This window comes from Anastrepha ludens, chromosome 3, assembly GCF_028408465.1.
Source record: "Anastrepha ludens isolate Willacy chromosome 3, idAnaLude1.1, whole genome shotgun sequence".
In the NCBI taxonomy this organism is placed as follows: Eukaryota; Metazoa; Arthropoda; class Insecta; order Diptera; family Tephritidae; genus Anastrepha; species Anastrepha ludens.
In genome coordinates this window covers 111,637,170-111,709,258 of record NC_071499.1, presented here as the reverse complement: position 1 = coordinate 111,709,258, position 72,089 = coordinate 111,637,170, and the positions used below count along the sequence as shown (strand labels likewise).

At 37.6% G+C, this 72,089-nt stretch overlaps 5 protein-coding genes across 5 annotated transcripts; 4 read left to right on the top strand and 1 right to left on the bottom strand.

The window, feature by feature from the left end:
* The first annotated feature begins 11,723 nt into the window (after positions 1–11,723).
* On the top strand, positions 11,724–16,453 carry LOC128857673 (clumping factor A-like). The gene is made up of 3 exons (XM_054093418.1): positions 11,724–11,796; positions 11,866–16,336; positions 16,417–16,453. The coding sequence occupies exons 1-3, from the start codon at positions 11,757–11,759 to the stop codon at positions 16,451–16,453; spliced, it is 4,548 nt and encodes a 1,515-aa protein (XP_053949393.1). The 5' UTR covers positions 11,724–11,756.
* An 87-nt stretch (positions 16,454–16,540) lies between these two features.
* LOC128857671 (uncharacterized protein DDB_G0290685-like) lies at positions 16,541–18,987 on the bottom strand. Its single transcript, XM_054093417.1, has 3 exons — positions 18,936–18,987; positions 17,408–18,888; positions 16,541–17,350 (listed from the first exon to the last, which is right to left on the bottom strand). Exons 1-3 carry the CDS (start codon positions 18,985–18,987, stop codon positions 16,541–16,543), a joined length of 2,343 nt encoding a protein of 780 aa, XP_053949392.1.
* A 5-nt stretch (positions 18,988–18,992) lies between these two features.
* On the top strand, positions 18,993–24,888 carry LOC128857670 (serine-aspartate repeat-containing protein I-like; the record flags this gene model as incomplete). Its single annotated transcript, XM_054093416.1, has 1 exon — positions 18,993–24,888. A coding segment is annotated over one exon (5,334 nt), but the record flags the coding sequence as incomplete, so codon positions are not given.
* Positions 24,889–46,440: 21,552 nt separating this feature from the next.
* LOC128858794 (clumping factor A-like) lies at positions 46,441–49,267 on the top strand. The gene is made up of 2 exons (XM_054095296.1): positions 46,441–46,551; positions 46,617–49,267. Exons 1-2 carry the CDS (start codon positions 46,512–46,514, stop codon positions 48,581–48,583), a joined length of 2,007 nt encoding a protein of 668 aa, XP_053951271.1. The 5' UTR covers positions 46,441–46,511; the 3' UTR covers positions 48,584–49,267.
* A 14,678-nt stretch (positions 49,268–63,945) lies between these two features.
* On the top strand, positions 63,946–65,567 carry LOC128858795 (clumping factor A-like). Its single transcript, XM_054095297.1, has 2 exons — positions 63,946–64,056; positions 64,122–65,567. The coding sequence occupies exons 1-2, from the start codon at positions 64,017–64,019 to the stop codon at positions 65,444–65,446; spliced, it is 1,365 nt and encodes a 454-aa protein (XP_053951272.1). The 5' UTR covers positions 63,946–64,016; the 3' UTR covers positions 65,447–65,567.
* The last annotated feature ends 6,522 nt before the right edge of the window (positions 65,568–72,089 follow it).

The window sequence follows — 72,089 nt, the reverse complement described above, 5'->3', positions numbered from 1 at the left end:
ACCATTCGAAAATAGTCAATATTGGAATATTTCGCGTGGAATTATTTGCCAATATTTGATAAATCTTAAATTTTTGTCATGTCGAGTGGCCGCGGCTCCGTATGTATGTATGCACCCTTATATGTATGTAAATATGTCTTCTAACTGTGCGACAGTCGCGAGTTAATGCGACTTCCAGCGAATCACACATTGCTGTCCGCAAAGCCGCATATATGTACCTTATGATCAGAAAGTACCGGGAATGTTTAAATTAAACAAAACAGAGTTCAATTTAAGGCAAATTTATATTATCTCCTTCAAAATTTGACCCGTCTGAAGCAACACACATGTGCCAACGTTTAACCCAGTCCTCCAAACACCCCCGGCAGGCCGATTTGTATTCTCTTTGATCAGTGCGATGGCGCGTTATCATCATGCAAAATCTGAGGATTGGTTGCTCACACATCATCTCTCTAAGGTTTCAAAACGGATAAATAATATTCTCTATTGACTGTCTGGCCCGATGGAAGGTACTCATGGTGGACTATGCCTTGGCAATCGAAGGAAGCAGTCAACATCACCTTCCCGGTTCTTTTTGCTCATAGGGTATACATATCCCATGTGTCAAGTGTGCGCAGAAGCTTGTGTTCTGGGTTTGTTAGAATGGTGGTAGTTTGTACATATATTTATACACATATGTGAGTATGCGCGTTAGGCTTCCTGGATGGATATTAGAATATTTTCTCATCAATATGTGTATGTAAGTAGTTCAGATTTGACTGAAGAGATTAAATATAGGAATGCATATTCATATGATTGCCTTTATGGCTGTTTTACATATAAATTAATTCAAAAGAAGTATGAATAATGTTATATAGAAAATAAATTTCTAAATAACAGGTATTGGAAAAACCTGAATACACTATTTTAAATCAATTCTAATTAAACCAAATATAAAAAATGAAATAAAAATATCGAACAAAAAACTGTGTACAGGATTTGAACCTGAGTCAAATATGGAACGATTTACTGCATACACGACACGTCTTTCACGATTGCGCTAAACTATAATTATTGATGAAGTATTCTAAATCACTCATTTATTCGATTCGCACTTTTATATGCACATATTCTGCGTTAGTTGAAAGTTTGTATGCGTAACTATATGCATATGTATCTGTGTATGCGCGTTTGGCTTTCTGTACGGATATTAGAATGATATTTTCTCATCAATATAATTTGGATTTGATGAAAGAGATTAACATATGTACATACTTTCTGTTTTGATTGATTTATATAAAAATCAGATCATATCCAGTATGAACTATTTTATACCGAAAAGAAATTTCCATTTATGAAATACAAAAAAAACAGTATTTTAAAGAAATTTTAATTAAAATAAACTCAAAAATTTTACCAAACTTTCCTGGTTTGAATTGTAAAATAAAATGTGCAAGAAAAAAAAAAATGACTTCAGGACTTGAACCTGAATTAAATACGTGCCAAAAAACAAAACGAATAACTCCGCCGACTTTAGCTTCTGCACCACAAACTAACTGGCGCGCGGTCTGCTTAATCGCAAATTGATTCGCTTCGATTTCCTTAGTAGTGTCCCGAAAAATCTTATGAACTTCCTCAGTAGTTTGGTGAACGCAGAAAAAATCTGAATTTCTGTCCTAGCGTGGTAAGTAAATATAGAAACCCTCCACTCGCGTCACTCGCGTGGTAAATATCTGCAATTCGCCACTCGTGAGCAAAGTTGAATTTGAAATGACCTTATTATGAATCTACAAATTAGAACTCGAAAAAAGCTCGTTTAACATTTGCTCCTTCTCATTGCATTAACATTCTCTGCTTATAGCGAGTAAAGTACCTCAGAAAAATTAGGACAGAAGCCTCCCCTATCACTTCTTCTTCTTCTTAATTGGCGCGATAACCGCTTACGCGATTTTGGCCGAGATTAACAAAGCGCGCCAGTCGTTTCTTTCTCGTGCTAACCGGCGCCAATTGGACACACCAAGTGAAGCCAAGTCCTTCTCCACCTGATCTTTCCAACGCAGAGGAGGCCTTCCTCTTCCTCTGCTACCACCAGCTGGTACCGCATCGAATACTTTCAAAGCCGGAGCGTTTGTATCCATTCGGACGACATGACCCAGCCAACGAAGCCGCTGGATCTTTATTCGCTGCGCTATGCCTATGTCGTCGTAAAGCTCATACAGCTCATCGTTCCATCGTCTGCGATATTCGCCGTTGCCAACGTGCAAAGGTCCAAAAATCTTACGCAGAATCTTTCTCTCGAGCACTCCAAGCGTCGCTTCATCGGATGTTGTCATCGTCCAAGCTTCTGCGCCATACGTTAGGACGGGCATGATGAGAGTCTTGTAGAGTGTTAATTTTGTTCGTCGAGAGAGGACTTTACTGCTCAATTGCCTACTTAGTCCAAAGTAGCACTTGTTGGCAAGCGAGATTCTACGTTGGATTTCAAGGCTGACATTGTTATCGGTGTTAATGCTGGTTCCTAAATACACGAAGTCTTTTACGACCTCAAAATTATAACTGTCAACAGTGACGTGGGTGCCGATACGCGAGTGCGCCGACTGTTTGTTTGAAGACAGGAGGTACTTCGTTTTGTCCTCGTTCACCACCAAACCCATTCGCTTTGCCTCTTTATCCAGTTTGGAGAAGGCAGAACTAACAGCGCGGTTGTTAAGCCCGATGATGTCAATATCATCGGCATACGCCAGCAATTGTACGCTCTTATAAAATATTGTGCCTGAGCGATTAAGTTCTGCGGCTCGTACGATGCTCTCCAACATCAGGTTAAAGAAGTCACACGACAGCGAGTCACCCTGTCTGAAACCTCGTTTGGTATCAAACGGCTCGGAGAGGTCCTTCCCAATTCTGACGGCGCTGCTGGTGTTGAGCAACGTCATCTTACATAGCCGTATTAGTTTTGCGGGGATACCAAATTCAGACATAGCGGCATACAGGTAACTCCTTTCCGTACTGTCGAATGCAGCTTTGAAGTCGACGAAAAGATGGTGTGTGTCGATTCTCCTTTCATGGGTCTTTTCCAAGATTTGGCGTATTGTGAATATTTGGTCGATGGTAGACTTTCCAGGTCTGAAGCCACACTGATAAGGTCCAATCAGTTGGTTGACGGTGGGCTTCAGCCTTTCACACAATACGCTCGCTAGAACCTTATAGGCGATATTTAGAAGACTAATCCCGCGGTAATTGGCACAAATTGCAGGATCGCCCTTCTTATGGATTGGGCAGAGCACACTTAAATTCCAATCGGCAGGCATGCTTTCATCCGACCATATTCTGCATAGGAGCTGATGCATGCACCTTACCAGCTCCTCGCCGCCATGTTTGAATAGCTCAGCCGGCAGTCCGTCGGCGCCCGCGGCTTTGTTGTTCTTTAGCCGTGATATTGCTATTCTCACCTCGTCATGGTCGGGTAACGGAACGACAATTCCGTCGTCAACGATTGGGGTATCGGGATCTTCACATTCTCTATGACATGCGCAGCTGTCACCGTTTAACAGGTTCGAGAAGTGTTCCCTCCATAATTTAAGATTGCTCTGTACGTCAGTCACCAGATCGCCGTCTTTGTTCTTACAGGACAACGCCCCGGTCTTAAAACCTTCTGTAAGCCGCCGAACTTTCTGGTAAAATTTTCGGGCGTTGTTCCTATTGGCCAGCATCTCAAGCTCCTCGCACTCACGTATTTCGGCCTCTCGTTTCTTCTGTCGGATAATACGTCTCTCTTCCTTTTTTAGCTCTCTGTAGCGATCCCACATGGCTCGCGTTGCGCCCGATCGCAGTGTGGCTCTATAGGCGGCATCTTTTCTTTCGGCGGCAGCATGACATTCCTCGTCGTACCAGTTGTTTTTTCGGGCTCGCCGGAATCCGATTTCTTCTTCGGCGGCGGTACGTAGGGAACGAGAAATGTTGCTCCATTGCTCATGCATGCCGGTGTGTTGGGCAGTGCTCTCCGAGAGCAGGAGTGAGAGTCGAGTGGCGAATCTTCTGGCTGTCTGTTGTGATTGCAGCTTTTCGGTGTCGAACATTCTTTGCGTAGGTAGATGTACGTTTTTTGCTGCACAGAGGCGTGTGCGCAGTTTGGCTGCAACAAGGTAATGATCCGAGTCGATGTTGGGTCCTCGGATCGTACGTACATCTAATACACTAGAAGCGTGTCTTCCATCTATCACAACATGATCGATCTGGTTTCGCGTTTTTCGATCTGGAGACAGCCAGGTAGCTTGGTGAATCTTCTTATGCTGGAATCTGGTGCTGCAGACTACCATGTTTCGGGCCCCGGCGAAGTCGATCAGCCTCTGTCCGTTACCGGATGTTTCGTTGTGCAGGCTGAATTTTCCGACTGTGGGACCAAAAATTCCCTCCTTGCCCACCCTGGCGTTGAAGTCGCCAAGCACGATTTTTATGTCGTGGCGGGGGCAGCGCTCATAGGAACGTTCCAAGCGCTCATAGAAAGAATCCTTGGTCGCATCGTCCTTCTCTTCCGTCGGGGCGTGGGCGCAAATTAGCGAGATGTTAAAAAATCTTGCTTTGATGCGGATTGTTGCGAGACGCTCGTCCACCGGAGTGAACGACAGTACTTGGCGACGAAGTCTCTCTCCCACAACAAATCCGACACCGAATTTGCGCTCCTTTACGTGGCAGCTGTAGTAGACGTCGCAAGGTCCTATGTTTTTCTTACCTTGCCCCGTCCATCGCATCTCTTGGATGGCAGTGATGTCAGCCTTTACTCTCACGAGGACATCAACCAGCCGGGCAGAGGCACCTTCCCCATTAAGGGACCGGACATTCCAGGTGCATGCCCTCAAATCGTATTCCTTATTTCGTTTGCAGGGGTCGTCATCAGTGTTGGAAGTTCTCATCCGAGGCTTTGTTGCTGTTTTCATTGGGGGGGCTTTTTAAGTGGCGGGTCCCAAACCCAGCGCACAACCAGCTATGCTGGGATGCTTCGCCTTCTCACTTTAGCTCACTCCCGAACGGGTGTTCGGAAGCTAACCAGAGGATACGTGGGCTAATCCCGGACGTTGTGAGCTGCTTGAACCATATGTAGAAGAATCGTCCTGGCCACTCCCAAGTGAATGGCGATCAGTAACTTTCCCCACTTGCGTGGACTTCTACACATGGAACCACCCTCCCCTATCACTACATACATATAAAACAAAGTCGCTTTTTCTGTCCCTATGTCCCCTTATACGCTTAAATCTTTAAAACTACGCAACGGATTTTGATGCGGTTTTTTTTAAAGATAGATTGATTGAAGAGGAAGGTTTATATCTATATAATGTGAAGAAATATATAAAGGGGGCGTGGCAATCGGTGAAAATGTGGCAAAAAACATACATTTTTTGTTTTCACGGCCATAAATCATAAATGAATCAACCAATTAAAATGAAACTTTCTTGAAGTTTAACTTTGAAATATTTACTTTCGTTCTGCATCAAAAAAAAAATTGATTTATTTGTTATTTAACCAAAATTGCTTAAACAAAAGCAGCTCTTTTTCCAAATAAAGCTGTTTGTGTGTTTGTTCGCTGTCAACCGAATGAAGCAACAGGCGTTAAGCGATAATCTCACCACACCTCATTAATGTTGAATTACATCGTATGGTGACGTATGTATGTATGTATTTACGAATCGCTCGCATTATTTCATTTCGGACGTATGTACATATGTATCTATGTATGTACTGAATTCCATGTAATTATATGCACATACAATTTTACAGCGAAATAAAACGCTATTTTCACGTTCTATATTAGTAAATCGCACATACAGTATGCAAAGTTCGTATTAGTACACCCTCTTACAAATAAAATAAATACTATGTATATTTTCAAATTTACTTTAAAGCAATTGATTTCCATCGTAGTGCGGTATTGTATAATTCATAAAAAAATAGAATAATAACAAAAACTCCGAAACATTTGCATAGAATTGAAAAAAATAGCTTTAGTAGCAGTGTAGCTATTTCTACTGCAGGAAAAATTCGTATTAGTACACTTAGTATGCGTTGAATTTGTAAACAATTTGTTGGTATTTACCTTTATTTTCGAAACGATTCAATGTTTAACCTTGGGCAGTTGCGTTTTAGTAGCCATTTGTTCAAGTTCGCGGAGTTAGCTTGCAATGTCGCCAAAGTCAAACGAAACTAGGAGATTAATAATAAATATGAACAAAAACGGAAAGTCTTTACGCGAAATTGCGAGAACATTGCAGAAAAGTGTGTCTACAATACAAAACTTAGTCAAAATTTTTAGAGACAGTGGAAGGATTGACAAAAAGCTTCGAAATGTGAACAGGGCAAAGCTTGGGCAGAGGCACAAGACTTATTTGAAACACCTTATGAGAAAAGACCCCACCGTCAGTGGAGTTTCACTAGCTGCAGAACTAGAAAAATACTTTTCTATCAAAGTTACACCTCAAACAGTGCGCAATTATGTAAAAAAACTGGGATTTAGAAGCAGAACTGCGGTTAGAAAACCGTATGTAAGCTCAGTCAATAGAAGAAAGCGTGTTATATTCGCCAGGCAATATTTAAACAAAAATATGCGGTTTTGGAAAAGGGTAATTTTTTCAGACGAGTGTAAATTTAATATAAAAATGTCCGATTGACGCATAAAAATTTGGAGAGAGTGTAATACTGGCTTTCAAAAACGAAATCTGCAGCCTTCTTTCAAGCACGGTGGTGGTTCTCTGATGGTATGGGGATGTTTTGGGGCAAACGGAGTAGGAAAGTTGCATTTTATTGATGGAATTATGACTGCGAGGCAATATATTGATATTTTAAAAAAGAATCTACGCAAAGGTGCCAAAAAATTGGGTTGCAAAAAAAAATGTATATTCCAACAAGATAACGACCTTAAGCACACGGCGTTGGATACAAGGTTATGGATGCTTTATAACTGTCCAAATTATCTCAAAACACCACCACAAAGCCCGGATATTAATCCCATAGAAAATGTATGGTCGATTTTCAAAAAGCAGCTGGAACATCATCAAATAAGGAACCGAGAACATTTAAAAAAAGTCAGAGTGGAAGAAGATTTCTCCAAATCTCACAAAAAAATTGGTGGACTCTATGCCGAAGAGATTGTCTGCTGTTCTAAGGCAACGAGGGTATCCTACAAAATATTAATTTTCTGAACTATTTTTTATTTACTCTTTAAATCATTAAAAATACATGTGTACTAATACGAATTTTGCTTCTGTGAAAAGTGTTCATTTTTTTCTTTATTATTTTTTTTTTGCATTTCAATACACTTTGTGAGCGTTTTTTTTATTTGGCCTTATTTTAGTTAATTAGCTATAAAACAAAACGGTTTCAAGCATTTGTTTTAAAATTAATTTGAAAATATAGGTGGTTTTTTTATTTATTAGGGGGTGTACTAACACGAATTTTGTTTGCATACTGTAATTAAAATACAGTTTTTGAATAGTTTTTATTGATTCGGAGCGCGTTTAGTTTGCTATCGATTCCATACAATAACATTTTTTGTCATTTACTTTTTACGACAACTAATAGCTTATTTTCGAAGCGATTTCAACAAATGGGTACAACATTAATCCTTATCCAATTAAATACCTTAAATACATTGTTGTTTTCACATAGATCTATGTATATGGCTCTTTACAGCATATAATTGAAAATAATATTTTTCAAGATATTACAACAGTAATTAGTAATTGAGATCTACCGGAAAAATTGCGTTAGCTGTTGCGTCATCCGGCATTGCCGCTACTCTTTTGGAAAGAGTCTTTTGGAAAGAGGCCGAACCACACACTCTACAATGAAGCACCCGCTGAAAATCGCCAGCGATGATGATAACAGCGTCTGTAGTGTTTCTAGACAGAGCAATACAGGGAAATTGATGCGTGACTACTCATTAATAGTCTGGGACGAAGCTACCATGTCAAACAAGACGTCTGTGGAAGCACTGGATAGGACAATGCGCGATTTGCGCAACAAAAATTCACCTATGGGTGGATGTACAATTCTGTTCTCAGGAGATTTCCGTCAAATCCTACCAGTTGTGACTCGAGGAACACGTGCTGACGAAATAAATGCTTCGCTAAAAAGATCCCACCTTTGGTCGCATGTCAATAAATTAGAGCTTAAAACTAATATGAGGATTTCGTCATCTTCACGTGAGAACGGGCTATTTCCAGAGATGCTGCTAAAAGTTGGCAATGGAGAATTAACACAAAGTGAGGGAAGGATTAACCTAGAAAACCTTTGTGTTTTGATAGACAACATCCAAGAGTTAGTCAACAATGTCTATCCAGACATTGATAACATAAGTTATAAGACAATATCTTGGTTTAAAGAAAGAGCTATTCTGTCACCAACTAACGAACAAGTAGATAAAGTAAATAACTTGATTATTTCAAAGATTGATGCGCCGACGAAAATATACTACTCGGTCGATACTGTTCTCGATTTGGAAGAAGCTGTTCAATTTCCTACAGAATTTCTAAATTCTTTGAAACCGTCTGGACTCCCTCCTCACAAAATGGAGCTGAAAATAGGTTGTCCTGTTATTTTATTAAGAAACCTAAGTCCACCTAAACTTTGCAATGGCACGCGTTTGCTGGTAAAATCACTGAAAACGTTCATAATAGAGTGCACAATACTCACAGGATGTGGTACCGGAGAAGATGTATTGATTCCCCGAATCCCTCTGATACCATCGGATCTACCATTCCAATTTAAACGCTTACAATTTCCGGTAAAGACATCTTTTGCAATGACCATTAATAAATCTCAGGGTGTTTTTATTTTTGTTGACTGTTTTTCACATGGCCAACTGTATGTCGCTCTTTCAAGAGTAACCTCTAGAGAAAACATGTTTGTATTGTCTAATGACAAGAAGGCTATGAACGTTGTATATAAAGACATTCTGTAATATAGTAATTGTTGTAAAAATAAAATAAATACATATGTAAAAATGCAAAAAGTTATATATATGCAAAAATGTAGGGTATGAATTTAGATATCCCAAAGATAGCAGGAAATCTTCATGCTATAAAGAAAGGAGAATTGTTTTACTCCAAATTTAACGCGTGCGGGCCACGGGCAATATGAATAAGCCAAAACTACTGGATCGATTTTAATCATTTTTTCAGTGAGTGACATAGGGTATATATTTTATACCCGTGCGAAGCTGGGCGGGTTGCTAGTATAATTATAAATGTGAAATATGCTTCAGAGGAGATGGCGATATATAACCAAAGACAATATATTGGGTAGTCGAAAAAGTCTTTTCGTATTTTGTCAATAGATGTCGTTGGAGTCATCTATCTCCAGTGCTACCAATCACATTGAGTCATATCATATGGTGTTAGAAAGGTGACATTTTAAGCTTCATTTAACCAAAAAAAAATTAAACTCGGAGAAGTTGAAAAAAAGTTATAGCTGTTCAAAAATGAGTGAAAATAATGAAGAGATGCGCTATATTATGAAATTTTTGTATAAAAAAGGGAAGAATGCCACGCAAGCCACCAATGAAATTTGTGAAGTTTACGGCGACGATGCTGTATCAGATCGTGTAGCACAACAATGGTTTGCTCGCTTCCGTTCTGGAAATTTCGATGTGAAAGATGCGCCTCGCTCCGGTCGACCTATCGTTGAAAAAGTTGATGCAATTATTGAAAAGATTGACCAGGACCGTCACATAAGCTGCCATGACATCGCCAAGGCACTAAACATTCATCATCAAACGGTTTTGAACCATTTAAAAAGGGCTGATTACAAAAAGAAGCTCGATGTTTGGGCGTCACATGAATTGACTGTGAAAATTTTAATGGACCGAATTAACATCTGCGATTCTTTGCTGAAACGAAATGAAATCGAACCATTTCTGAAGCGAATGGTAACAGGAGACGAAAAGTGGATCAAATATGACAATAATGTGCAAAAAAGATCATGGTGCAAGGGTGGTGAAGCTCAACAAATGGTCGCAAAGCCAGGATTGACGCCTCGAAAGGTTATGCTGTGTGTTGGGTGGGATTCGAAAGGAATCATCCACTATGAGCTGCGCCAGCCTGCTCGAACGATTGATTCTACACTTTACTGTCAACAACTGATGAGATTTAAGCAAGCAATCAAAAAAAAAACACGGTCAAAACTGATCAGCAGAAACTGCGTCGTATTCCATCAGGACAACGCTAGGCCACACACATCCTTGATGACTCGGCAAAAACAGGGAGAGCTTGGCTGGGAAGTTTTAATGCATGCATCATATAGCCCTGACCTTGCACCATCAGACAACCATTTGTTTCGGTCAATACAGAACTTCTTTAATGGAATAAAGTTGGCTTCAAGAGAAACCTGCGAAAATTACTTGCCGCAGGTTTTCGCCGAGAAACCACAAAAGCTTTACACTGATGGAATAATGTCTCTAGAAGAAAAATGGCAAAAGGTGGTCGACCAAAATGGTACAATACATATTTGGTTTAATAAAGTTCATTATAAATATAAAAAAAATGAGTTGAAGTTTGATTAGAAATACGAAAAGACTTTTTCGACTACCCAATATATAAGTGAATCTCCCACTTTCAACTGGATGAGATTAGAAGAAACTCAATTAAACGGTGCTTCTTCATTTTACGCAAGCGACGCTCCACCTTGGTGAACTTCGGTGACTTGGGAACCACCGCAGAAGGGAGTCACTAGTCAATCTTAAGAGCTCGAGAGCAACTGAGACTGTGAGTCACACCCAACCTCTAATGAAAAACAAAAAATCTTGTTTCAGCTGATCGAAAAATTTATAGAAATCTTCTTCAGAGAATCCACTATAAGTAGGTTAGCCACCAGAAAATATGGAGAGATACAATAAATTGTATGACATATATAAATAGATAAATAAATAATACAACATTACACCCAGCGAAATGTGTCTTTTGAAGATCGTCGAACTTAAGATGTAACTCGTATTCTTAATGCATCCGTTATATTGGCGCTGGGGTCCAATTATTTTGAATCATATTTCTGTTTCCATTTGCCACAGATTTGGATATTTACTAACCCACTCGGTAGCACTGTTGACCACTAAGATGAGGCACAAGTGTAGTGAAGGAACCTCGGGTGAAACCCACTACCTATCATTGGACCCATCCGTGAAACTAGAAACCACTCATTTCTCTCTGGTATTCTTGTGAAAAATTTGTTGGCTAGGCACAAAACAATGGTACACGCCAGTCTACTCTAACAGTCGTAAATTTCCGGCAATGCCATGCAGAAATTTTGAGTGCCAATCTTGAGGCTCCAGCTCAATTGCTTTGTGGCTAGTCTGAAGTTTCCCACAGGCGGCACGGAGAAACAAACAATAAAAGTGAAAGAAAACGTCTTTAAAACAATAAATGAAAAAGTTGATTCGAAATTCAACTTTTTTCTGTTTTCTCTGGCTTCGAATCAGGCTGAAATAAAAAGCGGCAATTGTAAAACCAAGTGCTGTAATTTATTTAATAAATATGTATGTACATATGTATGTGAGTTCGTGCGTAAAAATAATATTATAAATTAATTGCTGATTGTAACGGTACTATTATTTCTACCTATTTATATGTAAGCCTGTGTTCCACTGCACGCCTCCAATTCGTTCAGCATGATTTTATGATAAAAAACTTTAGTACTTCGGTAGTTTTTGGCTACTGCGTTTACTATAAAAACCCCTCACTGTGAAAGCTTCTTCAGACAGTCCTGAATTGTGTGTTAGAAATTGTGTTTACAAAATGTTTAAGAAATTTGTTTGCTTCTTTGTGCTGATTAGTGGTAAAGTGACGAGTAAAACAATCATTGAGAAATGCATCGACTATAATTATGAATAATTTCTAATTACAGTAATCGGACCTATCAGCGAATGGCCAAGCACCCATGGAGCTCCCATATATTCAATGGAGTCTCCTGGATATTTTTCACACTCTCCTAGACATTGGTTCGACTCAGCTGCAGATTCATTAGACTCTGCTAAAGATCCATTAGACGGTGCTGGAGATTCATTAGATCCTGCTGGAGGTTTATTAAAATCTGCTAGAGATTTATTAAATTTTGCTGCAGATTCATTAGATGCTGCTGGAGATTCACTACACTCTGCCAACGGTTCATTAAATTATGCTCGAGATTCATTAGACTCTGCTGGAGATACATTAGTGTCGGATTCAGATTCATTAGGCACTGCTGGAAATTCACTAGACTCTGCAGGAGATTTATTCGTCGCTACTGGAAATTCATTAGCCGCTGCTGGAGATTCATTAGACTCTGCTAGAGAGTCACTACATTTTGCTGAAGATTCACTAGATTCTGCTGCAGATATATTAGCGTCGGATTCAGATTCATTCGACGCTGCTGGAAATTCATTAAACGCTGCCGGAGATTTATTCGACGCTGCTGGAAATTCATTAGACGCTACTGGAGATTCACAAGACTCTGCCAGATATTTATTCGACGTTGCTGGAGATTCATTAGCCGCTGCTGGAGATTCATTCGACTCTACTGCAGATTCATTCGACTCTACTGCAGATTCATTAAATTCTGCTGCAGATCCATTAGACTTACATTCAGATTCATTATACTTTGTTTCAAATTCACTAGACTCTTATTCAAATTCATTGTACTTTGATTCAGATTCATTATACTCTTACCCAGATCCATTATTATCTAATTCAGATTCATTATTCTTTGATTCAGATTCATTAGACTCCGCCTTAGATTCGTTAGGCTCTGATTCAGATTTATTAGAGCCTGCTTTAGATTTATTAGACTATGATTCAGATTCATTATACTCTTACCCAGATCCATTATTCTCTAGTTCAGATTCATTATTCTCTGATTCAGATTCATTAGACTCTGCTAGAGATTCACTAAATTTTGCTGAAGATTCACTAGATTCCGCTGGAGATATATTAGCGTCGAATTCAGTATCATTCGACGCTGCTAGAAATTCATTAGACGCTACTGGAGATTCAATAGACTCTGCCGGATATTTATTCGACATTGCTGGAGATTCATTAGCCGCTGCTGGAGATTCATTCGACTCTACTCCAGATTCATTAAATTCTGCTGCAGATCCATTAGACTTACATTCAGATTCATTATACTTTGTTTCAAATTCACTAGACTCCTATTCAAATTCATTGTACTCTGATTCAGATTCATTATACTCTTACCCAGATCCAATATTCTCTAATTCAGATTCATTATTCTTTGATTCAGATTCATTAGACTCCGCCTTAGATTCGTTAGGCTCTGATTCAGATTTATTAGAGCCTGCTTTAGATTTATTAGACTATGATTCAGATTCATTATACTCTTACCCAGATCCATTATTCTCTAGTTCAGATTCATTATTCTCTGATTCAGATTCATTAGACTCCGCCTTAGATTCGTTAGGCTCTGATTCAGATTTATTAGAGCCTGCTTTAGATTTATTAGACTATGATTCAAATTCATTACTCTCTGACTCAGATTCATTATACTCTACTAGAAATTCATTATACTCTTACGCACATTCATTATATTCTTATTCACATTCATTCTACTCTTATTCACATTCATTATACCCTTTTTCAGATTTATTATACTCTGATTCAGACCCATTATACTCTGATTCAGATTCATTAAATTCTTATTCAGATAACTTATACTCTGATTCATATTCAGCATACTCTTATTCAGATTCACTAGACTCTGATTCAGGTTTAATAGACTCTGCATTACATTCATTAAATTCCGATTCAGATTCGTTGGATTCTGATTCATGTTCATTAGGCTCTAACTCAGATTTTGAAGATTCTTATTCAGATCCATTATACTCTGATGTAGATTCATTAGACTCCGATTCGGATTCATCATTCTCTGATTCAAAGCCACTAGATTCTGACTCGGATTCATTATACTATGATTCAGATTCATTATACTCTGATTCAGATTCATTTAACTCTGCTTTAGATTCATTGCACTCTTATTCAGATATGTTATACTCTGATGAAAATTCATTAGACTCTGACTCGTATTCATTACACTCTCATTCAGATTCATTATACACTGACCCAGATTCACTATACTCTTATTCAAATTCATTCTACTCTGATACAGATTCTTTGTACTCTTACCCAGATTCATTAGACTTTGATTCAGATCCATTATACTCTAATTCCGATTCATTATTCTCTGATTCAGATTCCCTATTCTTTGGTTCGGATTCATTAGTCTCTGATTCAGACTCATCAGACTTCGACTCAGATTCTTTCGACTCTGATTCAGATTCAATGGACTCAGTTTTAGATTCATTATACTCTGATTCAGATTCGTTTGACTCTGCTTTAGATTCGTTAGACTCTGACTCAGATTCATTGGACTCGGATTCAAATTCTTTATACTCTGATTCCTACTCATTAGACCAGGATTCAGATTCATTAGACTCTTTCTTAGCCTCCAATTCAGATTCATTAGACTATGATTCAGACTCGTTATTCTCTGATTCAGATTCACTAGACTCTGATTCAGACTTTTTATCCTCCGACTCACATTTTTTATTCTCTGATTCAGATTCATTAAAGTCTGATTCTGATTCCATAGCCTCTGATTCAGACTTATTATTTCCCGACTCACACTCTTTCTTCTCTGACTCAGATTCATTATCCGCTGCCTCAGATTCTTTCTTCTCTGATTCAGATTCATTAGACTCTTCTTTAGATTCTTTAGACTTTGATTATGATTCATTATTCCCTGATTCAGATTCATCAGACTCTGACGCAGATTCATTAGACTCTGACTCCGACTCTTTATACTCTGATTCAGATTCATTAGCCTCCGATTCAGATTCATCATACTCTGTTTTAGATTCGTTAGACTCTGATTCAGATTCATTAGACTCTGACTCCGACTCTGTAGATTCGGATTCAGATTCATTAGACTCCGATTCAGATTCATCAGACTCTGTTTTAGATTCGTTAGACTCTGGTTCAGATTCATTCGACTCTTCTTTAGCCTCTGATTCAGATTCATTAGACTTTGATTCAGAATCATTATCCTCTGCTTTAGATTCTTTATTCTCCGATTCAGATTCATTAGACTCTTCCTTAGATTCTTTAGACTTTGATTATGATTCATTATTCTCTGATTCAGATTCATTATCCGCTGCTTCAGATTATTTGTTCTCTGACTCAGATTCATTATTCTCTAATTCAGATTTATTAGACTCTGATTCAGACTTATTATTCTCTGATTCAGATTCATTAGATTCAATAGATTCGTTATCCTCTGATTCAGATTCATTAGACTCTGATTCAGACTTAATATTCTCTGACTCGGATTCTGTGTTCTCTGATTCAGATTCGTTATCCTCTGCTTTAGACTCATTATTCTCTGATTCAGATTCATTAGATTCAATAGATTCGTTATCCTCTGATTCAGATTCTTTGTCCTCTGATTCAGATTCATTAGATTCAATAGATTCATTATTCTCTGATTCAGATTTATTAGACTCTGATTCAGACTTACTATTCTCTGACTCGGATTCTTTGTTCTCTGATTCAGATTCGTTATCCTCTGCTTTAGACTCATTATTCTCTGATTCGGATTCATTAGATTCAATAGATTCGTCATCCTCTGATTCAGATTCATTAGACTCTGCTTTAGACTCATTATTCTCTGATTCAGATTCGTTAGATTCAATAGATTCGTTATCCTCTGATTCAGATTCATTAGACTCTGATTCAGACTTATTATTCTCTGACTCGGATTATTTGTTCTCTGATTCAGATTCGTTATCCTCTGCGTTAGACTCATTATTCTCTGATTCAGATTCATTAGATTCAATAGATGCGTTATCCTCTGATTCATTATTCTCTGATTCAGATTCGTTAGATTCAATAGATTCGTTATCCTCTGATTCAGATTCATTAGACTCTGATTCGGACTTATTATTCTCTGACTCGGATTCTTTGTTCTCTGATTCAGATTCGTTATCCTCTGCTTTAGACTCATTATTCTCCGATTCAGATTCATTAGATTCTATAGATTCGTTATCCTCTGATTCAGATTCATTAGACTCTGATTCAGACTTATTATTCTCTGACTCGGATTATTTGTTCTCTGATTCAGATTCGTTATCCTCTGCGTTAGACTCATTATTCTCTGATTCAGATTCATTAGATTCAATAGATGCGTTATCCTCTGATTCAGATTCATTAGACTCTGATTCAGACTTATTATTCTCTGACTCGGATTCTTTGTTCTCTGATTCAGATTCGTTATCCTCTGCTTTAGACTCATTATTCTCTGATTCAGATTCATTAGATTCAATAGATTCGTTATCCTCTGATTCAGATTCATTAGACTCTGATTCAGACTTATTATTCTCTGAATCGGATTCTTTGTTCTCTGATTCAGATTCGTTATCCTCTGCTTTAGACTCATTATTCTCTGATTCAGATTCATTAGATTCAATAGATTCGTTATCCTCTGATTCAGATTCATTAGACTCTGATTCAGACTTATTATTCTCTGACTCTGATTATTTATTCTCTGATTCAGATTCGTTATCTTCTGCTTTAGACTCATTATTCTCTGATTCAGATTCATTAGATTCAATAGATTCATTATTCTCTGATTCAGATTTATTAGACTCTGATTCAGACTTATTATTCTCTGACTCGGATTCTTTGTTCTCTGATTCAGATTCGTTATCCTCTGCTTTAGACTCATTATTCTCTGATTCAGATTCATTAGATTCAATAGATTCGTTATCCTCTGATTCAGATTCATTAGACCCTGATTCAGACTTATTATTCTCTGAATCGGATTCTTTGTTCTCTGATTCAGATTCGTTATCCTCTGCTTTAGACTCATTATTCTCTGATTCAGATTCATTAGATTCAATAGATTCATTATTCTCTGATTCAGATTTATTAGACTCTGATTCAGACTTATTATTCTCTGACTCGGATTCTTTGTTCTCTGATTCAGATTCGTTATCCTCTGCTTTAGACTCATTATTCTCTGATTCAGATTCATTAGATTCAATAGATTCGTTATCCTCTGATTCAGATTCATTAGACTCTGATTCAGACTTATTATTCTCTGAATCGGATTCTTTGTTCTCTGATTCAGATTCGTTATCCTCTGCTTTAGACTCATTATTCTCTGATTCAGATTCATTAGATTCAATAGATTCATTATTCTCTGATTCAGATTTATTAGACTCTGATTCAGACTTATTTTTCTCTGAATCGGATTCTTTGTTCTCTGATTCAGATTCGTTATCCTCTGCTTTAGACTCATTATTCTCTGATTCAGATTCATTAGATTCAATAGATTCGTTATCCTCTGATTCAGATTCATTAGACTCTGATTCAGACTTATTATTCTCTGACTCTGATTATTTATTCTCTGATTCAGATTCGTTATCCTCTGCTTTAGACTCATTATTCTCTGATTCAGATTCATTAGACTCTGATTCAGACTTATTATTCTCTGACTCGGATTCTTTGTTCTCTGATTCAGATTCGTTATCCTCTGCTTTAGACTCATTATTCTCTGATTCAGATTCATTAGATTCAATAGATTCGTTATCCTCTGATTCAGCTTCATTAGACTCTGATTCAGACTTATTATTCTCTGAATCGGATTCTTTGTCCTCTGATTCAGATTCGTTATCCTCTGCTTTAGACTCATTATTCTCTGATTCAGATTCATTAGATTCAATAGATTCGTTATCCTCTGATTCAGATTCATTAGACTCTGATTCAGACTTACTATTCTCTGACTCGAATTCTTTGTCCTCTGATTCAGATTCGTTATCCTCTGCTTTAGACTCATTATTCTCTGATTCAGATTCATTAGATTCAATAGATTCGTTATCCTCTGATTCAGATTCATTAGACTCTGATTCAGACTTATTATTCTCTGACTCGGATTCTTTGTTCTCTGATTCAGATTCGTTATCCTCTGCTTTAGACTCATTATTCTCTGATTCAGATTCATTAGACTCAATAGACTCGTTATCCCCTGATTCAGATGCATTAGACTCTGATTCAGACTTATTATTCTCTGACTCGGATTCTTTGTTCTCTGATTCAGATTCGTTATCCTCTGCTTTAGACTCATTATTCTCTGATTCAGATTCATTAGATTCAATAGATTCGTTATCCTCTGATTCAGATTTATTAGACTCTGATTCAGACTTATTTTTCTCTGACTCGGATTCTTTGTTCTCTGATTCAGATTCGTTATCCTCTGCTTTAGACTCATTATTCTCTGATTCAGATTCATTAGATTCAATAGATTCGTTATCCTCTGATTCAGATTTATTAGACTCTGATTCAGACTTATTTTTCTCTGACTCGGATTCTTTGTTCTCTGATTCAGATTCGTTATCCTCTGCTTTAGACTCATTATTCTCTGATTCAGATTCATTAGACTCAATAGACTCGTTATCCCCTGATTCAGATGTATTAGACTCTGATTCAGACTTATTATTCTCTGACTCGGATTCTTTGTTCTCTGATTCAGATTCGTTATCCTCTGCTTTAGACTCATTATTCTCTGATTCAGATTCAATAGATTCGTTATCCTCTGATTCAGATTTATTAGACTCTGATTCAGACTTATTATTCTCTGACTCGGATTCTTTGTTCTCTGATTCAGATTCGTTATCCTCTGCTTTAGACTCATTATTCTCTGATTCAGATTCATTAGATTCAATAGATTCGTTATCCTCTGATTCAGATTTATTAGACTCTGATTCAGACTTATTTTTCTCTGACTCGGATTCTTTGTTCTCTGATTCAGATTCGTTATCCTCTGCTTTAGACTCATTATTCTCTGATTCAGATTCATTAGACTCAATAGACTCGTTATCCCCTGATTCAGATGTATTAGACTCTGATTCAGACTTATTATTCTCTGACTCGGATTCTTTGTTCTCTGATTCAGATTCGTTATCCTCTGCTTTAGACTCATTATTCTCTGATTCAGATTCATTAGATTCAATAGATTCGTTATCCTCTGATTCAGATTTATTAGACTCTGATTCAGACTTATTATTCTCTGACTCGGATTCTTTGTTCTCTGATTCAGATTCGTTATCCTCTGCTTTAGACTCATTATTCTCTGATTCAGATTCATTAGATTCAATAGACTCATCATTTTCTGATTCAGATTTATTAGACTCTGATTCAGACTTATTATTCTCGGGCTCGGATTCTTTGTTCTCTGATTCAGATCCGTTATCCTCTGCTTCAGATTCTTTGTTCTCTGATTCAGATTCATTAGATTCAATAGATTCATTATTCTCTGATTCAGATTTATTAGACTCTGATTCAGACTTATTATTCTCTGACTCGGATTCTTTGTTCTATGGTTCAGATTCGTTATCCTCTGCTTTAGACTCATTATTCTCTGATTCAGATTCATTAGATTCAATAGATTCGTTATCCTCTGATTCAGATTCATTAGACTCTAATTCAGACTTATTATTCTCTGACTCGGATTCTTTGTTCTCTGATTCAGATTCGTTATCCTCTGCTTTAGACTCATTATTGTCTGATTCAGATTCATTAGACTCTGATTCAGACTTATTATTCTCTGACTCGGATTCTTTGTTCTCTGATTCAGATTCGTTATCCTCTGCTTTAGACTCATTATTCTCTGATTCAGATTCATTAGATTCAATAGATTCATTATTCTCTGATTCAGATTTATTAGACTCTGATTCAGACTTATTATTCTCTGACTCGGATTCTTTGTTCTCTGATTCAGATTCGTTATCCTCTGCTTTAGGCTCATTATTCTCTGATTCAGATTCATTAGATTCAATAGATTCGTTATCCTCTGATTCAGATTCATTAGCCCCTGATTCAGACTTATTATTCTCTGACTCGGATTCTTTGTTCTCTGATTCAGATCCGTTATCCTCTGCTTCAGACTCTTTGTTCTCTGATTCAGATTCATTATCCTCTGCTTTAGACTCATTATTCTCTGATTCAGATTCATTAGATTCAATAGATTCGTTATCCTCTGATTCAGATTCATTAGACTCTGATTCAGACTTATTATTCTCTGACTCGGATTCTTTGTTCTCTGATTCAGATTCGTTATCCTCTGCTTTAGACTCATTATTCTCTGATTCAGATTCATTAGATTCAATAGACTCATCATTTTCTGATTCAGATTTATTAGACTCTGATTCAGACTTATTATTCTCTGACTCGGATTCTTTGTTCTCTGATTCAGATCCGTTATCCTCTGCTTCAGATTCTTTGTTCTCTGATTCAGATTCATTAGATTCAATAGATTCATTATTCTCTGATTCAGATTTATTAGACTCTGATTCAGACTTATTATTCTCTGACTCGGATTCTTTGTTCTATGATTCAGATTCGTTATCCTCTGCTTTAGACTCATTATTCTCTGATTCAGATTCATTAGATTCAATAGATTCGTTATCCTCTGATTCAGATTCATTAGACTCTGGTTCAGACTTATTATTCTCTGACTCTGATTCTTTGTTCTCTGATTCAGATTTACTAGATTCAGTAGATTCATTATTCTCTGATTCAGATTTATTAGACTCTGATTCAGACTTATTATTCTCTGACTCGGATTCTTTGTTCTCTGATTCAGATTCGTTATCCTCTGCTTTAGACTCATTATTCTCTGATTCAGATTCATTAGATTCAATAGATTCGTTATCCTCTGATTCAGATTCATTTGCCCCTGATTCAGACTTATTATTCTCTGACTCGGATTCTTTGTTCTCTGATTCAGATTCGTTATCCTCTGCTTCAGATTCTTTGTTCTCTGATTCAGATTCAGTAGATTCAATAGATTCATTATTCTCTGATTCAGATTTATTAGACTCTGATTCAGATTCACTAGATTCGGTTTTAGGTTTGTTAGACTCGGATTCAGATTCATTACGCTCTGCTTTAGACTCATTATTCTCTGATTCAGATTCATTAGATTCAATAGATTCGTTATCCTCTGATTCAGATTTATTAGACTCTGATTCAGACTTATTTTTCTCTGACTCGGATTCTTTGTTCTCTGATTCAGATTCGTTATCCTCTGCTTTAGACTCATTATTCTCTGATTCAGATTCATTAGATTCAATAGATTCGTTATCCTCTGATTCAGATTCATTAGACTCTAATTCAGACTTATTATTCTCTGACTCGGATTCTTTGTTCTCTGATTCAGATTCGTTATCCTCTGCTTCAGATTCTTTGTTCTCTGATTCAGATTCATTAGATCCAATATATCCATTATTCTCTGATTCAGATTTATTAGACTCTGATTCAGATTCGCTAGACTCGGTTTTAGGTTTGTTAGACTCGGACTCAGATTCATTACGCTCTGCCTTAAACTCATTATTCTCTGATTCTGATTCATTATCCGCTGCTTCAGATTCTTTGTTCTCTGATTCAGACCTATTATTCTCCGACTCGGATTCTTTGTTCTCTGATTCAGATTCATTAGATTCAATAGATTCGTTATCCTCTGATTCAGATTCATTAGACTCTAATTCAGACTTATTATTCTCTGGCTCGGATTCTTTGTTCTATGATTCAGATTCGTTATCCTTTGCTTTAGACTCATTATTCTCAGATTCAGACTCATTAGACTCTGATTCACATTCATTAGATTCTGGCCCAGATTCATTAGACTCTCCTTTAGATTCCTTAGACTCGGATTCAGGTTCATTAGGCTCTGGTTCATATTCATTACCCTCTGATTCAAATTCAACAGACTCCGCTGTAAATTCATTAGCCTCTGATTCAGATTCATTAGACTCTCCTTTAGATTCATTAGCCTACGATTCAGACTCAGTAGGCTCTCCAGTAGTACCATTTTTATCTGATTCAGACTCACTAGACTCTGATTCACATTCCCTAGTTTCCGATTCAGATTCATTAGAGTCTGCTTTAGATTCATTAGCCTCGGATTCAGGTTCATTAGGCTCTGGTTCATATTCATTACCCTCTGATTCAAATTCAACAGACTCCGCTGTAAATTCATTAGCCTCTGATTCAGATTCATTAGACTCTCCTTTAGATTCATTAGCCTCTGATTCAGACTCAGTAGGCTCTCCAGTAGTACCATTATTCTCTGATTCAGACTCACTAGACTCTGATTCACACTCCCTAGTTTCCGACTCAGATTCATTAGGGTCTGCTTTATATTCATTACCCTCTGATTCAGGTTCATTAGACTTTGACTTAGATTCATTAGACTCGGATTCAGATCCATTAGGCTTATTTAAAAATTCATTGGAGTCTGATTCAGATTCATTGGACTCTCCTTTAGATTCATTACCCTCTGATTCAAATTCAACAGATTCCGCTGTAGATTCATTAGACTCTCCTTTAGATTCATTAGCCTCTGATTCAGACTCACTAGACTCTGATTCACATTCCCTAGTTTCCGATTCAGGTTCATTAGAGTCTGCTGATTCGTTTACCTCGGATTCAGGTTCATTAGACTCTGGTTCATATTCATTACCCTCTGATTCAAATTCAACAGACTCCGCTGTAAATTCATTAGCCTCTGATTCAGATTCATTAGACTCTCCTTTAGATTCATTACCCTCTGATTCAAATTCAACAGATTCCGCTGTAGATTCATTAGCCTCTGATTCAGATTCATTAGACTCTCCTTTAGATTCATTAGCCTCTGATTCAGACTCAGTAGGCTCTCCAGTAGTATCATTATTCTCTGATTCAGACTCACTAGACTCTGATTCACATTCTCTAGTTTCCGATTCAGGTTCATTAGACTCTAACTCAGAATCATTAGACTCTGATTCAGATTCATCTACAAAATTATTAGACTCTGATTCAGATTCATTAGACTCTGGCTTAGATTCATTAGACTCTGATTCAGATTCATCTGCAATTTTATTAGACTCTGATTCAGATTCATCTACAAATTTATTAGACTCTGATTCAGATTCATCTGCAATTTTATTAGACTCTGATTCAGATTCAGCTGCAATTTTATTAGACTCTGATTCAGATTCATCTGCAATTTTATTAGACTCTGATTCAGATTCATCTGCAATTTTATTAGACTCTGATTCAGATTCATCTACAAATTTATTAGACTATGATTCAGATTCATCTGCAATTTTATTAGACTCTGATTCAGATTCATCTGCAATTTTATTAGACTCTGATTCAGATTCATCTGCAATTTTATTAGACTCTGATTCAGATTCATCTGCAATTTTATTAGACTCTGATTCAGATTCATCTGCAATTTTCTTAGACTCTGATTCAGATTCGTCTGCAATTTTATTAGACTATGATTCAGATTCATCTGCAATTTTATTAGACTCTGATTCAGATTCATCTGTAATTTTGTTAGACTCTGATTCAGATTCATCTACAAATTTATTAGACTCTGATTCAGATTCATCTACAAATTTATTAGACTCTGATTCAGATTCATCTGCAATTTTATTAGACTCTGATTCAGATTCATTATTCCTTAATTCAGATTCGTCATTCTCTGATTCATTAGACTCTGATTCAGATCCATTAGACTTATTTAAAAATTCATTACACTTTGCTACAAATTTATTAGACTCTGATTCAGATTCATTAGACTCTGGCTTAGATTCATTAGACTCTGATTCAGATTCATCTGCAATTTTATTAGACTCTGATTCAGATTCATCTGCAATTTTATTAGACTCTGATTCAGATTCATCAACAAATTTATTAGACTCTGATTCAGATTCATCTGCAATTTTATTAGACTCTGATTCAGATTCATCTGCACTTTTATTAGACTCTGATTCAGATTCATCTGCAATTTTATTAGACTCTGATTCAGATTCATCTGCAATTTTATTAGACTCTGATTCAGATTCATCTGCAATTTTATTAGACTCTGATTCAGATTCAGCTGCAATTTTATTAGACTCTGATTCAGATTCATCTGCAATTTTATTAGACTCTGATTCAGATTCATCTGCAATTTTATTAGACTCTGATTCAGATTCATCTGCAATTTTATTAGATTCTGATTCAGATTCATCTGCAATTTTATTGGACTCTGATTCAGATTCATCTGCAATTTTATTAGACTCTGATTCAGATTCATCTGCAATTTTATTAGACTCTGATTCAGATTCATCTGCAATTTTATTAGACTCTGATTCAGATTCATCTGCAATTTTATTAGACTCTGATTCAGATTCATCTGCAATTTTATTGGACTCTGATTCAGATTCATTATTCCTTGATTCAGATTCATCATTCTCTGATTCATATTCATTTGACTCTTATTCATATTAAATCGATTCTGATTCAGATTGACTATTCTCTGATTCAGATTCAGTAGACTCTTGCAAAGCGCGAGGGGATCTCTTGAGGCTGATATGAAATGCATTAAAATTTAGAGAAGAAAATTGTAAATCAGAATATTGACTTTGAATGTAAATATAATATTCAACCAGTGTAATTTTTTTACTATTTTTTATTCGCGTGCATCGGGCATCGAATTCAGTAACTAGTTTAGTTGGAAATTGGTTAAAAAGAAATAAAATTTCCTGAAAACGTACTTACATTCAATCCATTAAGTGTTTAAGGTATAACGAAGAAGTAAACAAAATCCACGTGAGTCAAAAGAGGATAACCTGTTACGACGATGACGAGTTAGTTCCGCAGATCATTTGAAATTACTTTATTGCAATCAAAGACAAGGGAATCGGCAGCATGGTTTTGAAATTGAGATTTGAAAAATGCGAGCCAAGAAGCACCGAGACATTGGTTACTCCTAATAAACTCAGGCTTAAGAGCCCATTGCATTCGAAGCTCTGGAAGATAAATAGGTTGATAGTCAAAAAGGAAAGTAGAGAAGGAAATAGAGTAAAATAGAGACAGTAACAGAGGTAGTTAGTCTGTGAGAATTTTCAAGGCAAATCTGAAAATACCCTGCAGTTTGAGAGAACGAATATGACTCATTCTCATTTTATCGGAACCCAAAATTTGTTGCCTTACTCTAGCAAAGGCTGAGCGCTCACATAGAAAATGCTCAGTGCTATTCGCCTCCTCTAAGCAAGACAGGCAAATCGGTTACTCAATGATTCCAGTGGTGACCATATGCTGACCCCATGGGTTGCATCCTGTAATAATACCGACCATCAACCGAACGCCTTTTCTTCCAAGTTTTAGAAGAAAGTTCGACAGATTTTTTCCGGGCTTGTCACAAAACACTTTGCAGTTCTGCAGCGTTCTAGACTGGTCCATCACTGTTTATGTAAATTGCATGCATAATCGCTTATCCAATTCTTGATTCCTGTAGAACTCTTTCCGATTATTGGATATGTGATGCAACTGCTCCCTGTGGGGTAACCACTGATTCCTAGTTGTTATCGACAATTTCATTTCTTTGAGCACGGCGGTGCCCTGGAACCCATCTAAGTGCAAGCCTGTTCTGTCTTGCAACAGAATTATGCTTCTTCATACATTCTTGAACAATCTTTGAGGTTAGCTTTGCGTTCTCCAGGGCCTTCAGTGCAGCCTGACTGACACTAAAGACTCCAGTCTGTATCCCGCTCCCTCCTCTCTCAATTATCGAGCATTGTAACTGGATGTGGTATTGCTGGGGTTTACATAAGTTAGGCTAGACTGACATAGGTTTCGACACGTGGACTTCATTTCGGCCATTCCTTGATTCAATGAACTTAATATTTCTCCATTACTAAGAGTGCAATTTTCTAATATTTCACGCTGCCCAAATGAGTTGTGCAGAGTGTCAAGAATTGACTTGTTTTCACCATGTAAAAAGCCTTTCAAAAAAGAATTATCTGAACTTGAGTTTGCATGAGGCGATCAGCATGCGTGGCCTCGAATCCATGTAGAACTTTTCGCATATATTAAAAATGCTGATAATAAAGAGGAGAGTAGCACCTTTACCTGAGTTGGGTAGGATCCTAGGAAAACTTAGGTGTAACAGAGAAAGATTAGCGGGACATTCTCAAACAAATAATAATTGCAACAGCAACAAGCTTCAATGAATTCCTCTTTCCACAGCTATAAATTAATTGACTAAGAAGAAATGGTACCTACTACAAAAGAAATTAAGTTAACGTTGTACGTAACGAACGTGTTTTTCGGAACTCCCGCGTTAACTAAGTTTTATTGGTGATATACCTAGTTGTTTGTGTGACAGTGACTCGATTTAGCTTATCGTTTTACTTGGACACTTTTTTTATCCAAAATGCCATACATATGCGGTCAAAAGGTTGACCGTGGGGAGGCAAACAAAAATTTCAGTGTGTTAAATGCAGCGAATTTGATCATATTGCGTGCAAAAATGTAATGCCAGCTGACATTGAGTACCTGCTGAAAGTACAATAAATAAGCAGTATTGTTGTAAACAATGCACAAAAGAGCTCCGTAATTCGGTCCTACTGTCCCCTCGCCCAGTTTTTCCGCCAATAAATGCAGACAACTCGAATGAAAATATTTCCAGCTACTTTGGTAACCGTGAGACCGAATCCATCAGCGGAGTGCAGCAATCAAGAAATCAAACTGCAAGCTGTTTTCGACGAAATTAAATCTCTTAGATATGCACAGGAGAAGATGATAGCTGTAATTAGCTCTATGCAAACCGACAAGAGAAACTTAATTAAAAAGGTTGAAAAACTACAGTTTGAGGTAAACTTTGCGATCTCGATGTCGCTGCTACTATTCCCGCTTTGGCTAATGATATAAAAGCCCTTCGCAACAATTTACATGTACTACAGGGCAATAATTCTGCAACAGCAAAAAACAAGGATCGAATACTTGTTTCTAACTCAACACCGTCAGCGCTGCAGCCGCTGCCGACACTCCAGTCAATATCGAACGGAAAGCTAAAGTTTGCAGTAAGCTCTCTCTCGTTGCTCCGCCTAATGCCAAAATATCTAATGCAGTAGAAACGCAAAAACATAATACGCACTCAGTCTTCGACTAACACTCAGAGTGAACAGTTGTGTGCATAGCGTGATTATATTAAACTAGTTTTGCATTCTCTTTTTCACTATATATTTCGCAATATAATAATAATTAACAATAATTAATTCTTTGGATGATAATAAACCGCTGAGTTCTCTTTCATGCTTCGCTGTACACAAAGTTATTTTAGCCATAAGCAAGGAAATTAACAATATCCCCGAGCTCCGCAATGGAAGCTTGCTAATACTTGTCAAAAACATTAAGATTGCGGAAAAGTTTCTCGCTGCTAAACGCTACCAGGAGTGTGTGCAATTAAAGCCAAACTACATTACAAACTCAATTGTGTAAAAAGAACCATATTTACACCATTTCTTTCGAATGTGACAGATGATGATATTATCGAAGGACTTAAGCCACATGGAGTTACTTCTATACATAAATTTGTAAAAACAATGAAAGGTGTATCAAACCCTACTGGGTGCATTCTTGTCTTGTTCTTTGTCTTTTGATAAATATAAATTACCGGAAAAAATTGAAGCTGCCTGGAGAATTCTGTCCGTTCGTCCATATATTCCTAACCCCATGAGATGTAAGTCCTGCCAAAAGCTTGGGCATACAAAAAAATATTGCAAAGGTCTTCCAGTTGAGCGAATGCACTAGAATATTGTGCGCTAATTGCGCGGGTGATCATCCATCTCACTCTAACATTTGCCCCAACAAAGCAAAGAAATTCTTAAAATAAAAACCCTCGAAAAATGCACTACGCGCGAAGCAGTAAAAAAATATAAAGAAAATCTCTTTCCCCTACAACCCATCATCATTCGCTAATGTTATCAAATCAACAGCTCCGATATCCATAAACTTATTACCAACAGAAAACAACTACAACAATACAATTTCTAACTTAGCACTAACAAAAAACAATACTAACAATACAATTTCTACAAACAATAATTTCACAATGCAAAGTACCACTAATTCTGACTTTTCTAATGGAATCAACACAAATATCGATTTAGCTTCCACATCTACCAACAACAATTCAATATCCACAAACAACTTCACAAAACAATATACTAATACGGAATTCGTTAACGCAATCAACACAAATATTGATTTAACTTCCAATTCTACCAATAACAATACAACTCTCCCCATCTCTCAAAACTTTAACTCCCATCCATCTTCTCTATTCTCTCCTTACAATCATACAACTACTAATGAAACAAACACAGAAAATCTACCTAACACCAACTATGACATCTCTCAAGACTCCGATAATAGTATAGCAAACATTCTCTCACGTTTTACACTATCACTCTATCCCTTCTCATCGCTCAAATATTAATTATTCCAATTCAACAGCCGACTCATCTGATCACATACTGATAATACAACCATGGACATATCTAACTCTTAACAACAGCATTGCAACAAACACAACCTTATTTATTTATTTTTTTTTCTCTCCCTTCTTTCGCATACTTATGTTAGTTTTATTATAATGGAATATCAACGGTTATTTTAATATATATTTATATTGATTTAAAAATGCTTATTAAAACATACAACCCTTTAATAATTCTTCTTAATGAAACGCATCTTCCATACAGGTCCACTCCTCGTACCCCCAAGGTTTACATCTGTTATTGCCACAACCTACTTCAAAATACGACAAGTAAACAGGGTGTCGCTATTCTGATTAAAAAAAATATACCGCATAAATGCCATCCTCTCCCATCCCGTATCTCTTCCCTATCGGTAGAAATACTTTCTTCCAACAATATTACGGTCATCTGTGCATACGTCCCTCCTGGCCAACACTTAACAGCAAATTACTTCAATAACCTCTTTCCAACATCAACACACCCATTTATTTTAGCACGAGAGTTCAATACGTGGAGCCCTTTTTGGGGGTCGAAGTGTGCAAACGGAAGGGGTCGAATAATTGAAGACTGAGTTCTTTCTTCCAACTTAACTGTCCTTAATGACGGTTCGCCTACTCATTTTTCTACACACAAAACATTTACCCACATTGACCTCACTCTCTGTTCACCTACACTTTCTACTAACTCTACCTGGAATCTTATAGATGATTTACATAACAGCGATCATTTTCCAATAGTCACACAAATCCAACTGAACATTTCCCGCACCCTCTTCCGGCCTAGAATTAAGTACATCACAGATTCCGGTAATTGGTTAGAATTCAGAAATGCTTGCGAAATCGGTAACAGATCACGTCCAATTTCCAATAATTTAAATCAAGAGACCTCACGTATATGTATATAAAATCATTAGATCTGCAGCCAACCTTGCCATGCCACAAGCATCCAGCAAGCCTACCAAACCGGCCTCATTGTGGTGGAGCGATCACCTTTCAACTCTAAGGCAAGAAAAACAAAAAGCATGGCACGGTTACAAACGCTCGCGATCATCCTTAACCTTGTTTAACCCTCTAACCGTTTAGACCGTCTGTAGACGGTCAATAATTGTTTGCCAACAACTACGCCTTAAATATTATTTTAGAATAAAAAACCGTTACTCCGCACTATTGTGAGTATGCTTTTTATGAAGTGAAGCTAACAATCTAAGTTTTCTCTCTATTTTGAGCGCACACGCTAGTGGAGTGCCGCAGGTCAGTGTAATAAGGGGGCGTCCATAAATTACGTGAGATGTTTAAGGGGGGGAGGGGGTCGAGTCAAATTTCATCTAATCTTACGTTGGAGAGAGGGGGGGTCTCGGCAAATATCACGCAATTTTTTTTCTGATTGAAACAAAAAAATTGTACATGCTTAAGATTTAATCTCAAGCGTAATCGTAGTATGATTAAGATCATTCACTAATTCGTTCGAAAGAATAATTTCATTCATACTTCGACGTTATACATTACTACTGTCAAACCACCATATTTGTTTTATACCAAATAGCTCAATTTAATCTGAATTTGCGGTACAGTGTAGCCCGTCGGTTGTTTTCGCGCCACTATGAGCCGAACGCCCTATCACTCAGGTTGACGTTTGACAATTCCGGACTTTAAAGAACATGACGGAAAATCATTTGCTCCATTTCTAATACGCGTACCGATTCAACCGCTGAATGCCTTCATCAGCACGCCTATTGATCTCTATTGCCCAAGTATACGTGATGATTTAGAGAAAATATGCTGCAGTACATGCGGTATTTACTTCGCATCTATCACAAGAGCTGCAGAGCACAGGAGAGCAGCTCACATTGCACCAGCGCGTATGTTCCGCAAAGTGCGACCCTCACGGATTGTCACAAGACGAGCTAATGAGTTACTGTGCGCAAGCGTCAACGGCTTAGAGTGGCTAGATTAGAACGAAGTTGAAGGAGCACATGATTTTACTGAAAATCATATGGACATGTTGGTCCCAATAGTCTCTCTTGAAACCGCGCATGATTCTCCATGGACTGAATTAGAGTAGATATTCTTTTTTTAATCGCAGTAGTTACGATTTAAGTCTTCTATTGTTAAATTTTTATTACACTTATAACTCTCAGCAATATTGATTACTAGTCTTAACTAGTCGTAAATAAAAGCACGAAGCAACTTTTTTTTTTTTTACAATAACAATCCAACGCGTTTACATAAGAAACCCACATTTTGAAAAATCTCACGTGAGATTGGGGGATGGGGGAGGGGGTTGAATAAAATCTCACGACATCTCACCAGGGGGGGAGGGAGGGTCAGAGAATTGAAAAAAACACCTCACGTAATTTATGGACGCCCCCTAAGTGAAATAAATTATTTTGAAAACTGGTGAAGTTACGATTCGGAAGAAATTGCAATTTTTACTTATGCTGATGCTTTAAAATTTTACGGTAAGCTTAAAATAATATATATTTTGATAATTTATCATGTTCCTTTGAGTAAGCCGAAGGTTATATGTATTATTCTAGCATTTTCTGATGACCGTCTGTAGACGGTCATAACGGTTAATGCGAAATTTTACATATTCATACCAAATATGACTTTCATTTATATATCGGCTATTTTGTAACGTAGTTTTTCAAGTAATGGACAAAATGAGAAAATGTAAGTTGTCTACGATGTCGGATGAGGAGATAGAAGCATATATGATGTCAGTTGATGAGGAACTCAACGATGATGGCTTCGATAGAGACGACGATACTTCTGACCCTTGATGATTTCATTGAGGAGAGTACCGAGGAGAGTACCGATAGGGCAATATTGGAGTTCTTAGATGAAATGGAGGAAGCTAACACAAGCTCTGCATTTTTGAGTGCTTTGGATTTGTTTTTGAATGTCAGCTCTGTTGAACAAGGTATATCTGAAAACTCTGTACTTTCCTTTGCATTGAATTTCGATTTAATTTTTAAGAGAAACTGGCCACTACCACCTCGGCAGCAACACCTTTTAAACCTTCAAAGCGACCACGATCTGCACTTCCTGTGATTGAAATCGGGGGACCTTTGTCAATTCCATCTAACGGAGGATTTAGCTGCAAAAATGTGGGGGAAATCGATATCAGATCGAAAGAATTCCAAAAAATTTGTTGGAAGAAAAAGTCATTACAACTTCACGTTAACGACATCGCATTTCGAGGCAATACATCTTTGCCAGCATTCTTTAATAATTTAGAAACGCCATTCCAATTCTTCAAATACTATTTTTCTTCAGAAATTGTCGACCTAATTGTTATGGAAACAAATCGTTCTGTACATCAGGAAAATGTCAATACTTCGTTTTCAGCTACAGAAGCAGATATTCACAAATTTGTAGGAATTTTGTTGTATATGTCACTGTACCGATATTCAAACATGGAAAGCTACTGGAGCAAAAACGCATTTGAGCCAATACGGAAAGCAATGTCTTGCAGGCAGTTTGAAAATATAAAGCGTTACTTATCATTTGCTGACAAAGAGCAACGCGCTGAAAGAGGAACTGCTGGTTATGATCCGTTGTATCGTGTCAGACGTATTGCGGAACTGTTTGATGAAAGGTTTGACTCTGTGCCAAAAACAGCACGCCTTTGTATTGACGAACAAATGTGTGCAACTAAAACTAAGCATCATCTACGTCAATATATGCCGAATAAGCCACACAAGTGGGGTATAAAATTGTTTGTTTTATGCGATACTTCTGGATATGCGTATAGGTTTGAAGTATTTATCGGAGCGGGCGATAACACTGTTTTGCCAGGAGAAACCGACCTCGGTCTCACAGCAAACGTAGTAGTTCGCCTAAGCCAATCGATCCCTGAATTTCAAAATCACATTTTGTATTTTGACAATTTTTATACCTCACTGCCTCTTTTAGTTTATCTGCAAGCAAAAGAAATTTTTTCTTTGGGAACTATTCGCTCTAATCGAATTCCAAATTCAAAGTTGCCAAGTGAGAAAGACGAAGAATATTCAGTTTCGAGCAGGGGATATTCCGTTGAGTGTGTTGGTGCAGCATATGGTGTGGACATTTCAACAATGACATGGAAGGATAACAGAGCAGCTCGACTTGCATCGACATATGTAGGGGTGATGCCGTTTTTGAAGACCAACCCCACAGCAGTCTCAACGAAATTACCACGCTACGATCGTAAAAAAATTGGACACTGGACATATTCCCGCTATGTTTGATAAATCAGGAAAAAGGAGATGCAAATATTGCAAACAGTCCGATACTCAAATATATTGCTCGAAATGTGAGATAAACTTGTGTTTGACGCCTAACAAAAATTGCTTCAAGGAATTCCACTCGAAATAAATTTCATTAATAATCTTTTAATATGATTTGTATTTTAAACCATTGCAATGTAGTGTATTTTAACTTTAATTGAATTATTAAAATACATTGCTTACCAGATTTCATATTTGATTTGTTTTGTCTCAAACCGTTTTGACCGTCTACAGACGGTCAAACTTTTTTCCTCTCTAATTTCCTCATTTCGGAAATTTTATTGATCTGCAGTATTACAACATTATTCAGACTGCTAAATTCACCGGAAAATGAAATTCGTATGCATTTTAAATCGTTATTTAAAAAAAACGGTTAGAGGGTTAAGTACAAAAGGGCAAATGCTATTTTTCGTTGCAAAACAAAAATTGCCAAAGCTGATTGCTTTCGAAAATTTACAAACAGTATCAACTCTTCATCGAATACTAAAACAATATGGGCCGATATAAAATGATTGGCAGGAACACTCCCATCTCCCACAATTTCTGCTCTTGATTCCCCCCGTGGCACTCTTCTATTCCCTCAGGAAATAGCCCAAGAGTTTGCCATCCATTTCTCTTCAACTTATTCTGACGCCAGCTTTCAACCCGATTTCGCAGCCGCTAAACAACTGCAACTAAATTCTGGCCGTGCACAACGTTCAAAAGCTTTCAAAAGCTGCCGAGTACCTAGAAGCAGACATTACGTACCCTGAATTTTCTTCCGCCCTGTCGTTAGTAAAAGGCAAAACCCCGGGTAGAGATAGAATTTCCTACCCCATGATCAAGCAACTTCCACTGTCCATGTTTTCCCGTCTTCTTCAATTATACAACCGCGCCTTTACCGTTGGTATTTACCCCCAAGTTTGGAAAACTAGCTGGGTTACCCCCATTCTTAAAGCTGGAAAACCTCCTCTAAATATCTGCAGTTATCGTCCAATATCCCTGCTGCTTTGTTTAGGTAAGTTATTAGAAAAAATTATCACTGCTAGACTCTCCTGGTACGCCAATACAAAAGGACTTATTCATCACACCCAAGTCGGATTTAAAAGAGGTTATGGAACCATTGACTATCTTCTCCATTTAGATTTCTACATTTCAAACGCATTATCAAATAAATATCATATATCCCTCCTGTCCCTAGATTTTATGAAAGCCTTTGACCGCATCGGCATCCCTATTGTTTTGAGACAACTTGATAAATGGAAAGTGTACAATATAAAATCATTCTTATCCCATCGAAAAATTAACGTTTCAATAGCCAATTCCTATTCAACCACCTTTCCACTCCAAAATGGGACTCCTCAAGGATCACCTTTATCTGTGATCCTCTTCACTATAGCGTTTGATGAGCTGAGTATGACTTTATCTAAATTTAGCACTTTTAAACATCAACTTTACGCTGACGACGTACTCATATTTTCAAAAAATTCTTATAACACAGGTGTCATAAGAATGTGCACAGCAATTCTACATCGAATTGAGACTTGGTCCAAAACCTCAGGCGCTTCAATTTCTCCCGATAAGTGCAAATTACTACATTAATATAAACTGTACAAATATCCTTAAGTTCTTAGGTTTCATATTAGATAAAAAGTAAAATTTTACCGAAAACTGTCATTATCTCAGAAACAAACTAAGATCTAAATTAGAAGTAATTGAGTACCTGTCCACAAAGCGCTCATTTATCGGTCCAGCATTGATGATAAACGTCACAAAGGCTCTTATTACATCAACTTATCAGTACGGCTTGAAGATTTGCGGACATAATGCTACAAACAAATTAAAGCTACTGTCGGCTCCCTACCATACAGCCCTGAGAAGATCTCTACGAGCATTTCCAGCAACACCTCTGAAGAATATTTTTGCGGAAACTGGACTAACTTCTATCGCAGATAACGCAGAAAACTGTATTGGTAAACTTTACGCTAAGCTTATAACAACATCGAACAACGCACTTCGAAAAGATGTACAGCTTGCTATACCTCGAAAGCGTATTCCAAAGATACCGTCAACCATCCACCTCTGTCTCAAATTTCCTAAAGATAATCACTTACCGCTGCAAAGGTTTCAAGTCAGTAAACATCGAAACCCACACTGACTACTAAAAGAGGCGTCCTTTATTAACAATTTAGCACTAAAACGTAAAGCAAATATATCTTGTGAAGAATATAAATACATTCATTTTTTTCGCAAGAATTACAGATCTATGGGCTGGAAACTAATCTCTATCGACGGGTCTAAGGCAGAAGAGACTTCATATGCTGTCGTAAAAGAGCAAAACGAAATAATCACATATGGGCTCTTATTCTCATTCTGCGCTATTTTTACAGCAGAAGCAGTTGCAATTTTAACCCTTTTTTGTACGCAATCCAAAACAAGGGCAAATTCATAGTGTGCCCTAATAGCTTATCGTGCTTTTCGGCCATCCAGAACTACAACATATATTTTATAAGAGACACACTAATTATCAAACCACAAAAAATCGAAATTATGTGGATTCCTGGCCACGCAGATATTAATGGTAATACACATGCTGACCAAATTGCAAAGCAAATGAGTTTCATACCAACCATTACAACCAATATCATCTTTAAACATGACATCTACAGTCTCATAAAACACCAAAGGCAAAGTGATCTTCTACGCGAGTGGAATAACTATAACTATCCCTTCTCCTTAGTTAATCCTATGCGTCTAAACCCAGTTTTTAGTGAGTCAATCCCAACGAATATGGCCACGCCATACACACGCCTTCGGCTAGGCCATACAATACTTACACACTCCCATATACTTTAAGGGGTTATACGCAGTTATGAAGCAAATAAAAGACGGGTTGTCAAGGATTTATCCTGAAGAAACTTCAGAATATTTTAATTTGAAAATTTTTGGCGGTTATAAAAGCATCCTTCAAGAACGTAACACATTTTTTTATTTATGAAAATGTTGATTATAGAGCGCGCTGCAGGCGATTTCTGGAACCTCCTTTAAAAAAAGACGATTTACGGTGTACATCGTAACTCAGGATTGGATTATCTGAAATCAAAAAACCAAACAAATTTTGGTTAATATATTAGATTATCTAGTAATTAATCGTTCGGCCAATCCAAATAGTCAATTTTCACAAAATGGCAGCTTTTAAAAGAAATGATTTCGATTTTTACGTAAAAATTTGGCCGTAAATTGATTATAAAATGGAAAATAAGTATCAGATTTACAAAAGGAACGATTAATTACTAGAAAATGTATCTTTAAAGATTGAGTTAAAACGGTTGACCGGTCAAACAAGCCGTTTTCGAGATATCGTGTACACCGACTTGAAAAATGCCGTTTTGAAAAAAACACGTTTAAAGTTTCAATACCTACCTTAAAACGTGCCGAGGCATCTCTACATATTTAGGTATAACTCCGAAAGTATTGCTTAGATCTACTTCAAATTTCGTGCGTATACTTTTGAATATATGTACATTACAAAAATGCAATAAAAAAATCGATTTTGTTGAAAGTCATAACTGCGTATAACCCCTTAAGGCATTCCACCCAACATATGTATGCCCTTTTTGCAACTCCACTCTGAGTATAAATCACCTTCTGTCTTCATTCCCTAATCTTGCATCGGCTAAACATCATCACTTACGCAATATCGACACTCTTGAAATATTAAAAAACCCAACCGAAGCCAACATAACTACATTATCCCAACTTACATTAAAGAGAAAATCGGCGAAAGAAGAAAACTCCGCAAAACTCCGCAAAACATGGCAAACCACCAGACATCTACCAGATAAAACCAAACTTAATAAGGCGACAAATGAGCTAAAAGTATTATTTCCAAAACACAAGGAGAGTGAACTTCGAAATTATATGGCAAACCTGGGAGCAGCAGCATATACAAATTACTCCTTACGGAAAGCAACAAAACACATTAATAGCGCTGTAATACATAAACCTCCCATCAAAACAGAAACCGTCCCATGGGCAAAAACAAGCAAAGTAAAGGCCGATACCCTAGCCAAACACTTCTTAGACCCATTTACAAGCCAAATGGATAATCAAAACATTAACAATAAATCTGATAACATAATAAACGTTCCACAAATCAAAACAAGAAAGACGACCATAAGCGAAATTAAAAATCAAATAAGACAGCTAAACGATAAAAAAGCTCCAGGATGTGATCTAATAAATGGAAAAATTGTAATATAATAGCATTGCAATTCATAAGAAATATACTTAATTGCATGTTAGAGACTAAATACTTCTCGTGATTATGGAAAATTGCTCAAATTACCGCCATACCCAAACCAGGAAAAGATGCCACCAAAACTGCCTCATATCGACTCATCAGCTTATTGCCAATACTTTCAAAAGTGTTTGAAAAAATATTATTTGACCGACTAAAACCAATTTTGACAGCAAAAAAAGTGATACCATGCCATCAATTCAGATTTAGACGGCAACACTCAACAGTCCAACAAATCCAGAGGGTTGCTAACAAAATACTTAACGATATGAATGACAAAAAATACATATAGTGTAGCTGTATACCTGGACATTGCAAAAGCCTTTGATAAAGTCCTTTATTGCATACGCTCAAACGAATTTTTCCACAAGACTACTTTGAACTTTTGAAAAGCTACATAACTGATCGAAAATTTTATATAAGATATGTAGACGAATATTCCGATATCCTACCAATGACAGCTGGAGTACCGCAAGGCAGTATATTAGGTCCTCGTTTATATCTAATATACACCGCAGATGTGCCAACTCCGACAACAGATAATGCAATGATATCAACGTTCGCAGATAATACTGTATTAATGGCATCAAACAATGACGAAAAACTGGCGACCTTTACACTTCAAAAATTAATAAACAATACAGTAAACTGGTTTGACGAATGGGGTATTGAAGATAAAGACTAATAAAGACAAAACTATACAAGTTACATATACAAACAAAAAGGCATCAAAATATAATCTTACTTTAAAAAACAACAAAATAAAAATCTGCACAGCAGCAAAATATCTTGGAATAACTATTGACGAAAAACTAACATTCAAACAGCATATCATTAACAAAAGAAATCAAATTAAGAATAAGTACCGGCAATTAAGTTGGCTAATCGGACGAGCATCAAAACTATCACTCTACACCTATCTGGAAATATGGAATAGAAATATATATGTGGAACGGTTAAAAGCACAAATCTTCAGCTCATACAGCGAACACAATCCAAAATATTACGAAATATATAACAAACAGTATAACAAATGCTGGTTGGTTTATTTCCAATGAAGCCATACATCGTGACTTAAACGTAGACACAATCCAAGAAACAATCACAAAATGTAGCACTAAGCATATACAGCGACTGTCAGTCCACCAAAATGAACAAATGCCTAAAATAGTACCGGTAGAAAATATCAAACGAAGGTTAAAGCGACTCACACCGACTCATCAAACTATAAGATTTACAGTGTAATTACAAAAACAAAAAAATAATAATAATAACAGATTCTTCTTACATTGGTAAAAGAACATAATAGACCCTAATTGTACAAAAATTACATATTGTTAATATACAGGGTGAACGATATGAAGTGTTAACTATTCAAAACACCATAATTTTTTTGTGTGAAATAAGTTTTTATTGATTTCGAATACAAAATTGTTCAAATATGATTACAATTTTAACATATATTCACTTTAGCTCGATATAACCACCTTTTGTCTTGACTATAGCATTCAAACGGTCAAAAATGATTTGCACGCTGCACGAATGTGATCTTGAGGTATTTTGGCCCATTCTTGTATAATCGCATTTTTCAGCGCATCCATACTGGCATACTTTTTAGTCCTCACCTTACTCTCCAAAACGGACCAGATGGAATAGTCCATCGGATTTGCGTTTAGCGAATTCGAAAGCCATTGTGTGGACGAAATGAAGTGTGGAACATGATTTTTTAACCATTCTTGGTTCACACGAGCTTTATGAGACGGTGCCGAGTCCTGTTGGAACGTTCATGGTCTACGACCGAAATGTTTGCCTGTACCCGGCTCTAAAGCAGCTTCTAAAACATTTTCTCGATAATAATTCGCATTTACTTTGACACCAGGCTCGATAAAAACGATTGGAGAGCGTCCATCAGCGGTCACTGCGGCCCAAACCATTACTTGCGATGAGAAATTGCTTCGAGTGGCCATACGTAGGCTCGAATTCTCGTATAAGCGTTCGGTCAAGTAAACACGATCGTTTTGAGTGTTTATGAACTGCTCAATTGGGAAATTTTTTTCATCAGAAAACACAATGTTAGGAAATTCGGCACGCTCGTGCAAGCGCAACAACTCCTTTGCTCTTTCGCACCGAACTTTTTGTTGCTGGGGTGAAAGATCGTGTGCTTTTTGGAACTTGTAAGACTTGACCTTGAGCTCGTTTTTCAATATGCGTCGAATGCTGTCTTGCGATATTTTCTGTTCTTTGGCCCTTTTTTTCCACTTGGACGTGGATTTCGTTCAAGTCGAGGCTTCACTTTCCGAACCATTTCTGGCGTTGTTGCGGTTTCTTTTTGGTCCACCTCCATAGCGTTTTGCAATGCTACCAGTATCATTGTAAGGTTTCATAGTGCGATACACTTTGAGGTGTCTGAGCTCACGAACAATGGCTGGTTGTGATTTTCCAGCCAAATATAACGCAATCACATTATTACGTTCGAATTCCATCACAGAAAAAAAAAAATTCAACAAAACTGAGACGCAAATGTCATTAGAACAATTTTGACGTTGATGTCATGAGCTGTTTTACAGATACCTACAAGCAGTGTGAAGTTGGTAACACTTCATATCGTTCACCCTGTATAACAGACTGTAATAAAGGGGATATAAAAAACAAAAAAAAAAAAAACAAAAAAAATTTACCTTATCCACTTGCACGTTTTATAAGGCAGTCTAAGTAACTATGTAAAAACTTGGATATATTTTCTAACTCAGGAGAGACTTTCAAATCAAAAGTTAATCTGGAGATACACTTTTTGAATTGTGACTAATGTATCTTACCGTATTGTTTACCACATATGGTATTATATTTAAGTTTTAGTTTTAGTAATCTATTTGAATTATACTTGAATTGATGAAAGAATAAATAAATAAATAAATAAATAAAAATGAGCCCGCTGAGTGGTGATGATTTCGCTCCATTTAGAATAAATAGATTTATTAAGTAAGAGATATTCAAAGAAAAAAAATTATTCCATTATGATGACACCACTTTTATTTGTACTCCAATTTTCTACATGTGCTTAATACGCAAATATGGTGTTTACCAAACCCAGCGCACAGCACAACCGGATATCCTGGTTTGCTTCGCCTTCTCACATTAGCTCTCTCTCAAACTTATGTTTGGAAGCTATCCAGAGGGTACTTGGGCGAAGACCGGAAGTTGTGAGCTTCTTGGACCATATATAGAAAAATCGTCCTGGCCACTCTCAAGGGAATTGCACTCAGAGACTTTCCCGCGTGGACTTCTACATATGGAACCATCCTTTGTTAACATTAATCCATCAAACAAACGGAATTTTGAAGAATTTTATTATATGTATATTGAATCGTTTATAAATTTTCATTTATAAAAATTCGAGTCTGGTTTGTTCGAGTTTTTCTAAACACGATCTCATTCATCTGACTTCCGATTTCGAATTGACAAGTTGTAGAAAAGAGTGCTATGATACTTATACCGTGCCTTTACGCATTTTCGATATCCTGAGCTCGAGAAGTGTGTCAATTCTGTAAACTGGGCATCCATATACAGCATGGCTTCAGTAAACTTTCTTGCTTTGCCTGTTTATCAAACTAATATTAGTAACCCTCTTAATCAATTTGTGCCGCTTGTTACGAAAACCATATCGACCATTGTTTAATAGCCACATCAAAACATTAATTTCAAACCGAAATCGAGCGTATCGAAACTGGACCGTATCCATTCGGACGACAGGAAATACACTTCAGAATCATAGAAGTTCAAAACTTTCAAGATTTACCTGAGTTATCTAAGTTTTCCTTGAACTTTCCTAAAAAAATAATAAAAAATACCACGATAATCTCTTAACTTTTTCTAGGTGAGCATCGTAATGACCGAATGCGAATTGTGATCTATAATTAGTTTTATCTTTTTTTTTTATTGGTACAAAGTTGTTCTACATGTTTGCTGATAAGAATGTGGACTGTGTATAGCCTGATGATTATAGATATTTTTCTCTTACTTATGGCGAGTAGGAAAGTGGAACTCAGGTGGCATGGACTAGATGACTCCGTACTTCAATTGGGAGGGAAGGTTTCGCACTACAATTGAAGAGCAGGGATGGCACAAAGGCATGAAGCCTGGCCATAGAACTTTTCACATCTATACAGACGGCTCTAAAACTCTAGACGGATTGGGAGCGGGTATTTACTGCTCAAAACTAGGAATAAGACAGCCTATCAAGCTGCCAGACCACAGCAGTATTTTCCAAGCGGAAGTTTTTGCTGTGGGGAAAGCCGCGGATCTAGCCTATACTAGAACAAGAAAGAACTCAACAATTAATATATACGTGGATCGTCAAGCAGCAATAAGAGCAATAAGCTCATATTGTATTAAGTCCAAAAATGTTCGACGGAGCAGGGAGGTCATAGAAAGGCTAGCCGCAAAGGCATTATGGGGAACGAAATAGTAGATGAGAGCAAGAGAATGGCATACCAAAACCGCTAAACACAATATACAACGAAATGGACGACCACATGAAAAGGCAAGTGGACGCTAGGTGGACTAACCTGACCACATGCAAAACAGCAAAAATCATGTGTAGAACTAACGACAAAAAACTGGCTCAATTCGTACTTACGCTATCGCGAAAGGAATGCAGAACTATCATAGGTATGCTAACAGGTCATAATCTATTGGCTGCACATGCGTACAAGATAGGGATTGCTAACACGGACAAATGCAGAAAATGCAGAGAGGATGTTGAGGAAACTTTAAAACGGTTACCGTACACTTTTGCCAATCCATTTTTCCCAAAAGTAATTTTTCTCAAAACTTTTGTTCCCAATAAAATAACTCCCAAACCAATTTTCCCTAAACCATTTTCCCAAACTTGTTTTGGGAAAAAAATATGTCATTCAAAATTTGAATGAGGTTGCTAGGCAACGTAGATAACTAAACTGACAGTTGTTTGTTTACGTTCAGTTTGACAATTACAATTTAAAAAAAATTTCTAGTATCTAGAGGTTGATTTGATTGCATAAAACGTAAGTAATTAAGTGTTTATAATAAAAAATAAAAAAGTAAATTATAAGAATCAATAAATTATCTTTTTTCAGTGTTTTAATGTCTATACCAGAAATCGTTGTTTCTTCCAGAGGTGGTAGGAAATTGTTGTTGAAGGGACACGTTTATTACAGACGAGATTCTTACAAAAATAAAACTTAGGGGTGGCATAACAGATTTCAACTTTTGGTTGGAAAAAACCATCCATCATTGTACTATCTTCTTCAAGAGTTTCTGAAAGAGCAGTGTGACACAGAAACAATTTTAAGACAATTAGACCTGGGACAAAAAGTAAAAGCAGCTCCAAAAAAGAAATGGTTACAATCAAAGATGAGAATGAGAAGTATAGTGGCTCAATATGAAGTAGGGTTTGCAGCCCCGGGATCCCGGGGGTTTTTCAAATCCTGAAATCCCGGGATGGAAATAACTAATCCCGGGATATAATTTTTGTCTGAATTATATTTTGAAATTTTTTTCTCATCAAAATTTTCTAAGAATTTAATTCTCAGAAAATTTATTTTTTTTTTTATGAAATATGTACGTAGAATTTTTTGTTTTGGAAACGGAATGACACCGCGCCGCCATTCCGTAAATTTCTGTTAAAGAAAACACTCAATCACAACAAAAATACAGTAAAAAAAAAAGGAACGGCACGGCGCGGTATCATTCTGTTTTCAGCATTACAGAGAACGTAAATTCATAGAGAAGGCGCAGTCCCGGCCCGTTCCTCCAAGGACATTGTCTTATTACAAGACTGCAAGACGAGGTGGAGCAGTCTTTTGTCAATGGTGGAACGTTTCTATTTACTGAAAGATTGCACACAAAAAGCATTAATAGACATAAAAAATACAGATAAATGACTAGATTTATCTCATGATGATATTCAAATGTTATTTGATATAATTACTGCTCTTGTACCAATAAAAACAACTGTTGAAGCACTCTGTCGTCGAGATAGCAATCTGTTTACAGCAGACATAGCCATTAATTTTATGCTAAAGAAGCTTAAAGATGCAAACAGTGCTATAAGTAAAAAATTATATGCAGCTCTCATTCTTCGTATGGAAGAACGCCGCACAGATCTAAGTGGTTTACTGCAATACTTACACAATGGTATAAGCAACGTCTCAGGAATAGATTTTGTCACAGTTCCTTCTTCAATTAAATGCCGTAAATTAATAGTGGACTTGCTTGAAAGACTAGACGCTTCAAATCCCACTGCATTACTAACAGCTCATGCAACTGGATCTTCTATTTCAAATGAGGTAAACCTTGAAATTGATTCAGAATTTGATTCAATAACTGAATCAATTTGTACACAAAAACCATTAAGTGTAGCAGAAGAACTAGATAAAGTTATTAAAGAGGGATATGCACCAATGCAGCCTATTAGATTTGAGACACTGTCATCAAAAATTCAAAAAGAAATGTCTCTTTTTGAAAATGGAGGGAGACGTGGTGACTACCTGGAAAGAACATACTCCTATTTAATGACGATAAAACCTACTAGTGTAGAGTCTGAACGAGCATTTTCTTCGGCAGGACAATTTGCAACAAAAATAAGAAGCCGTTTGAACGATGAAACGCTGGACGAGTTGTGTTTTCTAAAAGCTTATTTACAACAACACAAGAAATGTTAATTTAATTATGTATTATACTATTTTTTATTTGTTTTTTATGATGAATTAAGTTTTGTTTTGTTTTGTTTCAATAAATAATAATATTAAACCAATTTTTTAATTATGTTTTCAGTTTTTTTGTACTTTCAACTATGATAATGTGTAAGTATTTTTCATAAATAGTCCAATCCTAATACCGGTACCAATCCCGGGATCCCGGGATTTGGATAATGTAATCCCGAAATCCCGGGATTGAAAATATAACACGGGATTGCAAACCCTAATATGAAGATTACAAAGGGAGCGAAATTTCTGAGTATCTTCGACTCCTTGGACACAATATCAGCCTCTAAAGAATTTTTACACATTTTATAATTTTTATATCATTAATAAATAATTTTTTGCTCTTTGGAAAAAAATGTATTTGGGAAAAAAGTCTTGGGAAAAACAGTTTGGATGAAAAAATTTGGGAACATTTGCCTTTGGGAAAAGTAAGCATTGGGAAAAAAGTTTTGGGAAGAATGGATTGGGAAAACTGGTCGGCAACGCTTTAAAACACCTTCTGTGCGTTTGTCCGGCATTATTAAAAACGCGACTAAGATGCCTGGGAGCCCCACTGTTTGAGGGTCTGGAAGACGTCTCAAAAGCGGAGCTTCCTGCCCTACTTAGGTTCGCCAAAAGCGCTGACATCCTACATGATGTCTTCTTTAGGTATTCATAGAGGTCGGTCTCCATCTGGTATCGCTAGGGACCAAAAGGTCTATGCGTGGCTTATTGCCAACCAGGCTAACCTAATCTAACCTATAGCGAGTAGGGTACCTTAGAAGAATTAGGTCAGAAGTTTCCCCTATAAAATTATAAATGTGGAATATGCATATAACCTTTTTTTTTGTTTTTTGTTTTTCTTTCCCCTTTATTTAATACATCTGTCCGTTGACATTAAGTATGTTGTGTAACTATTTGTCCAGGATTTATATACATCGCTTAATGAGTGCAGTGCCAAAAGCGATAAAAATTTAAAAATTATAATTAAATAATACTCAATACGAGTTTCACTTTACATAATTACAATTGTACATCAATACAACAGCAATTTAACTATTTTTACAGATTTACCGTTTTCTAGCATTCATCAAGTCGCTGGTCGAGTTTTGTGTTTTTTTTCTTTTCCAGAAGTTTGGTTATTTCTGCATTATTGTGTACATACGTGCATTTTTTCAAAGTGCCTTGTTGCAATTTTTTGACTTCTTCGTCTACTGTTGCTATATTAAAAGTCCTGTGGATGTCATCATTTTTCGTTTACCTGTCAGACATGGTCAATATTCGAAGAATCTTCGATTGTTGGCGTTGAATTTTTACTATATGAGGCTTTTTAGCCGTTCCCCACATCTATAGTTCATATTGCCAGATTCGTTTAATCATAGTTTTGTACACTAACAGCTTGCACTGTATAGTAAACCTGGATTTTGTGCTGACTAACCAATAAAGTTGTCGAAGTTTTCCTTTTATTTGTTTGATTTTTTGCGTTGTGGGGTGATTCCGAATTTAAATGAATTCCCAGGTATTTAGTAGTTGGTTTAATTGTAATTGCCTTACTATTTATTTTAAATGGAACTGCAATAGTTGGTTCTGTCATTAAGTATGCGAAAATGTGTACCTATAGATTTAATATAATTTACATATTCAAGTAATATCTGCGAGTGGTCAGAAAAACGTTCATAGCACGACTGAATTGTCAATTGTCTACGGCTTCTGTTTTTCGTTGTGTTATGTTATACAACCTGAGACACTAGATATACGTGAATCTCCCACTCTCAACCGGATGAGATTGAAAAGAAACTCAACTAAACGGTACCTCTTCGTTTTACACTGGCGACGCTGATTGAGCTTCGGTGACTTCGCAACCAACGCTGAAGGGAATCACAAGTCAATCTTGAGTGCTTGAGCCATCACCTGAAAGCAACTCAGTGTGTGAGGTGCACCCAACCTCTAATTAAAAACAAAAATGTTGTTTCAGCTGATCGAAAAATTTATAGAAATCTTCTTCAGGAAATCTACTAAAAGTAGGTTAGCAACAAAATATGGAGAGTTAAAAGAAATCATATGGCATATATAAATAGATAAATAAATAGATAAATAAATAATACAACATTACACCCAGCAAAATGTGTCTTTTGAAGATCGTCGAACTTAAGATGTAACTCGTATTCTTAATGCATCCGTTATACTGGCGCTGGGGTCTAATTATTTTGAATCATATTTCTGTTTCGATTTGCCACAGATTTGGATATTTACTAACCCACTCGGTAGCACTGTTGACCACTAAGATGAGGCAGAAGTATAGTGAAAGATCCTCGGGTGAAACCCACTAACTATCATTGAAGCCATCTCTGAAATTAGTTGAGGGGCGTGCCGACCTTCCACTCATTTCTCTCTGGTATTCTTATGGAAAGTTTGTTGGCTAGACAGAGAAGAGTGGTACACGGCAGTCTACTCTAACAGTCGTAAATTTCCGGCAATTTCATGTAGAAATTTGCTTTGTGGCTAGTCTGAAGTTTCCCACAGGCGGCACGGAGAAACAAACAATAAAAGTGGAAGAAAACGTCTTTAGAACAATAAATGAAAAAGTTGATTCAAAATTCAAGTTTTTTCTGTTTTCTGTGGCTTCGAATCAGGCTGAAATAAAAAGCGGTAGAAATAATATAATAAATTAATTGCTGATAGTAACGGTACTATTATTTCTACCTATTCATATGTAAGCCTGTGTTCCACTGCACGCCTCAAATTCGTTCCACGTGATTGTATGATAAAAAACTTCAGTACTTCAGTATCTGTTGGCTACTGCGTTTGCTATAAAAACCCCTTACTGTGAAAGCTTCGTCAGACAGTCCTAAATCGTGTGTTAGAAATTGTGTTAACAAAATGTTGAAGAAATTTGTTTGCTTCTTTGTGCTGATTAGTGGTAATGTGTCGATTTAAACAATTATTGAGAAATTGGTTGAAATTATAAATAATTTCCATTTACAGCAATCGGACTCATCAGCGAATGGCCAAGCGCCCATGGAAATGCTGTATATCCAATAGGGTCTCCTGAATATTTCTCAGCAAATTCGTTCGACTCTGATAAAGATTCTTTAAAAGCTGCTGGAGATTCATTAGACCCCGCCGTAGATTCATTAGACTCTGCTGCAGATTCATTAGACTTTGCCGAAGATTCATTAGATTCTGGTGGAGATCCATTGGATGCTGCAAACGATTCATTAAATTCTGGTGAAGATTCAATAGACGCTGCTGGAGACTCATTAGGCCCTGCTGGAGATTCATTAGACTCTACCGAAGGTTCTTTAGACGCTGCTAGAGATTCATTAGTCTCTGCCGGAAATTCATTAGACTCTGCTGACGATGCTGTAGACTCTGTTGGAGACCCACTAGACTCAGCTGAAGATTCATTATACTCTGCCGAAGATTCATTAGACGCTGCTGGATATTCATTAGACTCTGCTGACGATGCTGTAGACTCTGCTGGAGACCCATTAGACTCTGCAAAAGACACTTTAAATTCTGGTGAAGATACAACAGCCGCTGCTGGAGACTCATTAGGCTCTGCCGAAGATCCATTAGAAGCTGCTGGAGATTCACTAAACTCTGCTGATGATGCTGTAGACTCTGATGGAGATCCATTAGACTCTGCTGGAGATTCATTAGACTCTGCTGGAAATTTATTAGACTCTGCTGGAGACCCATTAGACGCTGCTGGAGACTCATTATACTCTGCTGGAGATTCATTAGACGCTGCTGGAGACTCATTAGACTCATTAGACCCTGCTGGAGATTCATTAGACCCTGATGGAGCTTCATTAGACTTTGATGGAGATTTATTAGACTCAGCTGAAGATTCATTAGACTCTGCTGAAGATCCATTAGATTCTGAAGAAGATCCATTAAACTATGATGGAGGCTCATTAGCTTTTGATAGAGATTTATTAGACTCTACTGAAGATGCAATAGACTCTGCTGGAGATTCGTTAGTCTCTGATTCAGATTCATTAGACTCTGCTGAAGATTCATTAGACTGTGCTAGAGATTGTATAGATTCTGATGAAGATTCATTAGACCCTGATGGATCCTCATTAGATTTCGATGGAGATTTATTAGACTCCACTGAAGGTGCAGTAGACTCTGCCGGACATCCATTATACTCTGATAGAGATTTATTATACTCCGCTAGAAATTCATTACACTTTGCCACAGATTCATTAGACTCTGCTAGAAATTCATTACACTTTACTAGAGATTCATTATACTCTGCTCGCGATTCATTAGACTCTGATGAACATTTATTAGACTCTGCTGAAGATTCATTAGATTCCAACGAAGATTCATTACACCTTGATGGAGCTTCATTAGACTTTAATGGAGATTTATTAGGCTCTGCTGAAGATTCATTAGACTGTGCTAGAGATTGTATAGATTCTGATGAAGATTCATTAGACCCTGATGGATCCTCATTAGATTTCAATGGAGATTTATTAGACTCTACTGAAGATGCAATGGACTCTGCTGGACATTCATTAGACTCTGATGGAGCTTTACTAGACTCTGCTAGAAATTCATTAAACTTTTTTTCAGATTCATTTGACTCTGATTCAGATTCATTTGACTCTGATTCAGATTCATTTGACTCTGATTCAGATTCATTTGACTCTGATTCAGATTCATTTGCCTCTGCTGAAGATTCATTAGACTGTGCTAGAGATTGTATAGATTCTGATGAAGATTCATTAGACCCTGATGGATCCTCATTAGATTTCGATGGAGATTTATTAGACTCTACTGAAGATGCAATGGACTCTGCTGGACATTCATTAGACTCTGATGGAGCTTTACTAGACTCTGCTAGAAATTCATTAAATTTTTTTCAGATTCATTTGACTCTGATTCAGATTCATTTGACTCTGATTCAGATTCATTTGCCTCTGCTGAAGACTCAGTAGACTGTGCTAGAGATTGTATAGATTCTGATGAAGATTCATTAGACCCTGATGGATCCTCATTAGATTTCGATGGAGATTTATTAGACTCTACTGAAGATGCAATTGACTCTGCTGGACATTCATTAGACTCTGATGGAGCTTTACTAGACTCTGCTAGAAATTCATTATACTTTTTTTCAGATTCATTTGACTCTGATTCAGATTCATTTGACTCTGATTCAGATTCATTTGACTCTGATTCAGATTCATTTGACTCTGATTCAGATTCATTTGCCTCTGCTGAAGATTCATTAGACTGTGCTAGAGATTGTATAGATTCTGATGAAGATTCCTTAGACCCTGATGGATCCTCATTAGGTTTCGATGGAGATTTATTAGACTCTACTGAAGATTCATTTGCCTCTGCTGGACATTCATTAGACTCTGATGGAGCTTTACTAGACTCTGCTAGAAATTCATTAAACTTTTTTCCAGATTCATTTGACTCAGATTCAGATTCATTTGAGTCTGATTCAGATTCATTTGACTCTGATTCAGATTCATTTGCCTCTGATTCGGATTCAATAGATTCTTCCGAATCACTCTCTGTTGATGACAGATAAGAAATGAATTAAAACTTAGAGAAGACAATTGTAAATCAAAATATTGACTTTGAATCTAAATATAATATTCTTACCAGAGTAATTCTATGATTATTTTTTATTCGCGTTCATCGAGCAACGAAGTGAGTAACTAGCTCACGTGGAAACTGTTTTGGATATATATATAAATATAATTGACGCGTACTCTCTTTTGGGGTCTTTGGCCGAGCTCCTCCTCGTATTTGTGGTGTGCGTCTTGATGTTGTTCCACAAATGGAGGGACCTGCAGTTTCAAGCCGACTCCGAACGGCAGATATTTTTTATGAGGAGCTTCTTCACGGCAGAAATACACCGGAGGTTTGCCGTTGCCTGCCGAGGGGCGACCGCTATTAAAAAAAAACGTATTCTTAATTTTGGTGTTTCACCGAGTTTCGAATCTAGGTTCTCTCTGAATTGCGAATGGTAGTCACGCACCAACCCATTCGGCTACGGCGGCCACCGTTTGGTTAAAAAGAAATACATTTGCTAAAAATATTTTTTGAACTGAAATAAGTACTTGCATTTTAGCCATTAAATGGTTAAGTTTCAACGAAAAAGTAAAGAGGATAGTAAAACCCACGGCGAGTTATAATAGAATAACCAGATACGAGAGTGACGAGTCGGTTCCGCAAACCGTCTAAAACTACGCTTTTACAACCAAGGACAAAGGAATTGTTATAATTGTATCGAAATGAAAGGAGTGTTTAAAAATATCTGTACTTATTGCTACTACAAGCGAGACATAATTCGTCCTCCCGTGGTGCTATGTTTAAGATGTTTGCAAGATGCAAAACAAGCAAGGTATTAAAATTTAAAAAAGTCGAACCAAGAAGGACCGACGGGATAGCACTGATAGTCAAGGAGGAAAGTAGAGAAGTGATAGAGAAGGAGATAAGATAGAATAGAAACAGAGGCAGCTAGTCCATTGAGAATCTTCCAGATTCTTTGGGAAATCTGAAGATATCTGAAAAGGAACAAAATTCGCTCATTCTCATGACATCGGAGACCAAAATTCGACTAGGACACTCACCGAGAAATGGCTCAGTGTGATAGTGAATAGGTACAAGCTTATTCCGTCTTGAATGAACAGAATTATGCTTCCTCATACATTGTTGAACAATCTTCGAGATTAGCTTTGCGTTCTCCAGGGCCTTTAGTGCAGCCTGACTGACACTAAAGACTCCAATCTGTATCCCGCTCCCTCCACTTTTAATTATCCATTCATTATCGAGCATTGTAACTGGATGTGGTATTGCTGGGGTGTACATAAGTTAGGCTAGACTGACATAGGTTTAGACACGTGGACTTCATTACAGCCATTCCTTGATTCAATGAACTAAATATTTCTCCACTACTAAGGGTGCATTTTCTAATATTTCACGCTGCCCAAATGAGTTTTGCTGAGTGTCAAGAATTGACTTGTTTTCACCATGTAAAAAGCCTTTCAAGAAAGAATTATCTGAACTTGAGTTTGCATGAGGCGATCAGCGTGCGTGGCCTCGAATCCATGTAGAACTTTTCGCATATATTAAAAATGCTGATAATAAAGAGGAGAGTAGAACCTTTACCTGAGTTGGGTAGGATCCTAGGAAAACTTAAGTGTAACAGAGAAAGATTCGGGAGACATTCTCAAACAAATAATAATTGCAACAGCGAGAGGCTCCAATGAATTCCTCCACAGCTATAAATTAATTGACTAAGAAGAAATGATACTACAAAAATTAGCCTGCTAAGTGGTGATGATTTTTTAGGTAAAAGATATTCACAGAAATAAATCATTCCATTATAGTGGCGCCAATTTTATTTATACTCCAATTTTCTTCATGTGCTAAATACGCAGCTATGGTTTTTGCCAAACCCAGCACATAGTACAACCAGATATCCAGGTTTGCTTCGCCTTCTCACATTAGCTCTCTCTCAAACGGATGGTCAGAAGCTATCCAGAGGATACTTGGGCGAAGACCGGAAGTTGTGAGCTTCTTGGACTGTTTGCAGAAGAATCGTCCTGGCCACTCTCAAGGGAATTGCAATCAGAGACTTTCCCGCGGAGACTTCTACATATGCAACCATCCTCTTCAACATTAATCCATCCTTTCGAAGAATTTTCGATTTCCATTTAACCCCAATATTTATTATTATAATTATATGCCACATATATAAGACAAGCTGAGTGGCGGAAAGAAATAAATAATATAATTACACTTTGCCTAGAAGATATTATTATTAATCCCATTCCATTGTAATAGGTGATATGAATGCGCGAATTGGGAAACAATAACAACAACTCCAAGACTTGGTAGGGGTCAGTACATGGTTCGAAATAAGAAACTCAAAGGATCAGATAGAGAATGGTAGAGGTAAGATTTTCCTTGATTTTTGTAAAGATTTCGGATTAATTGTTTTAAATGGTAGAACAAAAGGGGATCTCGAAGGAAATTTCACTTTCATCAGTTAAGTGGGAGAATCGACAATAAATTACTGTATGGTCAACAAAGATGTATTACAACGATTAATTTTAGACTTTGAAGTTCATTTTAAAAGTTTGTGGGACCATTTGCCAATTAAATTGAAGTTGGGTGGAAGAGCCTGCAAATTGTATCAAGAAAACTTAAATAAGAATATGGGAATTATAAGTAGAGTAAAAGATATTAATCAAGATCTCCAAGAAGCAATAGAACAGTCGTCGATAAGGTACAAAAGGAAATCAAAAAGGTTAGGCAAGAATGAGTGGTTTAACAAAGAATGTGAAGAAGCAAGAATCTCGTCATTTCAAAGTTTAAGTACCTTTAGAGAAAGCTATAGGGTGGGCCATGTAAAATTTGCTTTTTGAATCGGCGATAAAAAAAAAACGGATCAATATTTTTTCTAACTTTTTCTTTATTTTAATGATTGAACATTTTCATTTATGAATAAAAAATAATATCGTTCAAATGACTGCCACGACTGGCTTTACAGTAGGCCATTCAATCAACACAATTTTTAAGCACATTTTCGATTGTTTGGGCTCCAATTTCATGAATGGCAACTTCGATTTCGTGCCAGACCAAAAACCGCACCAAACAGTCACTCGTTGTGGATGCATTTGCTTCTCTACAGTAACGTGTGGATTTTCGGAGCCCCAAATCCGACAATTTTGCTTATTGACGTAGCCATCGATGTGAAAATGAGCTTCATTAGAAAAGAAGAAGAAGACTCACCACTTTGGAAATAGGTTTTCAATATTTCCCAATTTTGTTCAAGCGTATAGCGTCCCATTTCGTAAATGTCAAACCTTTAAATAAATTATGAACACATTTGACATGTCATTTGTGTTCCCATTCTCAAAAAAATATGTGGTTCAAAAAGCAAACGCTATATGGCCCACCCTGTACTTTCATTACGGCTATGGCAAATGGTTACACAAATCTTTACGAAAAATGCAAAGTAGGCGAGGCTTTTGAACCAGCGTAGTTTTTACTATCTTCAAAAAACGGGATCCTGCCCCGGGAGGGAACTACAGAGAAATTTCATTCATGAACTGCATTGCTAAAGTTATGATGGGCATTATTAACGTAAGAATAACCTCTTGGACTGAAAGGAGCAGTACCTTAAACGAGTATCAAGCCGGCTTCAAGAAGAATTACTCCACAGTCGACAATATATTCAATTTAGCCGCTATTGTCCATTAAAAATTAGAAGAAAAGAAGAAAATTTACACGTGTTTTGGCGACTACAGCGATACAAAGACAGTTGTATGGAATGGCTCAGAAATTTCAGATACATTCAGATACAAAACAAACTCAGGCACCAAACAGGGATGCTTATTGTCGCCAATACTATTTGCTCTTTACATAAACGACTTACATGAAAGCTTAGAAGGAGGATTAAACATAGAATTTTTCTAAAAAATTTATACTTTTCTACTCCGGTAGATGAAATCAAAACAGAACTAGGTGTTCAAGTTAGGAATGTTACCAATATAAGAAGCAAATTTACAAATGTGACCTTGTGTATGAATTTCGTTGACCTTGAGCCGAACAACAACAATAAGAGCATTTTTGATTTGAAATACTTAGGCAACGCTGTTGTCAAGGTTGACCCTCCCAAAAAGGAAACTGACATTGTGCAGTGCCATCGATGTCAAGAGCTTGGACACACCAAATCTTACTGCACAAAATCATTCAGATGCGTAAAATGCGGGCTAGATCACTCAACTACTGAATGTACTAAAAGTAAAGACACACCTGCCAGATGTTTTAATTGTCTACAGAATCATCCAGCGAACTACAAGGGGTGCAAAGTATACCAAAGTCTTGTCAAAAAGCCCAGTATGCCAAATACAAGACAAACACAACCCACTTTCTCTTACTCTGCTAAAAATTTTCCAAAACATAGTAATATCTCACAAACTGAAAACATATTTGCCCCTCCAAACGTATCCTATGCCGAATGTGTGCAAGGTAATCAAGGCCATGAAAATGTTATGCAAAAAATAGAAAACTTGTTATCCAAGCAACTCGAAATTACACAAAGTTTGTTCAACATGATGTCCATCTTGCTAGAGAAATTATGCAAATAAACCTGCGAATAGCTATTTGGAACGCCAATGGTCTTAGCAACCACACCGAGGAAGTAAAGAACTTCCTAGTTCTAAACAAAGTTGATGTAATACTAATTTTCGAAACACATTTTACGTGTAAATCATATTTTAAAATTATTGGTTAAGATCTTATTTGCTCTAACCACCCTGACAACAAAGCCCACGGGGTCTCTGCTATTTTGATTAGATCAAACATTAAGTACGAAGGCTTTGAGGAGGAAACCAGAGAACAAAACCTGCAAGCAGCCGGGATTAGAGTAAAATGTGACGCATATGATTTATCAATATACTCGGTGTACTTTCCCCCGCGGTTTACCATAAAAGCTGACCAATACGTCGATATTTTTAAACGTTTTGGATCGAAATTCGTTGTAGGTGGCGATTTTAATGCAAAACATCCTTGGTGGGGCTCTAGGCTCATAAACCCAAAAGGAAGAGAGCTGCAGAAATGCATTTCGCAAAAAAATGACTCCATTTTATCGACAGATACACCGACATATTGGCCTAGCGACCCAAGAAAAATTCCAGATCTTCTTGATTTTGCAGTATATTTTGGTATCCCTAGTCCTAAATTAAGCATAGAGCATAGTAATGATCTTAGCTCCGACCACTCACCTTTAATAGTAACTTTTGATGATAATGTCCACCATACGTCCAAAAAGTACAAGGTCCTAAACACAAAAACTGACCTCAAATCCTTTCAAAACTGGATCGAAAATCATATTATTGTAACTTAAATGTGCCGATATATACAGGCACCGATATAGATGCAGCAGTTGAATCATTAACGAACCTTATTCACGAGGCCGCCTATATGTCAAGTTCGAATGAACAATCACCTCCCGACTTTCAAATACACGTCCCTGCTGATGTAATAATGCTCATAAATACCAAGAGAAGGCTAAGAAGAATCTGGCAGGAAAATAGATATCCAAACAATAAAAGGGCTCTAAATAAAGCAACAAAAGGACTAAAATCGAAGCTAGCTGACTTAAAAAACCAGTCTTTTAATTTATTTTTGAAACAATTGGAACACACAAAATATGATGAGCACAAACTTTGGAGAGCTACTAAGTACCTAAAACGACCAATGAAACGTAATGTTGCCATTAAAAATCTTGATGGATTATGGTGTAGGAGTGATGAAACAAAAGCAGAGGCTTTTGCCAAACACCTCTATCTGACTTTTCAGCCTAATACTTCGAATAGGAATAATAATAATACAGATACTCTAAACTTCATCGAATCTTCGTGCTAATTGGACCTCCCGATCACACAAATATCAGATGACGAAGTTACTGAAGAAGTTTCCCGACTGAATAACTGTAAAAGTCCTGGCTATGACTGTATTGATAGTAGAGTTGTGAAGGCTTTACCACAAAATGCTATAAAGTTACTCACACAAATATATAATGGTATCTTGAATGTAAATCATTATCCCACGCAGTGGAAGTGTGCTGTCGTAGTAATGGTCCCTAAACCAAACAAACCTGAAAATAACGTCAAGTCCTACCGCCCCATTAGTTTGCTCGTAACATTCTCGAAGATATTCGAAAGAATATTTTTGAAAAGAATGTTACCTGTAATTGAGGATCAAAATATCTTTCCTGGGTTTAGAGTTGGGCATGGCACACCAGAACAATGCCACAGAATTGTGAATGTTATTACAGATGCGATTGAAAGAAAAGAATACTGTTCTGCAACCTTTCTTGACGTACAACAAGCATTCGACAGAGTTTGGCATATGGGACTACTCTTTAAAATTAAAAAACTTTTACCAGCACATTTTTACTTTGTGCTTAAATCTTATCTAAGCGACAGGCACTTTTATGTAAAGCACCAAGATGCGTCATCTGAAATATTTAGTATCAACGCAGGTGTGCCTCCGGGTAGCGTTTTAGGCCCAGTCTTGTATACGATATTTACTTACGACATGCAGACAACAGAAAAGGTAGAAATGGCGACTTTTGCTGATGATACAGCCTTCATTGCATCTAGTGAGTCCCCTGCGGAGGCCTCCTCCCTGCTACAAAATCACTTAAACACTTTGGAAACTTGGCTCAATAAATGGAAAATTAATATTTACCATGAAAAGTCTATTCATGTTACATTTACACTAAGAAGAGAACAATGTCCTCCAGTGTATTTAAATGGTCATCAAATTCCTACTAGCGACACAGTCAAGTACTTGGGAATGCATCTTGATCGACGCCTCACATGGAAAAATCATATCAAAGCTAAACATCAACAGCTTAAAAATAAAACCAAAAGAATGTACTGGCTACTTGGGGGCAAATCTCAACTTAGTCTAGAAAACAAGGTTAGATTGTATAAAGCTATATTGAAGCCTATATGGACCTACGGTATACAGCTTTGGGGAACTGCTAGTAAGTCCAATGTGGAGATTTTGCAACGCTACCAGTCAAAGACCTTGCGAACACTTGTTAATGCACCTTGGTTTATCACAAACGAAGCCATACACATGGATCTAGGTATTCCATTTGTTAAGAGAGAAATCTCAGTATATTCTAAGAAATACATTGAAAGATTTTCAAATCATGTAAACTCAAATGCTATTTGCTTGTTGGACACAACCAATGAAATTAGACGATTAAAGCGCAATCATGTCTTAGACTTGCCATTCCTTTAAATTTGTCAATTTAATAATAATAATAAAAAAACAAAAACAAAAAAAAAACAAACAAAAAAAGCAAAATATGAAATTGTTAAAATGTTCCATTAAATTTTTAAAATTCTAATATAAGTTATACATGAAGTAAGTTATACAATTTTCGAGTAAAAATTAAATCTAATAACATAAAATATGCATAAGAATTGTAAAAAGAAAAAATTCTATAGTTTTCTATGTAGTTTTGCACCAGTGTAAATACTATGCTGTCATTAGGTAATAAGATATCTTTTGCTGATTATCTGTATTCTAAGATAGATTGCAAATAAAGTATTTCCATTAAAAAAAAAAAAAAAATTGACGAATAGATAGCTGTATAGAAGATGCAAAATTGCTTTTAACAAACCACAACCAGGTTAGGATGAATATGTACATACAAAAAGCCTTAACCCTTCAGAAGGCGCGCTATGAGCAATTTGCTCACGCAATTTTAAAATTGCCAAATTTTCAATGTTTACCGTTAGTCCTAGAATAACGGCGTTCAGTACCTCTAAGTAAATGATTTGTCTTTGCAATAAGAAGCATTCGAAGTGTGTAGTGTGCAAATAGAGATCGAAGATATTGGTTTACTTTATATGTGCGGCTTTTTGCTCATTGCGCGCCAAACTACGTAAGTAATTATTTTAATATTTTTTTTTTTTGCAATAAACGCGTATTTTCTCTTTATAATTATTTAGGTAAATTTTTTAACAAAATAATGGAAACTAATAGCAAACGTCGTCGTCTGGCAAATGACACCTCCCAAATTGGATCGACGTGGAAGAAGATTTTGAGCAAAGTGATTGTGAAAGTGAACACACTGATCACCAAAGTGACACAGAACAATCTTCTGATACCGATGCAGGTTTTGATCAAGATGAAAACGTAGAAATGCCGCGAGGAAGGCGGCAATTTTATTTGGGAAAAGATATGTGTACAAAATGGGCTATGGATATACCCACTCGCAATATATGTACGTACTAGAAGCTGTAACATAGTTACACATCTTCCATGAGTTAAGGGTGCAGCGAAAGACGATATAACCCCTTCACAATACCTCGCACTATTTTTGAAAGATACTTCACTTGAAAAATTTGTAACATACACAAATACGTACATTCAAAAAGTGACTGATTTGTATCAAAAAGACAGGGATTGCAATGAAACAGATTTGGCGGAGATGTAAGCATTTATTGGAATTTTGTATATGGCTGGATTAAAAAAATTGAACCATTCAAATTTAGAGGAGCTTTGGCTAGATGATGGAATTGCTCCAGATATTTTCAGAGCAACAATGTCGATCATGCGTTTTTTATTCCTAGTCCGTGTGATTCGTTTCGATGAAACTTCGTCTCGTTTAGCCAGATCCCAATTAGATAATCTTGCAGCGTTCAGAGAAATATTTGAAGAATTTAATGACTATTGTTCCGAACTTTTTATTCCTGGAGAATACTGCACCATTGACGAAATGCTGGAATCTTTTCGAGGAAGGTGTAAGTTCCGAATTTATATGCCTGATAAGCCAGCTAAGTACGGATTAAAAATCAACGCATTGGTCCATACACTTATAAAATGGAAATATACTGCAGAAAACAGCCACCTGGACCTTATCAGTTAGATAATTCACCTGCTAGTATCGTCAAAAGAATTGCTGCTCCAATATTAAATACAGGCAGAAATTTAACAATGGACAATTACTTTATGTCCATACCCCTAGTTGATGATCTTTACAAAAACTACAGGACGACAGCTGTTGGTACACTAAGAAAATATAAGAAGGAAATTCCTCGTCAATTCATTTCGACAAGAGGAAGACCAGTACCTCATAACCTATTTGGTTTTTGTGAAAACAAAACTATTGTCTCGCATATTCCAAAAAAGAAAGATAAGAAAATTGACGGAATAGATGATGAAACGGGAGACAAAATCAAACCCGAAATTACAACATTTTATAACCACACAGAGGGTGGAGTAGATACTGTGGACCAGATTAAGGAAGCTTATTCGGTATCCAGAACTACCCGCAGGTGGCCCATGCGACTATTTTTTACAATTATTAATATTGCTGGCATAAACGCCCAGATTATTTATAAATGCAATACCCAAATCATGACACAGAGAAGGTTATTTTCGAAAGAAATTGCTTTGGAGGTTACAAAGCCAAATATTGTACGTCGTCAGACTATCAAAACACTTCCAAGCTCATTAAAAGAAATTATATCTCATATTGTGCCAAACAATGAACATTTAGAAGCCTCTGAAAATAATGGATTTTGCGCATTGTGTCACAGGCGAAAAAATAGACGCACCAAAAAAGGATGTTTTTTGTGCAACAAATTACTCTGGACCGAGCACGCAAGAACTATATGTCCAACTTGTTTCAATTGCTCCTTTAACAAAGATCTGGCTCCATTTTGAATTTTCATTAATATGTATTGCTACTAATTTAAATTTTTTTTTTGTTGCTAGTGAAAAAAATGTATTTAATTTTCGTTTTATCTTTTTATGTTATCAAAAATAGTTTCTAAGAGTTTAAAACTCAAAAATGCATACATCTTAATAAAAATAAACCATTAACCTATAAAAAAAACACTTTATCTTACTAATCTACCAAATCTAGGAGCATAATATGTTTATGTGAAAGTGGTGTGAGCAAAGTGCTCACGTGCGCCAATTCAAGTAACTTATTAAGGCGCGCCTTCTCGAGGGTTAAGTACTAGGAGGATATATAAGGAATTAGATTGGTCAAAAGGTCTGGTTTATTTAAAAAAATATGATATAGAATCAAGCATGTGGATAATGAGGGCTAGAAGTGACATGGTAATTTTAAATAACAACAGATTTGACACAGGAAATAAAACTTGCTCAATGTGTAATTTAGGCGAGCTAGAAAACATAGCACATTTCCTGGCGCGCTGCCCAATATTAAGAGAATACAGAAAAGCCTTTTTCGGAAAATTTACCTTAAATGATTCACAACTGATTGAGATTCTCAATGGGGAAAATGATCATTGGGATAAACTTTTGCGTTTCATTAAATATGCCTCTAGATACAGAGATTACTTAATAAAAGAGTTTAACTGGTTTTAAAAACCGTAAACCGAATAATTGTTTTGTACGAAAAATAAATCGACAGACGGCTCATGCCATTGTTGTTAAATTATTGTAAATATTTATTTTTTTCTTAATATTACAATAAGTAAATTTCGGCCACCGTAGCCGAATGGGTTGGTGCGTGACTACCGTTCGGAATTCACAGAGAGAACGTTGGTTCGAATCTCGGTGAAAACATCAAAATTGAGAGAAAAATGTTTCTAATGCCCCTCGGCAAGCAATGGCAAACCTCCGAGAGCATCTCTGCCATGAAAAAGCTCCTCATAAAAATATCTGCCATTCGGAGTCGGCTTAAAACTGTAGGTCCCTCCATTTATGGAACAATATCAAGACGCACACCACAAATACGAGGAGGCGCACGGCCAAACACCCAAGTGGATTGTTCGAGTTCTTCTAAACACGATCTCATTCATCTGACTTCCGACTTCGAATTAACGCATTTTCGATATCCTGCGCTTGAGAAGTGTGTCAATTCTGTAAACTGGGCATCCATATACAGCATGGCTTCAGTAAACTTTCTTGCTTTGCCTGTTTATCAAACTAGTATTAGTAAATCTGTTAATCAATTTGTGCCGCTTGTTACGAAAACCATATCGGCCAATAAATCATTAAACCATGGTTTAATAGCCACATCAAAACATTTATTTCAAACCGAAATTGAGCGTATCGAAACTGGACCGTAACCATTCGGACGTCAGGAAATACACTTCAGAATGATAGAAGTTTAGGTTTAGGTTAGGTTAAATGGCTGCCCTAGCTAAGGGGCTCACTTGGTCAAATGTTAGTAAATTCTTCCGTTGTGGGGCCGTACATGGGAGAGGGGAAAGGAGATGGGAAGGAAGAAGGAGCCTTGGGATTAAATACGATGATGGCCATACATTTTACGACGGCGCCGAGGGGGGCTGATTTGCGTTCGTGGTTAGCCGTAACAAGCTACTAATGAACTTCACCAACTTTATGATATCTACACCGGCTATATCCGCAGGCGTAGCGAAAAAGTGAGAGCCCAGATAGCTAAGTCTTTGCCAGACGAGAGCAGGGCAGCTGAGAAGAAGGTGTTGAGATGATTCCACCTCGTCCTCCAGACAGTTTCTGCAGAACGGACTTGAGGCAATCCCAAGTCTTACGGCGTGAACACCTAACGGACAGTGTCCGGTAGGGATGCCCACCAAATTTGAGAGCTGGGGTTTTGTTAGCCTTAGGATAGAAGTTTACAACTTTCAACATTTACTGAGTCATTTAGGTTTCTTAAGGAAAAACTAACTGGTTAAAAAACAATAAAAAATACCTCAAAAATCTCTTCACATTTCTAGGTGAGTATCATAATGATCGAATGAGCATTGTGATCTATAAGTATTTTTATATTTTTTTCATTGTTACAAAGTTGTTCTAAATTTTTTTTTTGTGCAATAAGCTCAATCGTCAGTTATATGCGTCTGTTGTCCGTCTTGCTGCATTTTATCAATGCGACAGTTCTGGTTGCCTACAATCAATGTTGCAAACGATAATTCGTATTGCAAAAGCTTGTATCGCCCTCCATTCTTCTTTCGACAAGCATTTGTGGAACCAAGTTATTGGGCGTTAGAAACACACCAGTTGTTCTTGTTAGGTCATCGCGTTTCTTAACGAACCTGCTTCAATAATAAAAAGCCACATGTTTGACCGTATCCTCTTCGTCCAAGCATTCTGTACAATAAGGGCTACCGGCCAAGTCTAGGCGATGCAGATATTTTTGTTAACATCCGTGTCCAGTTAATACCTGCGTTAGGAAGAAACCAACGCCTTCGTGTTTTCGACAGATCCACTCGTTAATCTGTGGGATCAACCTATGCGTCCACGTTTTAATGACGTGGCGTTTTAATGACTGGTCCCATTTTGATTGCCAGTCAGCTATCGAGGTAGATTGTTGTTTAGGTTCCTCTGTCGGCTTCGTACCTTGCGAGCAATACAAGCTCTTCTGCAAGCTTGGACGGATTTTTAAAGGCATTTTGCTAGCTATGACGCAGATTGTATCGTCCGATACCATTCTATGGGCACATGCGGTCCTCAATGCATTTGTTTTACTGACCTGCAGTACTTCTTTAAAATGGCACTTTTTTGCTCCAGCCCAGATTGGAAAGGCATACGGCATTATGGAGTCTGTCAGAGTGGAAAGAATTTTTCTCCTGGTGCCCTGTGGGAGGACTACAGGAGGATGTTTGGTAGCATGCCCATAAGTGCGTTGTTAACCTTTGTCGCCTTCATACTAACAGCTATAAGATGCTCCCTGAATGTTAGTCTGGCATCAGTGTACATATCAAGATATTTTTTAGACTTATGAGATTCTATATCGTGGCCACCAACTGATATTGACAGCTTTTCATTCTGTTTGCTTCTGCTGATCATCACGAGTTCTGTTTTTGGGCACCAAGTTCCAGGCTGCTGTTATTCAACCACCTTTGTATTCTTCTTATGGTATCATTCCATACATGTTGCAATCTATCTATATGCTTATCAATCACTACCAGTACGATGTCGTCGGCGAATCCCACTATGGTTGTATGGTTCCATAGGGCTGGTCCGAGAACAGATCCTTGCGGTACACCACCTGACGCGCTGTAGCTCTTTGGGCCCTCCTCTGTATCATACTGCAGTACTCTCTGGTTTAAGTAGCTGCGGATGATTCTAATAAGATACTTTGGCACCGAGAAGCTGCTGAGGCCATTCAAAATATTTTCCCAATTGACCGTGTTAAATGCGTGTTTTATATCTAATGTTATAACTGCACATTTTTTCGCCGCTTTAAATGACGCATTCGGTATGCCCAGATGCTTTGTTGTCATTAATTCGCGCCAAAGTGCTTAATACTTCTGGCACTGTAACCGCATGATTTCCTAATTGCGTACAAATTCTGCTGCTTTTCTCCTGTGGAGGAAAGAGCGAGATGACCACCTTTTAAAGCACTTCCAGGCAAGTTGGTTGAGGAGCTTAGGGACCTTTTACTTTGGTCATGACTGTTTTATAGACAATACCTCATGGGTTGTCATCCGCGTTGTCGATCATTTTTTTAAGCATCCATTTTTACTTGCTTCTATAGCTTCCCTTGACTTCAGTCGGTATGCTCTAAATTCTGCCCGTACTTATTCGAACACTGAACTTCCCCTCACTCTTAAGAACGTCTTCTTGCTTTATTGCATGTCTCGCGCAACTCAGCTATCTCTGTTGGCAGGTTTTTTGCACCTAGGCATCGACACATCACAAGCTGCTTCGGCAATAATATCTAATGCCACCGGTAATTTTTAATCCTTCCAGAAGCCTTCCCTATATAATATATCTATATGAATCTCCCACTTTCCACTGGATGAGATTGAAAAGAAACTCAACTAAACGGTACCTCTTCGTTTTACACAGGCGACGATCCACCTGATTGAGCTTCGGTGACTTGGGAACCATCACTGAAAGGAACATCAAATCAATAATGAGTGCTTGAGCCGTCCCCTGAGAGCAACTCAGTCTGTGAGGTGCACCTAACCTCTAATTGAAAACAAAAAATGTTGTTTCAGCTGATCGAAAAATGTATAGAAATCTTCTTCAGGAAATCTACTATAAGTAGGTTAGCAACCACAAAATTTGGAGAGTTACAAGAAATCACATGGCGTATATAAATAGATAAATAAATAATGCAACATTACACCCAGCGAAATGTGTCTTGTGAAGATCGTCGAACTTAAGATGTAACTCGTATTCTTAATGCATCCGTTATATTGGCGCTGGGGTCCAATTATTTTGAATCATATTTCTGTTTCGATTTGCCACAGATTTGGATATTTACTAACCCACTCGGTAGCACTGTTGACCACTAAGATGAGGCACAAGTGTAGTGAAGGAACCTCGGGTGAAACCCACTACCCATCATTGGACCCATCCGTGAAACTAGAAACCACTCATTTCTCTCTGGTATTCTTGTGAAAAATTTGTTGGCTAGGCACAAAACAATGGTACACGCCAGTCTACTCTAACAGTCGTAAATTTCCGGCAATGTCATGTAGAAATTTTGAGTGCCAGTCTTGAGGCTCCAGCTCAATTGCTTTGTGGCTAGTCTGAAGTTTCCCACAGGCGGCACGGAGAAACAAACAATAAAAGTGGAAGAAAACGTCTTTAGAACAATAAATGAAAAAGTTGATTCAAAATTCAAGTTTTTTCTGTTTTCTGTGGCTTCGAATCAGGCTGAAATAAAAAGCGGTAGAAATAATATAATAAATTAATTGCTGATTGTAACGGTACTATTATTTCTACCTATTTATATGTAAGCCTGTGTTCCACTGCACGCCTCAAATTCGTTCCACGTGATTGTATGATAAAAAACTTCAGTACTTCAGTATCTTTTGGCTACTGCGTTTGCTATAAAAACCCCTTACTGTGAAGGCTTCGTCAGACAGTCCTAAATCGTGTGTTAGAAATTGTGTTAACAAAATGTTGAAAAAATTTGTTTGCTTCTTTGTGCTGATTAGTGGTAAAGTGTCGATTTAAACAATCATTGAGAAATAAGTTGAAATTATAAATAATTTCCATTTACAGTAATCGGACTCATCAGCGAATGGCCAAGCGCCCATGGAAATGCTATATATCCAATAGGGTCTCCTGAATATTTCTCAGGAAATTCGTTCGACTCTGATAAAGATTCATTAAAAGCTGTTGGAGATTCATTGAATTCTACTACAGATTCATTAGACTCTGCTAAAGATGCATTCGACGCAGCTGAAGATTCATTAGACCCTGCTGGAGATTCATTAAAATCTGGTGAAGATTCATTAGACGCAGCTGGAGATGCATTAAGTCCTGCTGGAGATTCATTAAATACTACTACAGATTCATTCGACGCTGCTGAAGATGCAATAGGCTCTGCTGGAGACCCATTAGATGCTGCTGGAGGTTCATCAGATTCTGTTGCAGGACCATTAAATTTTGGTGGAAATCCATTAGACTCTGATGGATATTCATTACGCTCTGCCAGAAATTCATTAAACTTTGCTAGAGATTCATTGGACTCTTATTCAGATTCATTTGGCTCTGATTCATATTCATTAGACTCTGCTAGAGATTCATTAAACTCTGCTAGAAATTCATTACACGCTGTTAGAAATTCATTAAACTTTGGTAGAAATTCATTAGACCCCTATTCAGATTTGTTAGACTCTTATTCAGCTTCATTAGAATCTAATTCAGATTCATTATACTCTGGCAGAAATTCATTAAACTTTGCTAGAGATTCATTGGACTCTTATTCAGATTCATTTGGCTCTGATTCATATTCATTAGACTCTGCTAGAGATTCATTAAACTCTGCTAGAAATTCATTACGCCCTGTTGGAAATTCATTAAACTTTGCAAGAGATTCATTAGACTCTTATTCAGATTCGTTAGACTCTTATTCAGACTCATTAGGCTCTGATTCAGGTTCATGTGGCTCTGATTCAGATTCATTATACTCTGGCAGAAATTCATTAAACTTTGCTAGAGATTCATTAGACTCTTATTCAGATTCGTTAGACTCTTATTCAGACTCATTAGGCTCTGATTCAGGTTCATGTGGCTCTGATTCAGATTCAGTATACTCTGCCCGAAATTCATTAAACTTTGCTAGAGATTCATTAGACTCTGCTGAAGATGCAATAGGCTCTGCTGGATACCCATTAGATGCTGCTGGAGATTCATCAGATTCTGTTGCAGGATCATTAAATTTTGGTGGAAATCCATTAGACTCTGCTAGAGATTCATTATACTCTGTTAAAAATTCTTTACGCTATGCTAGAAATTCATTAAACTCTTTTTCAGATTCATTTGAGTCTGATTCAGATTCATTTGAGTCTGATTCAGATTCATTTGCCTCTGATTCGGATTAAATAGATTCTTCCGAATCACTCTCTGTTGATGACAGATATGAAATGAATTAAAACTTAGAGAAGACAATTGTAAATCAAAATATTGACTTTGAATGTAAATATAATATTCTTACCAGAGTAATTCTATGACTATTTTTTATTCGCGTTCATCGAGCAACGAAGTGAGTAACTAGCTCACGTGGAAACTGTTTTGGATATATATATAAATATAATTGACGCGTACTCTCTTTTGGGGTCTTTGGCCGAGCTCCTCCTCGTATTTGTGGTTTGCGTCTTGATGTTGTTCCACAAATGGAGGGACCTGCAGTTTCAAGCCGACTCCGAACGGCAGATATTTTTTATGAGGAGCTTCTTCACGGCAGAAATACACCGGAGGTTTGCCATTGCCTGCCGAGGGGCGACCGCTATTAAAAACAAACGTATTCTTAATTTTGGTGTTTCACCGAGTTTCGAACCTAGGTTCTCTCTGAATTGCGAATGGTAGTCACGCACCAACCCATTCGGCTACGGCGGCCACCGTTTGGTTAAAAAGAAATACATTTGCTAAAAATATTTTTTGAACTGAAATAAGTACTTGCATTTTAGCCATTAAATGGTTAAGTTTCAACGAAAAAGTAAAGAGGATAGTAAAACCCACGGCGAGTTATAATAGAATAACCAGATACGAGAGTGACGAGTCGGTTCCGCAAACCGTCTAAAACTACGCTTTTACAACAAAGGACAAAGGAATTGTTATAATTTTATCGAAACGAAAGGAGTGTTTAAAAATATCTGTACTTATTGCTACTACAAGCGAGACATAATTCGTCCTCCCGTGGTGCAATGTTTAAGATGTTTGCAAGATGCACACAAGCACGGTATTAAAATTTAAAAAAGTCGAACCAAGAAGCACCGACGGGATAGCACTGATAGTCAAGGAGGAAAGTAGAGAAGTGATAGAGAAGGAGATAAGATAGAATAGAAACAGAGGCAGCTAGTCCACTGAGAATCTTCCAGATTCTTTGGCAAATCTGAAGATATCTGAAAGGGAACAAAATTCGGTCATTCTCATGACATCGGAGACCAAAATTCGACTAGGACACTCACCGAGAAATGGCTCAGTGTGATAGTGAATAGGTACAAGCTTATTCCGTCTTGAATGAACAGAATTATATTTCCTCAAACATTGTTGAACAATCTTCGAGATTAGCTTTGCGTTCTCCAGGGCCTTTAGTGCAGCCTGACTGACACTAAAGACTCCAATCTGTATCCCGCTCCCTCCACTTTTAATTATCCATTCATTATCGAGCATTGTAACTGGATGTGGTATTGCTGGGGTTTACATAAGTTAGGCTAGACTGACATAGGTTTAGACACGTGGACTTCATTACGGCCATTCCTTGATTCAATGAACTTAATATTTCTCCACTACTAAGAGTGTAATTTTCTAATATTTCACGCTGCCCAAATGAGTTTTGCTGAGTGTCAAGAATTGACTTGTTTTCACCATGTAAAAAGCCTTTCAAGAAAGAATTATCTGAACTTGAGTTTGCATGAGGCGATCAGCATGCGTGGCCTCGAATCCATGTGGAACTTTTCGCATATATTAAAAATGCTGATAATAAAATGGAGAGTAGAACCTTTACCTGAGTTGGGTAGGATCCTAGGAAAACTTAGGTGTTACAGAGAAAGATTCGGGAGACATTCTCAAACAAATAATAATTGCAACAACGAGAGGCTCCAATGAATTCCTCTTTCCACAAATTAATTGACTAAGAAGAAATGATACTACAAAAATTAGCCCGCTAAGTGGTGATGATTTTTTAGGTAAAAGATATTCAAAGAAATAAATAATTCCATTATAGTGGCGCCAATTTTATTTATACTCCAATTTTCTTCATGTGCTAAATACGCAGCTATGGTTTTTGCCAAACCCAGCGCATAGTACAACCAGATATCCAGGTTTGCTTCGCCTTCTCCCATTAGCTCTCTCTCAAACGGATGGTCAGAAGCTATCCAGAGGATACTTGGGCGAAGACCGGAAGTTGTGAGCTTCTTGGACTATATGCAGAAGAATCGTCCTGGCCACTCTCAAGGGAATTGCAATCAGAGACTTTCCAGCGGGGACTTTTACATATGCAACCATCCTCTTCAACATTAATCCATCCTTTCGAAGAATTTTCGATTTCCAGTTAACCCCAATATTTATTATTATAATTATATGCCACATATATAAGACAAGCTGAGTGGCGGAAAGAAATAAATAATATAATTACACTTTGCCTAGAAGATATTATTATTAATCCCATTCTATTGTAAAAGGTGATATGAATGCGCGAATTGGGAAACAATAACAACAACTCCAAGACTTGGTAGGGGTCAGTACATGGTTCGAAATAAGAAACTCAAAGGATCAGATAGAGAATGGTAGAGGTAAGATTTTCCTTGATTTTTGTAAAGATTTCGGATTAATTGTTTTAAATGGTAGAACAAAAGGGGATCTCGAAGGAAATTTCACTTTCATCAGTTAAGTGGGAGAATCGACAATAAATTACTGTATGGTCAACAAAGATGTATTACAACGATTAATTTTAGATTTTGAAGTTCATTTTAAAAGTTTGTGGGACCATTTGCCAATTAAATTGAAGTTGGGTGGAAGAGCCTGCAAATTGTCAAAATGTTGCTTATTGCCAAAGCTGAATTGGAATATCCAGAAAATGGAAAAGTATCAAGAAAACTTAAATAAGAATATGGGAATTATAAGTAGAGTAAAAGATATTATGGCAGCCGGTTCTACGTACCGGAATGACTCGGGTTTTTAGCGACCAAGGGCTGCCGCCCCAGTATACTAGCCCTGTCTAGTGAAACCCATATCATCCCACCCCTTACGTCACAGGAGCAAACTCTCGCAGCAATCCTGCTCCAAATACTTCTCCTCAGAGCTGGAATCGAACCCAACCCTGGGCCAGAAGTATTCTACTGCTGCCTCTATTCTATTCTACTACTACTCGACATTCAGCACAGTGAACGACGACGCCCCCACCAGGGTAGTGGGCAATTGCAGCAGCTCGCCTGACCTAACAATTGATAGCGCGGGTCTGATAAATAGCATAACGTGGCGACCTATGCTATCGCTTGCATCAGACTATTTGCCCATTATCGTCTCGATTGAGAGACCTGCCGACTTCGTTTCCGCGAATCACTGGTCCTATTTTAACTTTAAAAAAGCTAGTTGGGCCGGCTTCATGGAATTCACCGAGGACACCTTCTCCGCTCTTCCCATCCCCACTGATGTGCGCGTAGGCGAACGCGCATTCCGCAAGGTGCTCACAGCTGCTGCGGCTCGCTTCATTCCAGTTGGAAGTTATAAGGACATTCGTCCTCATTTCCCAGCCGAAGCAGCCAGTTTAGCAAACGAGCGTGACCACCTACGCCAGGCCGCTCCCGGGGATCCCCGCATAAGGGATCTCAATTTGGAGATCCGGCAACTGGTAAATCAGCATAAGCGGACTAAATGGGTTGAGCACCTGAAGACCTGTAACCTCACCTCTGGGGTGAGTAAGCTCTGGTCCACCGCTAGGTCCCTGTCAAACCCGACGAAGCACAACGACAAGGTGGCTATCACCTTTAACGGTTGCACTTCGTCGGACCCGAAGAGATGCGCGAGCTATTTTAGCCGGCTTTTCATATTGCATCCTCCGGGCGACAGAATCAAACGTCGTGCTACCAGAAGGCTGCACAAACTGACGAACGACAGTGCGCCACTTACTTTCTCCGGTGATGAGGTTCAGGGGGCCATCAACAAGTTGAAATCATGGAAAGCCATTGGCCCTGACGGCTTAAACGCGCTGATGCTGAAGCATCTGTGAGCCCTGGGAGTAGGATTCCTCACAAAGGTTTTCAATCTGTCCCTGGCCACTCTCATCATCCCTGACAAGTGGAAAGCAGGGAGAGTGGTCCCACTACTGAAACCTGGGAAACCCGCCAATCAAGGGGAGTCTTATCGGCCGATAACTCTCCTTTCCCCAGTAGTGAAGACTCTTGAAGCCCTCCTACTCCCACTCTAGACGAAACACCTGGCCCCAGCCCCACATCAGCACGGTTTCCGACGAGTGCACAGCACCACCACTGCACTCACCGCCATAAACGCTCAGATAAATCGCGGGCTTAACAAAAACCGCCCCTGCGAGAGGACTGTCCTAGTAGCGTTGGACTTGAAAAAGGCTTTCGACACAGTCAGCTATTCCACGCTGCTAGATGATATTTATCAGTCGACACTCCCGCCAGGGCTAAAGAGATGGTCTGCAAACTACCTGAGCGGTCGTCATCCGTCAGTGATTTTTCGAGATCAAACATCAAAGCAGAGGAAGATAAAGCAAGGCGTAGCGCAGGGTGGTGTCCTGTCTCCCTTGCTGTTCAATTTCTACATCTCGAAGCTCCCCCAACCACCAGCGGGAGTTTCCCTGATCTCATATGGTGACGACTGCACGATAATGGCGTCGGGCAATGACATCGATGGCCTGTGTTCCAAAGTGAACAACTACCTCACCGACCTTTCTCGCTTTTTCACTGCGAGGAATCTCCAACTTTCCCCCACCAAGTCCACGACGACCCTCTTTACCACCTGGACAAAGGAGGTCAAGCTGTCCCTTAAGGTAAAAGTCGATGATACACCAATTCCGACGGTAAATAACCCCAAAATTTTGGGTGTAACCTTTGACAGCTTGCTCTCCTTATCTGCGCATACAATCGCAATTGCCACAAAAGTCCAAAATCGCAACAAGGTCCTCAAATCGCTGGCCGACAGCACTTGGGGCAAAGACAAAGAACTGTTGCTTTCGACATTTAAGGCAATAGGCCGGCCGGTTCTTAACTATCCTGCACCTGTCTGGTCGCCTGGAACTAGTGATTCGCAGTGGACAAAGCTACAGACTTGTCAAAATACCGCCATTCGGACAGCGACCGGGTGCCTCCTGATGTCACCCATCCAACACCTTCATAACGAGGCACAAATGCTCCCAGTTGTGGAGCACAACAAATTGCTCAGCAAGCAGTTCCTGCTTGGATGTTACCGCAGGTCTCATCCCTGCAGACACCTGTTTGAGCCCGAGCCGACTCCCAGGCACGTCAGGAGACACCTCCTAGACTACGCTGACGAAATCCAGGACAAAACTGACCGTAACCTACTGGACCGGACAGTATTTAGACAGTCAATAAACGACATTTACCGGGAGACCGTTACCACCTTCTTGAACTCCAGTCTGTGAATGCTGTAATCGGAGTCCAACCACCACCTATTGCAGACGAAGAGCTCCAGCTTCCCCGTGAGACCCGTGTAACACTGGCACAACTACGTAGCAGGTTAAACTCCTACATATCCAGAATCGACCCCGACATACCAAACACATGTCCGGCATGTGAAGGCACCCCGGACGACACTAACTACCTCTTCACATGCCCCCTTAAACCGACTCATCTAACCCCCCTCTCCCTCTGGACCCAACTCGTCGAAACAGCATGTTTCCTGGGCATACACCTAGATGAGCTAGACGAAGACGAACGATGATATGCCAACACTGACAGGGCTACCTATGCTGTTAACAACAACAACAACAACAAAGCTATGTACTGTCATTACGGCTATGGCAAATGGTTACACAAATGTTTACGAAAAATGCAAAGTAGGCGAGGCTTTTAGAACCAGCGTAGTTTTTACTATCTTCAAAAAAGGGGATCCTGCCCTGGTAGGAAACTACAGACAAATTTCATTCATGAACTGCATTGCTAAAGTTATGATTGGCATTATTAACGTAAGAATAACCTCTTGGACTGAAAGGAACAGTATCTTAAACGAGTATCAAGCCGGCTTCAGGAAGAATTACTCCACAGTCGACAATATATTCAATTTAGCCGCTATTGTCCATTAAAAATGAGAAGAAAAGAAGAAAATTTACACGTGTTTTGGCGACTACAGCGATACAAAGACAGTTGTATGGAATGGCTCAGAAATTTCAGATACATTCAGATACAAAACAAACTCAGGCGTCAAACAGGGATGCTTATTGTCGCCAATACTATTTGCTCTTTACATAAACGACTTACATGAAAGCTTAGAAGGAGGATTAAACATAGAAAGGAAACATATTATTTATATTAGACTTCTAATGTACCCGGATGATATCATTTTGTTAGCGCATCACCCAGGCAAACTACAAGCGATGATTAATAACCTTGAAAGCTACTGCAACCTGTGGAATCTTGAAGTAAACCGCCCAATGTCTCAAATAATGGTGTTCAGAAATTTCAATTGAAGCTAAATGGAAACTTTTTCTTGCAGTTTGTCGTTCAATACAATCATACGCAGCACAGGTGTGGGGTTTCGGGTGGTTTGAAGAAATTGAAACATTGCAAAAGTATTTTGTAAAGCGAATTCTGAAGCTACCATCGCATATGCCTACATACACTACTTTTTTTGGAAACCGGCATGCAAGAAAATCATTTGTTCACTTTAGAACTGTTCCTTAAGTATATGCACAGAATTTTGTTTATATACTCAGAAAATCGGCTGCCACATTATCTGTCCAAAATTGTTATAAAGAAAGAAGTCTTCTGAATTAGAGATCTAAAAAAGTTGTTTAGTAAAAACGATGTCATTTGACGAATA

Coding starts and splice junctions, on each gene's coding strand:
- LOC128857673 (XM_054093418.1), top strand. CDS start 11,757: ATGTTTAAGAAATTTGTTTGCTTCTTTGTGCTGATTAGTG. Junction 11,797..11,865: donor CTTCTTTGTGCTGATTAGTG/GTAAAGTGACGA, acceptor TTCTAATTACAG/TAATCGGACCTATCAGCGAA. Junction 16,337..16,416: donor TCATTAGATTCAATAGATTC/GTTATCCTCTGA, acceptor TCTCTGATTCAG/ATTCGTTATCCTCTGCTTTA.
- LOC128858795 (XM_054095297.1), top strand. CDS start 64,017: ATGTTGAAAAAATTTGTTTGCTTCTTTGTGCTGATTAGTG. Junction 64,057..64,121: donor CTTCTTTGTGCTGATTAGTG/GTAAAGTGTCGA, acceptor TTCCATTTACAG/TAATCGGACTCATCAGCGAA.
- LOC128858794 (XM_054095296.1), top strand. CDS start 46,512: ATGTTGAAGAAATTTGTTTGCTTCTTTGTGCTGATTAGTG. Junction 46,552..46,616: donor CTTCTTTGTGCTGATTAGTG/GTAATGTGTCGA, acceptor TTCCATTTACAG/CAATCGGACTCATCAGCGAA.
- LOC128857671 (XM_054093417.1), bottom strand. CDS start 18,987: ATGAGTCTAAAGCAGAGGATAACGAATCTGAATCAGAGAACAAAGAAT. Junction 18,889..18,935: donor TCAGAGAACAAAGAATCCGA/GTCAGAGAATAA, acceptor CATCTGAATCAG/GGGATAACGAGTCTATTGAG. Junction 17,351..17,407: donor AATCTGAATCAGAGAATAAA/TAATCAGAGTCA, acceptor TCTGAATCAGAG/GATAACGAATCTATTGAATC.